This window comes from Aedes albopictus, chromosome 3 (assembly GCF_035046485.1).
Source record: "Aedes albopictus strain Foshan chromosome 3, AalbF5, whole genome shotgun sequence".
In the NCBI taxonomy this organism is placed as follows: Eukaryota; Metazoa; Arthropoda; class Insecta; order Diptera; family Culicidae; genus Aedes; species Aedes albopictus.
This window is the reverse complement of record NC_085138.1, coordinates 369,851,239-369,923,327: the sequence shown is the minus strand read 5'-3', so window position 1 is coordinate 369,923,327 and position 72,089 is coordinate 369,851,239. Positions and strand designations below refer to the sequence as shown.

Genomic DNA, 72,089 nt, shown 5'->3' with positions numbered 1-72,089 from the left:
TACGAGGTGTGGTGTAAAATGAAAAGAAAAAAAACTGCATCAAAAACTAATAATGCAATTTTTATCGCATCACTGCTGCAACTGCCTGTGTGCACTGATAACGAGCTATTAGTTATCAGCTGCGCAATGGAGGCGATTCCTGCGCCAGGTGTAGTGTATACGATTGACGCGCACTGTATATGAGAAAAATATCGAACAACAGTTCTTGTTTGTTACAAACAAGAGGTTTTACTGCAACAGAAGCAGTTTACAAGTTTATAATCCATATGAAAGGTAATTTTAATAGTAGTTTACGCAACAAGGTGCAGAATGACGATTTTTACAGCACGAGTCGTACATTTATAATTACGACGAGTGCTGGAAAAATCGAGTTCTGCACCGAGTTGCGTTCAACGTTTTTTGCAATTTCATAAATTACCCTTGACGATAGTTTTTAACAAAACTTTTTCATCAAACTGCACACTGAGGTTCATAGCCAATGCTAAAGAAAATCTGATCATAACAGGTTATACTGTGCAGTTGTCACAATTTTTCAAAACTGCGTCCAGAAAGCATCAAGAAATTGACCAAAACTGTGCTGTAATGGTTCATTACGCAACGCAAATCAGTGCTGTAATGAACCATTACAGCACTGTTAATTTGGTGTGAGAAAGTAGGCCTTTTCCTGTCAGATTTGCGTGGGGTAAAACAGCCTATTACGATGAGAAATTGCAAAAAATTTGTTTCAGCATTGGTAAAGCAAGTCGCACAAGTTCATAGGTGGTACATCAGACCGCTGTTATGAGATCTACCTCCGTCCTGTCCGTTACCAAAGCACACACACAGATTTGGGGCTAACCACTAAGACAAGATAGACGCAATCCTCCAACGACCGAAAGATGATCTGGCCACGTCCTTGCGACAGCTGAGGAATGGGAAAGGAAGATTTGTTGGATACCTCAAAAGGTGAGACCTCCACGTCTTCTCAGACCTGGGTGTCAAGGGAATTTGGGTGTTATTAGAGGAAAGGATACGTTTTGTCAACATTTAGGCACCACAATGATATACAGGAAGGGCCCATATAGCCGAGGCGGTAAACGCACGGGTATTCAGCATGACCATGCTGAGGGTGACGGGTTCGATTCCCGGTCGATCCAGGATCTTTTCGTAAAGAAAATTTCCTTGACTTCCTTGGGCATAAAGTATCTTCGTGCCTGCCACACGATATACGCATGCAAAATGGTCATTGGCAGAGGAAGCTCTCAGTTAATAACTGTGGAAGTGCTCATAGAACACTAAGCTGAGATGCAGACTTTGTCCCAATGAGGACGTTACGCCAAGAAGAGAGAGAGAGAATGATATACAGGAACACACTCCCCAAATTATACAAATTCCAGCTTTCTCGAGACGAAGTTGTTGACTTCCATTTGCATCTCCCGAACATCCAGCAGTAATATCATCAAAAATTACACAGAAATCACGTGAAAATGAAGACGAACTGCGGCATGGATGGGAATAAAACTCAACACTACGTGATCTGCTAAATCGTCAGCTAAAAGAAATATGTTGAACACCGAAGAAGAAGATCAATTTCAAAACACTTTCCGGGGTAAAATTTGCTGAAAGCATATTGCACCTGTATGGCAGTTCAAATTTCAAACATGTTAACAATTCAAAGCTCCCATAAGTGCATAGCCGTCTTTGGTGCAAAATTAGAGTCCTGACAAATTTTCAGCTATTTCGGTGGTGACTTAATGGTGGCCCAAAAGCAAGTTATAGTCAAAGTCAAATTGAATTCTTCAGATCTCAATGATGAATGTTGTCGAAGACCGGAACTTATTTCGACAATCGACAAAAGATATTGAACCATCTACTCATTTCTCTATTTGTGTAATCATCTGATCAAGCGATCAAGGTTTCTTGACAAGCCATTGCAAAATCTCGTCGAAGGCAATTTCACGACCGTTTTTTGGAAAACCAATTGCTTTCTTCAGGTATACACGAAAGCGAAACATTATAATTTTTATTTCATTTCTATTTTTTTCCTCACCTTTGTTATGCTCTTATTGCTCACCGTCCGTCTTATGTCTCCCCTTGCATCTTATCTGTACATACATTTATAAAAGCTACACTTTATAGCGCAAGCAAGATTGTGACCCCTATATGTCACATCAGGAACTATCGAAAGCTCACACTTTTATTGGAAAAGACCAAAGTGAGCGCTTTTAGTTTTGCTATTTTATATGCGCATTTGTTGCAAATTTCATCCGCGAACTTAAACTTCAAATTCAAACACCTAGTGCTGGCAAGTTATGGAAAAATAATGAGGTTGTCTATAAACATTTCTTACTAGGTGCAGTGGAATTGGTAAACTACCAAATTATAAGTAAAAAAAGAAAATCGGGTTAAGTACTGTTCCTTTGAATTCCACCAAGAATTTGCATCCTTTGACAGATACGTATTTCGACCTCAACTGTAAGGTCGTCTTCAGTGTCTTGTACTTGACTCGACTCAAGTACAAGACACTGAGGACGACCTTACAGTTGAGGTCGAAATACGTATCTGTCAAAGGATGCAAATTCTTAGTGGAATTCAAAGGAACAGTACTTAACCCGATTTTCTTTTCTACTTACAGGTATTCCACTAACACACCCAGGTTCATCATCATTGCCAAATGATATTTTTATGAAGTTTTCCAACCCTGGTGGCGATTCATAAAAAAATGGTTTGAACTCCTCTTGAGAATACTCAGTTGAAGATGTAAGGTTGTCTACTTATAAGACAAAATAAAATTCCCTGAGTTTCCAGGGGCAAATTTCAAATGTTAATAATTCAAAAGTCATCCCAAATGTTATGAAATGCCTATATTTCTCAAAAACTTTACTAAATATATCCAAAAAACCTTAAGTTAAAAATTTTAATCGCTGATTTTGTTCAGAAATTGTTTAAAACTCTTTCGAATATAATATAAAAATCGGTTACGATTTCTTCCTGAGACTGTTTTCAGATATCCCGAGTAGAGGCGAAGAACAAACCAAGGACAAAATAATAATAAATTTTGCCATCATATGTATCTAGTTTTATCATTCTTATGTTATTTATAGATAACACTAAATAACTCGCTAAGAACAAAAAAAATTATCATCGCAAAATTTGTTATTTCTGAGTTATTATTGAATAACAATAAATAACTGAATAATAACAAAATATGCAATAATAGCAAATTAAGTTATTCTGAGCATCCTAAGTAAAATAAGATCCTAATTGAATATTTTGTGATCATAACTTGTTTTGTTATTGATGAGTTATTTAGTATCTATATATATAAAAATGCAGTGGCATACGTGGGACCGCTCATAACTCGCGAACGGGACGTCCGATATAGGTCATCTTGGTTTTGTTCTGTTAGTTTTCACCCAAGGAAGGTTTATGAGGCAAAAAACATGGATAAATTACGATTTTTTTGAAAACTCATGTTGCATGCACTTTAAGCGGGGACTTGGACTTAGCTAGCGACTTGAAACGTCAAAAAACGCAGTAGGCAAGACAAAGTTTGCCGGGTACAGCTAGTTTATTATATTTTAAATGGAATATTGATTAAGAGCAAATTTTGTTATTGGTTCGTTGGGAATACGATCTAAAATCACTTTGTTCCAGGAAAAAGTAAATAATAACTTATTTTGTTATAATAAGATCAAACCAAGGACAAAACATTTCAGAACATACAATACATTTTTTTTTCAATCATAAGAACAAAATTTACAATTATGATGATCTTATTTGAAATAACTTATTGTGTTCTTATTTTGTTCTCAATAACTCGATAATAACTTATTCAGTTATTCTCCATTTTGAAATATTTTGTTCTTGATTTGTTCTTATAAGGAAATTAGTTATTGAGTTATTTTCCGGAACAGTCAGTTATTATTTTTATACTTTTAGCTCTTATTCCCAACAAACCAATAACAAATTTTGCCATTCTGCTATTCGTTTTTAATGGCAAAATTTGAACTTCGTTAGTTATTTTCTTCTACCCGGGATTTCTCGTGGATTTTCTTGCAGGACTTCGCACGTAGTTTCTCTCGGGAATCCTTTTGGAGGTTTCAAGAGTTCCTCTTTAAATTTCCTTAGTGTCCCTGTTTATCTCAGGATTTCTTTTAAAATTCTTGTGATTTCTTCAATAAGTCTTTGCGGAGATTTGGCGCAAAATTTGGCCGGAATTTCTTCAGATATTTATACGAAAATCTTACGTAAATTATTCCAAGAGACATTGAAAAAATCCTGCAAAAAATCCGAGAGTACTTTGAAAAGAAATCCCAAAAACGGGAACATCCAGAATCTCGGGATAATTTCTGGTAGAGGTTCGTTCCGGGAAGAGCCTTCAATTTTCCCATGTTTTAGGCCTCATAAACCTTTCTTGGGTGAAAACTAACAGAACAAAACTTAGACGACCCAAATCAGACCATCCGTTCGCAAGTTATGCGCGGTCCCACGTATGCCATTGCATTTTTATATACAGTTTCTTACCGATTTTGGCAACACCCGTTTTTGTCTACTCCCGATTTTGGCAACACCCGTTTTTGGCAACATTTCCTACCCGATTTTGGCAACACCCGTTTTTGGCAACAATTTCTTACCGATTTTGGCAACACCCGTTTTTGGCAACATTTTTTTACCGATTTTGGCAACAAAAAAATTTGACCAAAAATTTTTACCGAAAAATCGTTTGTATTTGTAAATGTATTTATATTTTAGCCTTACTCTTCTTCAAAAAATCGAAATTCATTGAATTTTCCAAAATCAACAATTTTACAAATCATGACGTAGTTTATGAACGTCACCTACATGGATCGTTTTATAACTTGTGAATAGTTCATATTTAAAATATAAGCCAAATTAACGTATAAAAGTCGAAAATAATCCACAAAAAAAATTACCGATTTTGGCAACATCCCAATTTGGCAACATAAAATTCACCTCGTGTTGCCAAAATCGGTAAGAAACTGTATATAGATAGCTTTAATAGAAATCCCAGGAATAACTCCTTCTATGGGAATCCCGAGAGAAACTCTAACAGAAATTCCGCAACAAAATCTGCGGTATATCCTGAGTGAAACTCTTGTGGAGATCTCGGGATAAATCCTGATAGAATACCACGGGAATTCAGAGAGTAAAACTGGGAAAACCTAGAGAAATTCTGTTTGATTCCCGTAAAAATTCCAGAAGAAATCCATCGGAATACCTGAAATCCTAGAAGATTCTCAAAGAAGAATCCGGGAAAGATATATTCGAATCTTGGGAAAATGTTGGTAGGATTCTGGAAGAATCTCCGAAAGGTATTCAAAAAGGAATACCAAGAAAAATGGCGTGAAAAAATACGGAAGGAATCTTGTAAAAAAACTCTGGGAAGAATTTGAAGAGATGTTTTCAAATAAATTCCAGAAAGAAACCCTGACAGAAGTTCTGAAAAAACTGTTGTAGCCGATTTTCTACATCTATACACTAGCGACTAGCACTACATAGCGATTTTTTTATTCATACACTGAAAGGCGGCTTGCAGTAATGACAAGCATAAAAATGTTTTCAAATTCACCATGGAAAAACATGATCATCACCAACGCTTATTGTGTGCGTTTTGTTTCTTCACACATCAACCGGTTCGATAGCCGAGTGGTAGAGTAAGAGCCTGGTGATGTCAAGGTTCTTGGTTCGAATCCGGTTGCCAACAGAAACTTTTTTAACTGAAAATCGAGTCCATGGTAGAAATGAAAACATAATTCTGTTGAATTGAAACGAAACTCAGTCTGCACAAATTTAGTGGCGTTGTGTATTTAAATTGACCCTCAGAATAGTAATGTTCACCGCAAGCCGCCGTTCAGTGTACTCACGATGTAGTAATCTCTGCGAACTCTATTTCGAAGTAGATCTACAAGTAATTGAATTCGCTAGTTTTTTTCGACCTTATGTTTTATTTTGTATCGGTGCAAAATTTCCCTGAGTATTCACGATATTCCCTGAGTATCCCAAGTTTTTCCCTGTTAAATAAAATTCCCTGTGGATTCCCGGTTTTCCATTTTTTTTCAGGTGGTAGACACTGGGTAGTCTCAATGCCAGCAGAAAGGTTGAGTCTGTGCAAAATAAAAAGGCACAATTATAATGAAACCATGTAAAACCATTTTGGCACCCACAAATTCTAGGGACATATTGTGATATCTGACTAATAACCAATATTATCGAAATTGCTTTGTTTTAAATGATTTTTATATTAACTAATCATGTAAGTATATCTCTGTTTTCATTTTTTAGCTTTGTTCTTTCTGTATTTTCCTGTTTTAACAGTTTACTTTCTGTTTTTTCCTCTCGTTTCATTGGTTTAAATAATAAATCAGAAATAAAACACTTATCCTACAGGAGGTCTACACCGGGAGAATCTAGGGGAGGGGGAGAACAAACGGGACATTTTTTTTTTAATGAATCCTCTCCTCTCATTCTCGCCGATTTCCGTTTCGTTCTAAAGCTTAAAATGTTTCCCTTCAGGTTCACTTCGTGTTCTTTACATCTCTTCTTTAGGATTCCTACAATTCATGATTCAACTGTAGGTTTAATTACGTCTTTCAATGATCATGTTTTGTTTTCTAAACGAGCAGTAGAGGAGTGGCGAGCGATGACACTCAGTATGTATCGAGTAAATTCTTACGTTCATTTTCTACAGCAGCAGTCGACAAAGCGCGCATCGCGACGAAATTCAAAGGTCCAGTCTTGCTCACGTCTGAGTCTTCGATTTCGTCAACGATGGGACTAAAATTCCGTGTTGGTTGTGGGTTTTTTTTTTTTTTTTACTTATTCGTTTATTTGGAAGGCTCGGGCGCCACATGGGCATAACTGAGCCGAAATCTTTTGTTTTTACATTGATTTTACATTTTACAATTTATTACTGCCTTAAGACTATGTCAGTTTGGGAAGCCGAAGTACTCGCGGCTGTTTCGAGGTTAAGGATTGAAAAAAAAATAAATAAAAATAAAATTGGGAAGGACGGGTTTATGGGTTTTAAATCTAAATTATTTGCTAACTTATACTAAAAACATTGATGGGACAAATTGCCCATATCTGTAACGGAACCAAAAAGAGAGGACTTTATTGGTAGACAACGACAAGAAGAGGACAAACGGAAGGGGGGCGACGACAGACAGGGTCGAACAACAAAACCAAAAGGCAGACAACGAAAACAAGAAACGTACTACATCAAACTCTTACATCAACACGTTTCAAAAACTGGTAAATCAGGTTCATGTATTCCAAATCAAGTCCTGCCAACACTTCTCTAACGGGTTTCTGTTGTTTTCCTCGGACCCGGAGAATTTCATGCAGCTCAGATCTGACCTCACGATACTCATCGCATCCCCACACGACATGTTCGATATCCTGGTAAGCCACGCCACAGACACAGAGATTGCTTTCTGAGAGCCCAATACGGAAGGTATGTGCATTCAACAAATAGTGGTTGGACATCAGCCGACACATTACACGAATGAAATCGCGGCCTAAATCCAACCCTTTGAACCATGGCTTCTTCGACACCTGTGGAATGATGGAGTGCAACCATCTACCCATCTCTCCATCTCTCCATTTGTGTTGCCAGCTGATCAAGGTCTCCTGACGGGCCAATGCAAAAAATTCGTCGAAGGCGATTTGACGCTCGTAAATATCGCCTCCGCTAGCGCCCACCTTAGCCAGAGAGTCCGCTTTCTCATTGCCCGGAATTGAGCAATGAGAAGGGACCCAAGCTATGGTGATGATGTATGAGCGTTTGGACAAAGCACTCAAGACTTGGCGTATTCCATTCAGGAAGTACGCTGAGTGCTTCATCGGTTTCATTGACCGAACAGCCTCCAGAGAGCTAAGACTGTCGGTAAAAATGAAGTAGTGCTCAGGTGGAAGAGTGCGAATGTACTCTAAGGTGTAGTATATAGCCGCTAGCTCAGCAATGTATACCGAACATGGCTTTTGAAGCATGTAGGTGGCGCTATGAAATTCGTTGTAGACACCGAAACCACTCGAATCATCGGTTTTCGAACCGTCTGTGAAGAACTGTCTGTCCCCGCTAACATGCCCGAACTTACTTGCAAAGATCTGTGGAATACCTACGGAACGAAAAGATTCCGGAATACCGGTGATCTCCTCCTTAATAGAGAGATCAAAATCCACTGAGGAGCTGTCGAAGTTTGAGAAGTTGTCACGATTGGTGTTAACCGGAGATGGGCTTACCTCCAGCGTCATGTACCAGTAGTACACACTCATAAAACGAGTTTGAGGGTTCTGTTCGAGCAGCTTTTCAAAATTTTCTATGACCAATGGATTCACAACCTCGCATCGGATGAGGAACCGGAACGATAACTCCGCAAAGCGGTCTGTCAGAGGCTGTACGCCAGCGAGTACCTCTAAACTCATAGTGTGAGTTGAGTTCATGCAACCTAACGCGATCCGAAGACAACGGTACTGAACCCGTTGAAGCTTCAGCAAGTGTGTTTTCGCCGCGGATTGAAAACAGAAGCTACCGTATTCTAAAACCGACAGAATGGTTGTTTGGTACAGCCTGATCAGATCTTCCGGATGTGCTCCCCACCATGTTCCGGTAATAGTTCGCATAAAGTTGATTCGCTTTTGGCATTTCTGTATCAGATACACAATGTGCTTCCCCCAGGTGCATTTGGAGTCGAACCAGACGCCGAGATATTGAGAAGACATGCTATGAGTGATTGTCTTACCCATCAGATGGAGCGGAAACTTTGCCGGTTTGTGTTTTTTAGAAAAGACAACCATCTCAGTTTTCTCCGGAGAGAATTCGATACCCAGCTTGAGAGCCCATGTAGACAAATTGTCCAAAGTATCCTGTAGTGGTCCTTGCAGATCGACTGCTATTGATCCCGTTATAGAAACAACACAGTCATCCGCAAGCTGTCTTAACGTGCAATTTTCCATGAGACAATCATCTATGTCTCTAACATAAAAATTGTAAAGAAGGGGGCTAAGACATGAACCCTGGGGGAGACCCATGTAGCTAATTCGTGAAACTGTCAAGTCGCCATGAGCAAAACTCATCTGCTTCTCAAACAGCAAATTATACAAAAAGTTGTTCAAAATTGGTGAAAGGCCACTTTCGTGTGGTTTGTCGGAGAGAACATCGACACAAACTGAATCAAAAGCTCCCTTAATATCCAAAAACACTGAGCCCATTTGCTGTTTTTGAGCAAAGGCTAGCTGAATTTCTGAAGAAAGTAACGCAAGACAGTCGTTCGTTCCTTTGCCTCTGCGGAAACCAAATTGTGTATCAGACAACATGCCATTCGATTCAACCCATTTGTCCAGTCGAAAGAGAATCATCTTCTCCAACAACTTCCGTAGACAAGACAACATCGCGATTGGACGGTACGAATTATGATCCGACGCGGGTTTCCCGGGTTTTTGAATAGCTATCACTCTCACTTGCCTCCAATCATCCGGAATGATGTTGTTATCCAGGAACTGATTGAACAAGTTCAACAAGCGCCTCTTAGCGACGTCGGGGAGGTTTTTAAGCAAGTTGAACTTAATTCGATCCATTCCTGGAGCGGAATTGTTACATGAAAGGAGAGCAAGTGAGAATTCAACCATCGAAAACGGCCTATCCATGTCGTCCCTATCCTCGGAAACATCACGAATTACTCGCTCCACGGGTACAGAATCTGGACAAACTTTTTTTGCGAACTTGAGAATCCACCGAGGAGAGCTTTCTCGATCCTCGTTTACCGACGACGCGTTACGCATTCTTCTCCCGACGTTCCAAAGAGTTCTCATTGATGTCTCGCGCGATAAACCCTCAACGAACCGACGCCAGTAACCGCTTTTCTTCGCCTTGATCAAGTTCTTAAACTTGCCTTCAAGGGCAGTGTACCGCTTGAAGTTTTCGACCGAACCGCGTTTCCGAAACTCTTTGAACGCAGCGGACTTCTCGCGATAGATTTCTGTACACTCGCTATCCCACCACGGATTGGGGGGTTTCCTGCGAACCGACGGACCTGGAACTGGCCGACGTTGTGCCTGAAGCGCGCTACTGATGATCAGTTCTGATAGAAACTGATACTCTTCCCGCGGTGGAAGAATTTCTACCGATTGCTCACCGTCGATAATTGCTTCCGCGTACTTTCCCCAGTCAATGTGTTTCGTGAGGTCGTAGGAAATGTCGATAGATGGAGGTTGACGTGAACCATTGGAAATAGAAACAACGATCGGAAGGTGATCACTACCATGGGGATCCTGGATAACCTTCCATGTACACTCCAGCGATAGTGAGCTCGAACAAATTGAGAGGTCTAATCGGCTGTCTCTAGGACGGCCATCTTTAGCTGGAGGTGCCACTCGCGTAACTTCTCCGGTGTTCAAAATTGTCATGTTGAAGTCGTCGCAGAGGTCATATATCAAAGTTGAACGGCTGTCATCGTACAGTTCCCCCCAGCCTGTACCATGGGAGTTGAAATCCCCCATGAGCAGCCGTGGCTCAGGCATAACCGAGCAGATGTGGGCGAGATCCCTGCGAGATATCGCAGTTCTCGGTGGAAGATATATGGAGGCAACACTGAGGGTTTTACCTCGGATAGTCACCTCACATGCGACGGCTTCGATGCCTGTCATCGGTTGAAAATCGACTCTGTAAAATGAGTGCTGCTTTTTGATCCCCAAAAGCACCCCTCCGTACGAGTCGGACCGATCAAGACGGATAATGTTGAAATCGGAAAAAGGTAAGGTTACATCGGGTGTCAGCCATGTTTCGGATAGCGCAAAAACATCGCATTGTAAATTGTTAACTAAAAACTTGAAAGCGTCTAATTTTGGTACGATACTACGACAATTCCAGTGTAGCACAGAAATCATATCTTCGACCTCGGTGATTAAATTAGCCATCGAAAGATACGAATGTCGCAAGGAGGGGCATTTTAGAAGCCAACTGCTTCAAAAGAGGAGACACACAAGGAAGAAGTGCTTTGACAATGCTCTTCACTGAGTCAGAAGCATTAAAGAAGTTAAGGATGATGTCTACGATTCCAGAAAGCGTGAACATCGGAGCACCAAGGGGTTGTTCCTGGTTCTCCGAATGCTGTCCCTCTGGCTGAGAAGTCGAAAAAATTGGGACATCTGGGATTTTTGATGTTCCCGGGAGCGAAGGAAAGTCTCGTTCATCTTGGATTTTGAATCCAGGAGGTGAACGTTTGGCGCCTTTCTTAACACTCTTAGAATTTGTCACGGTGGGTTGGGGGTCACTGCTAGGCAGATTCCGAGGTTTTTTGGTGGGTCTCTGGAGCCTCACCCGTTTCCTCGTTTCACCCTTAAAAACAAAGGGAACCCCGTCCCCGACCTCAGAGTCAGAGCCCTGATCATCGAGAGACAAAGACGAGTAGATGTTGCGTGATTCAACGACCGGAGCAGCTTGTCTCAGCATTTCGGCGTAGCTTCGCCTTGAACGCTGCTGCAACGATCGTTTTTGATGTTGTTTTCGCTGTATGTACTTCGGGCAAACATTGAGATCGTGTGGACGGTCGCTACCACAATAAACACACTTGGGCGGCGTTTTACACGCACCGTCTACATGTCTCTCCCCGCATGTTGCACAGCGAGGTTTATTGCTGCAGTACTGGGCGGTGTGGCCCAGCTGCTTGCAATTGATGCAATTCATTACCTTCGGTACATACAGCCTCACAGGTAGCCGAAGTTTGCCAATCACCAGCAGATCTGGTAATGCAGATCCGGAGAAGGTCACACAAAATTCTTCAGATGGTGTGTAAACCTTCTTCTCGCCCTCCTGGGATACCGAATGCAGTTGCCGGCAATCCAGTATCTGGACAGGAGGTAGAGAAGGGTTATGGAAACGACCACAGCCTTGCATGATCGTTTCGCAGGTCAAAGATGCGTCGGCGACCTTCCCCGAAATCTCTATCGACGCGCTCGGAAGGTAGACAAAGTACTCAAGAGTAAACAACTCGCAGGCCACAATCTCATTAGCGTGTTTTCGGTCGCCTACTGTCACCCGAAGCTTAGCTGTACCGACCATGTCAATGGAGACAACGGAAGAATACCGCTTAGTCAGATCCTTGCTGATTTGAACGGTGTTCAAACGTTTGCCTTTGGGTCGGAAGAAAACAACATATGGCCCGCCAAAGTCGGGAGGGTAGGCCTTGAGGCGGGGGGACGTGGAAACAGATTTGCTGTTGGTGTCCATTGGAGAAGCAGCAGGGTGAAGGGAGACAAAGGGGTTAGCATTTATATCGCCTTGTTGGCTCGAGCAATCCGATGCCAATAACAAAGCTTCGCTGATGTGGTACGACGTACCCCCGCCATCATTGTCATCGCCCATTGTGGCAGCTAACTACCACCACGGGGCACTCAAAAATCTTAAACTAACACTTATCACGGGGACGAAATAATCAAAAAACAAGGGACAAAATTAACTGTACAGGGAAAGTGAGGAAAAAAAAAGAAAAAAAAACTGCTTATATACCAAATTAAATCTAATCAAAGAGACAGTGGAGAGGAGGGAACAACGAGGGGTAACTTTGAATACTTAGCTTTGTGCTCTAAAACAGAGGCTCGACGACGACAGGTCCAAGCGATGGGATCGCCCGCACTGGGAGGAGGCGCGCGGTTGAACGCTCTCTGCTCTTCTCTCGGTGGGCTGCTGCTGTCGACGACGATGAGCTTGGGTACTCACTGGAAGAACCCGATCACGGCCGCGCGAGCGGCGCGGTATGCGGGGGGTGCTGCACTGTTGTGCTCGATAAAATATCAATGCGCCACGTGATATAATGAAAACGTGAACTTTACTCAAACCAAACGAACTTTTGCGGCAAAATTTGTGGCCTAGCCAACCGCACGCGTCCCACTAGGGATTATCACTTAATAACTTGATCACTCGGAAACACTAGCACGAAAAAAGCCACCGAACTGAAAAGTATCGGGAGACAAACCGGACGACCGAAAAGATGCGACTGTCTCGCACGAACGCTCGCCAAAGAGTGATGGTTGTGGGTTTGTTACTGTAATTTGTTACATTTTTTTTTTTTGTTTCGCATTTTTTTCCATCGTTATGGTATAATGTTAAGAACTAAACTTTTGATTTGAATTAAACTAAAATTCTCACTTGTTGTTTGCACCCGGGCCACAGTCAGCGGCCATAGTAGCAGCGTATCATAGCGGATCCTGTCTGTCTGGCACACACTGCAACGTAACGGTGTGAAACGGAAACTATAAACGACTTACCCCTTACGTTTACTCCGGCAGGTGTCATTTCTTCTTGATCCTCTGAGCTATCCACTCCAGGCCCTGGTAGAGTCTGGAATAAAATGGAGAAGTGATTTAGAGAAGGTGAAAATAGGAGTTAAAGAGATTGTTTCCAATATAAGATCAAAAAATTCTTCAAAGTAGGGCCACTAAGGGCACAATATATCGCCGGGGCCTGTGGCGTAGTGGCTACACGCTCACTTCATAAGTGGATGGTCATGGGTTCGATACCAGCCCCGGCACTTGCAGTGGCAATTTTTCGTCAGTTGCTCTTCCCTCCAAGAGCGGCTGACATCTGACCCTCTGCTGAGCATATGCTCTAACGGACCTGGACTAACGGCAACTCATAATGGACCCGCTATCGGACTTGGAGCAATAGCCACACATCAATATCCTCGCGTTCATCATTCTACCATGGACAGGGTAGAAAAGTGACAGCAGCACAAAAGCAACCAGTTCGATATAGTAGAATTAGAATAGAATACATTTCGGCGCTGAACAAAGTGTAAAGTGCAGCTGCCAATTGGAATCGCAGCAGCCATCAGCAAAGGGAATGATGGCAACATCATTGCTACAGAGGAACCAACTCCCCAATAATGTGGTAAATGATACTATCTACATTGATTGCAAAAGCTATAGCTAAAGCTTTCCAGTCTGTATCTAGCTAATCAAAAACTTTCAAACCTTCAAAGAGATGGCGGAAAATTAACGCTTACAGTATCCCAGAATGCCTTGAAGCAGACTACAATAACCGTTTTTCAGGGTGCGATTTGGAACACGCTCTAGAAGGACTGAAATGATCTACACCAGCAGATGATCAGATACACTACAAAATGATTTCTATGCTGCCTTTCCAACAAACAATTTTGCTGTACAAGAGTGGAAGAAACCACTCTTATGCAAACTTTGACTGTCATTTAGCTAGTTCTGCTACTTGGATTATGACTGCAAGAAGGCCTACAATTAGTAATGGGAAGAGTCTAAGTACCCCAATAATGGCTGGCGACAGTCAACGGTTGTCCCAATGCATAAAAGAAAAAGAAATCGGTTGAATCCGGACAACTACATACCAATTTTTCTAAACAGTTGCCTAGGCAAAGTGATGAACAGATTGATCAATAACCACCGCCTTGTGCATATTCTAGAATCTAGGAAATTGATAAGCATTGATGCGTGCACTTTTCGCAAAGGTTAAACGACAGTTGATCACCTTTAAGGTGTACTACAGTAATGGAAAAGATCATCAGAGAAGCTCATGTCTAAAGAGAATACACGGTGTTTTTAGATGTACATCATACGTATCAAAGCGTATTACTGGTTCTTGACAAACCTTGACTGTGGTTATGAATGAAAAATTGAAGAAAACTTCCTTCTGTTTCTCGAGACAATGCTTCAGAAAAGGTGTTTCTAAGTTTTAGCCAACGGATATCTGTCAACATAAAAACTGATGGAGACAGGAATCTTACTTAATGCGGATAATGTAATACTAGCAACTGGAAATACCTCGGCACTAGTCAACGATCAACTACAAAATGCACTTGCTAAGGTTCAGCAATCGCAAGGAGAAACTGGATTCGAAAAACCACCAGGAAAAAGTGCCTTAGTCATCTTTCGCCAGCAATGCCTCCTAGCATTTTTCAGCAATTTCTAGTATGGTATCTCCCGTTTTTTTAAGTGGAATTCATGGGAGAAGGCTAAGAGAAGTTCCTGGAGGAATTCCATGAGAAATTTACCGAGGAATTCCTGGATGAAAACTTTTGAAAAAATCATGGATGAATCCTTGGAGAAATCCATGGAAGAATCGCCGAAGGAATTTATTGAAGAATCCTTGAGAAACTGCCCGGAAGATAGTCAGCTAGAATGCTGAGAAAAATACATAGAAGAATTCCTGAAGGAAGCCCGAGAGAAGCTCCTGGAGGAGTCCCTGAATATAATCTCTTGGGGCAATTCCTGGAGGATCACCGGAGTAACTTCTGGAAGAACTCTTGGAAGATTTCCTTGAATACCCAGCATGAAATCCTAGCAAAAATAGAATAGAAATCTCTAGAACAATTCCGAAAGGTTTCGTGGTAGGAATTTCTAGAGAAATCCTATTCTGGAAGAAATCCTCTAGTTAGCCTAGTGGTTCAGGCTATAGATCGCCAATCCAGAGACGGCGGATTCGATTCCCGTTCCGGTCGGGAACATTTTCTCGACTCCCTGGGCGGCATAATGTATCATTGTACTTGCCTCACAATACATGTACAAATTCATGCAACGGCAGGCAAAGAAAGCCCTTCAATTATTAACCGTGGAAGTGTTCAAAGAACACTAAGATGAAGCGAGGTAGGCCAAGTATCAGTGAGGACGCGAGAAGAAGAAATCCTTCAATATTTTCTAGAGAAACTCCATCAGGAACTCCTACAGGAAGATACTTTTTTTGAAGACAAACTACGGTAAAATTAACCATATTTGACGTAAAGTCAAAAGGAATTTAACATTGTTTTGGCTGCAATGCAATCAGAGAATCTCCTGATTTATCAAAGAAGTGACCGAGGGATTCATTAGTAAAACATTTGCATCAAAATAATCTGTTTGATGTTATGTTAAATATTGTTTTTTTTACATCCCTCTTTGACATCGAGGGAGTGCTCAGATAAATTGAATTGGAAACAAAGTAGAAACATGTTAATTTCAACAAAAGCGGCCATAAAATACTGGATTGTTAAATCAAACAGAATTTCACATGAATTTTAAATTGATCTGTTTGAAACTAAAAGAATTTACATAATTTCAAACGAATTCCAATGTGTAAATTCAACATACGTTATTTCAGTTTCAATGTGAACGACTTTCTGTTCGTGTAAGGAAGACCTAGAAAAATCCCTTGAGGAATTGGTAGAAGTATTCTGGAGGAATCCATAGAGGAGTCCTGGAAGGAATAGGAGCAATTTCTCGTTAGAATCGCAGGAAGATTACTAGGAAGAATTCTAGCAAAAATGCCAGAAGAAATACCTAAAATGATTCATAAGGTACCATAGTTGGAGTTTCTGAAAGATTCATAGGAAGAATTGCTAGAAGCACAGCTAGAAGAATTGCTTGAGGAATCTCTGCTGGAGTTTCTGGAGGAAGTCCAAGAGGAGTTTCTGGAGGAATTCCATGGAGAATCTATAGATAAAATCTGTGGAGAAATTCTTCGTTTAGTGTTTGGGGAAATTCCTGGAATTTCTGAAAGAATCCCAGCTAGAATGCCAGGGAAAATTTCTAGAAGAATCCTTAGAAGAATTCCTGTAGATATCACAGTTAGCACTTCTGGAGGAGTCCAAGGATGAATTGGCGGAAGAACCGCACAGGATGCATTACTTGAGGAATCTCAGCTGGGCTACCTAAAGAAGTTCATGAGGAGGCCTATGAGGTATTTCTGGACGAGTCCATGGATAAAATTTCTGAATGAATCACCGGAGGAACATCTGGAAGAATCTCGGGAAGATTTCCTTGAATAATTCCAGCAAGAATTCCTGAAGGACTCCCTTGAGAAATTCCTGGATGTGTTACAGTAAGAATTTCTGGAGAAGTTCTAGTAGAAATTGCAAGAAGAACTACAGCAGAAATTACTTGAGAAATCCCAGCTATAGTCCCAGTTGGAAATTCTGGCGTAATGCCAAGAGGAGGTCCTGGAGGAATCCCATGAGGAATTTATAGAGGAATCTCTGGATAAAATCTCTGAAGGAACTCCTTGAGGAATCACAGGAGGAACTTTTGGAAGAATTCCAAGAAAATTTCTTTGAATAATACCAGCAAGAATTAATGACGGAATCCCAGGCAATATCCCTGGAGGAATGCCTACAAGAACTTTGGGAGGTACCATAGTAAGGAAATTCTAAGTGAGATGGCTTGAGGAATCATTACAGGAATTTCTAGAGAAACTACATCAGTACTGCCTGGAGGAATGCAAATTGAAATCTCTGGAAGAATTGGTGGAGGAGCCCCTGCAGGGATCGCAGGAGGAATTTCAGAAGGAATTACAAGAATATTGCTTTGAGCTTGAATAATCCTAGAAAGAATTCATAAAGAAATTTCAATAAAAAAAATAGGAATTTGCAGAAGGAATCCTGAAAGTCATAGTAGGAATTTCTAGAGTAATCCTATTGACAATCTCTACAAAAAATTCTAGAGAAACCCAATCGGGAACTCTTGGCGAAGTCCGAAGAGAAGTTCTCTAAAGAAATCCCGGAGGAATACCTAAATAAATCCCTGGAAAAATGGTAGGGAAATCTGAAGGAACTAATGAAGGAGTCATTGGAGGGGTTGAAAGATGATTTTCTGGAGGAAACCCGGGAAGATTGCCCGGAAAAGCTCCAGGAGAAACACCTAGAGCAATCCCTAGAAGAATTCCTGGAGGTCTCTCTCTCTCTTATTGGCGTAACGTCCTCATTGGGACAAAGCCTGCTTCTCAGCTAGTGTTCTATGAGCACTTCCACAGTTATTAACTGAGAGCTTCCTCTGCCAATGACCATTTTGCATGCGCATATCGTGTGGCAGGCACGAAGATACTCTATGCCCAAGGATCAAGAAAATTTCCTTTTACGAAAAGACCTTTTACGAAAAGACCGGGAATCGAACCCGTCACCCTCAGCATGGTCATGCTGAATACCCGTGCGTTTACCGCCTCGGCTATATGGGCCTGGAGGTATTACGGTGAGATTTTCTGAAGGAGTTTTAGGAGAAATTGCTGGAAGAACCACAGCAATAGTACCAGCTGGAATTTCTGGAGGAATTCCACTAGACCATGGATAAAATCTCTGAAGGAACTCTTGGTGAAATCATAGAAGGAACTTGCGAAGAATCCCATGAAGATTTTCTTGAATAATCTCAGTTGAAGATCCTGAAGGAATCCCAGGAAAAATCCTTAGAGTAAGCCCTTCAAGAACTTCGGGAGCGAGCGAGGTACCATAGTAAGAATTTCTAGTGAAATTCTAGAAGGTATTGCTTGAGAAATCTCTAAAGAAACTACAGCAGGACTGGTTGGAGAATGCAAAGATAAAACTCTGGAAGAATTAGTAGAGGTATTCTGGAGAAATCTATGGAGGAATCTCTCCTGAAGGGATCGCATAAGGCATGAAGGAATCCCAGACAACTTGACTTGAATAATCCCAGAAAAAATCCTCAAGAAATCCCAATAGAAATCATAGGAGGAATGGTTGGAAGAATCTACAAAAAAATGAGAAACCCAACTCTTAGCGGAATTCTAAGATAAGTTCCTTGAAGAAATCTTTGAAGGAATACCTAAATAAGTCCCTGAATGAATTGGTAGAGGTAATCTAAAGGAACCCATGAAGCAGACTCTGAAGGGGCTGCAGAATGAATTTCTAGTGTAGAAGAAATTACTGGAAGAACCGCAGGAGGAATTGCTTAAGGAATTCTTGGAGGATGGCCAAGAGGAGCCTCTTGGTAAAACTATTGAAAGAATTCATGGAGGGACAACCGGCAGAACATCTGGAAGATAGCCTTGAATAATTTCAGCTAGAATTCCTGAAGAAATCCAAACAAGAAACTCTAGGGGGAATTCATTAAGGAAAAGGTTGTTAAAGCAAAGATGGCCGCCACAATGACCGCCTTTCATTTTACTCAAATTTTGTCGAGCACAAATTTAGAGAATCATCGAACAAATTGCTTTGGAAATCCTACTCTACTCGTTATTTGCTTACTCACAGTGAATACCAAGTAGCATTTACAAACCAATTCGCATAACAAGTCTTCGGGTTTGTGCAGGAGGAAATCCGAGGTACCATGTGGTTTTTTGAAAAGGAACGTTCGTCACCTACACCTTCTTAAGGAATTCATAGGAAATCCTATCATGAATGCCTGAAGCAATTATAAGAGAAGTTCTCAGTGCTTGAAAAGTTCAGCGTTTTTATTCGAACGAATCAAAAATTATTCCTTCTTTAACCCTCCGAGGTTGTTACATTAAGCGCACCACGATGACGTAGTGCACGTTCAGCGAGCCTAGCTGGATCATATTTACCCCAACATCTTACTAAAGTTACCCAGCGCTTTTCAACCCAAAGCGATAGCTTTGCGACTTTATTGGCTGACATGCTTCTGAAGCAAGTGGGAGCGCAGGAGCAATGGAATCATGATGACTGAGAGTGAGGAACGATGGTTCAGCGGCTTATGACTCTCTGTATCTTTCTCAAAAATGTATCAAGGCGTTTCGGAAGGTTTCATGCGGGCTCCGACAGGCTTTCTCTTTGGGTTTGAGGGGAACGTTGGGAACTTTCAAAAAAGTTGTAAGGGGTTCAGAAGAAGAGTTTCAAGGCGTTTCAAGGGTTTCAGGGGGGCGGCACAGGTTGGAAGTGGTTTCCAGGGGTTTAATGATACTTTCGAAGAGATTCAAAAGATGTTTCAAAAAGAATTCTTGGGCTTCCAAGAACGTTACAGGAAATTTTATAAGAGGTATCAAGATGTTTTAGATTGTTTCGTGTGGTTCAAATGATTTCATGCGCAATAATCAAAATGTGCATAAATCGAACCGGACCAAACAAGGAGGGAGCTTTATGCTGACTTAGTGCTATATGCCTTGGATGAAAATGAGTTAGTTTGCCAAAACAGGCTTTGTTCCTGAGGTGTGAAATGGGTCCAAGATGCGTTTCCAGGAGTTTCAGGGGAGCCGAAAAAACAGAGTTCCTGGGGGTTTCAGTGATCCTTAGGAGGTTACAGATTTGTTTTGGTTTAGTCATTTTAAGAAGTTTTGGAGCGTTACAGTGGGATTTAGGGAGCTCCCCTGAAATACTTACAGAACAACTTGAAACCTTCCGAAATGCCCTTGAAATCACCTGGAACTTCTTTAGAATCCCCCTGAAACCAACTGAAATAGCCTGATCGATACAAAATTTACAACCATAAGGTACACCGGGGCAAGTTGAAAAGGTTGGGGCAAGATGAAACGCGAAGTTTTGAAATAAATTTCAATACAATTTGGAAATTTATCCTTCGTTAAAGGATTGTTTGAATTTGTAATGGCAATCAAATTGTTTACCATCATTTGAAAACATCATGTTAACCCCCTGTTTCATCTTATCCCACCCGTTTGAACTTGCCCCGGTGTACCTTATTTTTGAAGGATTTTTGTTATAATTCTAGCATAGCATAGCATAGCAAAGGATAGGAACACTCACTTGCAAAGAGTTACACTCACTTGCAGTTTTCTCTGCTCAGAAGTGTACAATCAAAAAACGATGTATGAACGGCTATTGTCATGTGATTTTGTCTAAAAGTTTACCGAATAGAGTAGGAGTCGCACGCGCATATCGAAATCGTGAGGGAGCTGCGGAGGCAACTCTCCACGAGGTGAATGTAAATTACACTCACCTCGTGGAGAGTCGCTTTCACAGCTCCCTCACGACTTTGGAATTCGTGTGCGACCTCTACTCTATTCGGCAAAGTTTTAGACAAAACCACAATGCAAAAGTCGTCCATACATCGTTTCTTGATTGCACGCTTCTGAGCCGAGAAAACAGCAAGTGAATGTAACTCTTTGCAAGTGAGTGTTCCCATCCCTGAGCATAGCTTATATTACACATCGTGGGTGACTATACATTCATAGACTTAATACAATGCTCAGCTTCATATGTTTTGAAAAGTCTAACACGAATTGTCGCTTCAAGAACGTCGGTATTAACGCCTTTTTCTGCGTGTTAGAATTGATCAAAACAAGCATCACATTGCATACCTGGCCACGTCCTTACAGGCGCTAGGAAAGGGTAGGAATGTTAGTTCAACGTCTACTTCAAAAGATACAGGGTATCCAAACTATTTTCATAGGCGTTACAGGAAAAGGAATTCGTGTTAGTAGTAATGGAAAATTGTATAACTAAGTAATTCGGTGTAATGTCGTTGCACTCATGTATACGCGTCTGTATCAGCCGTTTACATCATAAGATAATTACTTAAGCTCGATTTATAATAAGATTTCCAGAAACTTTTTGGAAAGTATATAAATTTTATTAGTATTCTACTAAAACAAACTTACCCTTCTCCGGTGAGCGCACAACAGGACTGTATGTGCCACTGGTGCTTCTTGATTGAGGTCAAGTCTAACTGTTTGGAAATTTCAGCTGCACTCATCGATTCTTTTAGATCCTAAAAAATAGGTATGTATCAATTAATATAAATACACCCATACCCATAACATACGACGGGCTTCCCCACAGCCCCAAAAAAACGGACAACTCACCTGCTTATTGGCATACACTAACAAACTAGCCTTGGTTAAGTCTTCATGCTGCAACATTTTGTACAGTTCTTCCCGCGTCACCGCTAACCGCTCGCGGTCTGTCGAATCTATTACCATTATGATAAACTGTTGCATGTTTGGATCATCGGAGCCGCAGCAGCCACACCACCGTAGATTCATTCATAACCGTCGTCGTCGTCGTCGTCCGTTGAACGAAATTGGATTGAAAGAAAGCAAGGAGGAAAAAAAAGAGCAGAGAAACACGTGAGGAAGAAAAACACGAGAAAATGTTGTTTACAAAACAGTTGAACAGTTGTTGCTTTCTAGTTGCATGTAATAAAAAATAAACACCATACGAACAGCAATAGCAGCATCGCATTGCGTATAAGGAGACGGGGAGCACATGTTTGCCTTAAAATAAAACCGAAATTGGAAGTGGTGAGACTGACGACCTAGCTGACGACAACACGACCGTCATGCGCCATTGGTGTAACTTAGGAAAGTTGTTTGAAGGCAACTAAGGGGAAGTAATACCTCTTTTCTAGATTTGTTGAAAAATTTTCAATTACATTTGGAATGAAATATTCAGCAGAAATTGTTGCTAAACGATTTTCTTTAAAAAAATCCAGTGGTTGTTGCTGGAGATACAGTGGTATAAATTTGTTGAAATTCATGAAAGAAGTTCTCGTGAAACTCCTTGTGTTAACAGTAACAGTTAACATTCTTTGGGTAAAATTTTCTGGGAAATTCATGAGGATCGGATATCAGCAGAAATTTTCGGGAGAGTTACTTGTAGTCTCAAGCTAGGCAATAGAGTCCTGAACCGAAGAGCAGGGGCTCTATCTTTTTATCACCATTGTTGGTAGTATTTTAATATTGAATTTCTGTAAGTACAAAATAAATCTATAAAGTTTTCAAAACCCCCTCCTAGTTAGTGTATTTCTAGATACGGCAATGATGAGCTAGTGAACGCCAGCTAGGGAAGGAAACGGGGTGGCAATATCCAAAGAATTCGAAACCAAAATAAACACACATAGGCCGAGGGGCACATGTTTGTCTTATTATGGATTACTCATGTGCATCGCAGCACTAGACAGAAAAAAAACATCAACATTGTTGTCGGTGGGTAATTTAAAGTGCACGGTCATCAGCAGACTGGCTATATGTAGCAGACCGGTGCTGGCAAACACACGTGATACCATTTCAGGCGGCGCAACCAGTCGTCGTCGTCGAAGAGGGCGGGAAACCTTAACAACCCAACAGTCCCATCCATGTGAGCCGTGAAATGCCTGCTGAAAATACCCCATACTCTTACCTCTGTGTTTGTGTAATACGTGCTCCACGCGGCCCGTAAACTCTGCTGGCCGCCCAGGTCCCACACCAGAAAGTGAATGTTTTTCCACACGATCTGCGCACCGCGGACGCCCCATATGTTGTTGAGGAGAAGGGGAGTATTGTTGTTTGCGGGTTGGTTGTTTGATGTTATGATCCGGACGTTGTCGACGACGAAAAGTTGGCACACGTTATGATGGTTGGAGCAGCAGCACGGTACGGCAATGTTCAAACATGAAAAGAAAGAAATAAATGGGAAAAACCGGATAAGTTTTCGAGCAACAGTTTTTAATCCGGACAAAGCTGGAAATTTAATCCTACCCTTCAGGAGTCTCAGGCGGAAGTGTAAGATACATTGTACGTACATACAATGTTTCTTGTGCTAATAGTAAGAGATTTATTTTTTATTTGTGATTCTTTAGTCTGTTTTATGTTTATGTTGAAAACTCCCATTTGTGCCATTTTTTATACGGTCCTTTGTATCTATTTGAAAGGTTTTTGTTCATTCCAACAAAATCATCAGATTCTTAAGACACGTCAAAATGTAACTTCTCATGTATCAGTCTAGATAGAGTTTAAATAAGGGTTAAAATAAACTTTTTGACACTTAGACGCAAGATTACATCTCGTAACCTAGCGTTTGATGGCCAAAAAGTGCAACCACATTTTGTCACTTTAATAAGAAGAAAAAGTCGATGAAGAGAAATCAATCATGTTACTTTCGCCTCAATCGAGAGATTAAAGCCTGAAACTAAACAAAGTACAACAGGTTTATTACGGGGTATGACTGACTCCTGAACATTTTTGGCAGATAACCAGTAAATGTTGCTGATTGTTTCATGCATTCCGTAATACAAATTGCTGAATTTCTGCGCAGTATTATGAATTTCGATCGATCGCACAGCAAATCTTTCGAATCCAGTTGCTAGTCGAAATGGGTCAGAACGTGCCTCTGGAGCCGACATACTGTACTGATACTGATCGAACTCCTGTAGTAACGATAGTAATTCGGTTTTGGGTTCCTTATCGCTTAGCCAGTTTCGAAAATTTGAACAACGAAAGCAGCACTTGCCTAAAACGGCTGCATGCTGTCGTCAAAGAACTTTGGTCTAAGATCTGCATGTGATTTGGTTTGTAGGAGTCGTACGTCGATGATTGATTACTGCGATGCGTCCAGGTTGCAAATCGAGTCTTCATGGCTCTCGATTAGGTTGTCCCAAAAATTGCACATGGTCAAAAAGCTTGGGGGCTCACCCTGCAAATGATAGCTAAGGGTGTTAGAAACATACTTTTGTATGACGGCAACTTTCAGAAATGACGTTAAGAGGTCGCCCCGGTGAGATTTGTGAAAAATGACCATTTTTCGTAATAAATTTCATACAAATATTTTTTACCGCACAAAAATTGGCAATACCCACTATTTTTATATTTTTTACAGCTTGATATGGATCCAAACTTTTTGGAAAAAATAATTGACGACATGTTTTGCAGGTAACTTTTTGATACTGAATTTTGGAATTCACTAAAATTTGTCATTTTTTGATATACTCTGCATTTTACCCACCATAAAAAGTATCTGAACCTAATGCAAATTTTAAATAATTTCCATAAAAAGATAGGAAATTTTATGAGGAAAAACTTTGCCGAAGACAGCATGGCGTTTTTTCTATCCGTTTTAGAGTTATTCACGATTTACTATTTGGTGAAATTTGAATTTTTAGGTATTTTTCTAAAAATGTCACATAAGAACTTCTTAAAACACATACAAAGTAAAAAAAATCACGTATACTCAACAAGTATTTGTCTTGATTGTGTTATGGAATTATGGTGAAATCATTTATTGATTTTTATTTTTTGTTATTCAATACCTTCATATAGAAATTAACTAGCAAAGATTTCTAAAAAAGCTAGCTCTCTTGACAAGCTTCGTACTGCCTATTGATTTTTTAAAGATATTCTCCACAAAATGTTGAGCCATATTTTCGCGTTTATCTTACTTTCCTGTAGATATTCTCAATTATTTTTCTACACGAAGACGTATGCGTCCTGGACCAGTGAAACAGCCCTGGAAACAGTGGCAAAGTGAATAAAGGCGAATACATTTATCCATACCAAATTCAAATCGCGATTACGAACATCTTACGTAAGAATACCAATTTTTAGATTTTTTTTTTTTTTTTTGCTAGGTTTCTAGCTGCACTCTGAATAGAGTTGAAACTTCTACACTAGACCCGAAGATAGGAAAGAGTACGTAATCTTTCAGAAGCAGTTTACCAGCCGTACGCGGAAAATGATATCCATTAAGACACTGTTGCAAACTGACTCAGGAAGTTACGGTAGAAGGTTGGAAAGTTTTCAATTGGTCAGTCGGTCAGGATTTGCCTATGTTGTGTTATGGTTACACGGTTTGTATTTGTCTTCTTGTTGTGGTATGGTTCAATATGTTTTCTGCTCGTTAAGTCGTAGGTTTGTTTTCATTTTCATCGAATCAGTTAAACCCCATATGTTAAAATATAGTCGATCCTGTATCAAATTGTTTTCTAGACTACGCTAATCGTTTTCTACTTCTCTGTGTTCATCTCTTGTGTCCTTAAATTGTCATCGGTCCAACACCCATAGAAACATGTAACTGAACTTCTGATATTTTTCTGTTGGTGTCATAATACCATCTAAGAGATAAACAAAAATACCCCTAGTTGGTCAGTTGATTGCAATAAAATTTTAAAATAATTAAGATTGTTTGTCAACTATTATGTATTCATCCCCCTTCAAATACTATGAAAAATATTCAAATTCGTTCAATTTTCCTATCGGTCCTACCTAGATAAACCATGTCATTTTCTCAAGCGTGGCCCAGTAATGTCAACCTAGTCATACACAAGGAACGTTGTTCAGTTAATAAAAGCAGTAAGTTTTGTCCAAAATGTCACGTCGAACGCATTGACGTCAACAATGCGTTTAAGTGTTCGCACGTTAGCTTCGAATCTATCAGCACAATTAAGTGCTGCAAATCTCCTTCCCACTATTAATTCTTCGGTTGATTTTAATTGCTTTATTTAAAGAAAATTTGACCAACTAACATTGTAAAAATTCGAAAAAGCGTCTATGACATCAATAAATTTCTAATCAAAATCAACCGAGAAACGTGGGAAATAGAGCCCAAACAACATTTTGCAGTCAGCTGGCTGTAAAAGGTTCCAAAACCTGTCACAAATCGTATAATGCTTTTATTAGGAATTGTAACGATCATCAAAAGCTTCTCAAATCCAACCGACTTGGAACTATTGCTTGGGAATAGACTCTAATGAGCCCTGGCGGTTCCTCCGTGTTTATCGAGCATGTCTGATGCATATGATCAGCCATACTCCATCTGCAGCAGCCGGTTCGTGATGAACCGTTGGAGGCGCATTAAAGTGTTAAAAAGGTGATATGTTTCACTAAAGAACACTACATTACAATAATCAAAATGAAACTCCTTCACTTTAATACCGTCAACCCCTGCGAACTTGGCCAGGGAATACCAATTTTTAGATTCTAAGTTTCAATTCAAGACATTCTATAAAGCAGAGCATGTCTTGTTTTACACTTACTGACTTGAACTATCTTATCAACACCGAAAATAAGATATACCAAGGCAAATTGAAACGGGTGGGACGAGATGAACCAGTGAGTTAACGTAATGTACCTAATCCAAGGTTAGAACAATTTGATTACCATTACACATACACGGCATACAATAAGACAAGGTAGGCTATTGTTGGTAAACAACAGTTTTGGACGTAAAAAAGTGACGTCATTTTTATCATCCTATATGTTGATCAAAATGATAGGGACTACTAGAACGTTTTATTCATGTCTTTGAACGATTAAACGACATCATTGAAAAACAAAATCGGCATGTTTTGCGGAATGTATCACCTTCTAAATGATATAGAAAATGTACCGTGCGTTTGATTGTGTATTATGCTCGTATAAACCATTGTCAATACATCACCGTTAAAAATGCCATGGCCTACTGAGGCATCTCAAAATGGTACCTAATGATAAAGTTTCTCGCTAGTAGGTACATTTCTGTATCAAAGAAAATGGATTTGTTAACAGAAACAAAAATTCAATAAATGATGCCACCATAATTCCTAAACACAATCAAGACAAAAACTTGTTGAGTATACGTGATTTTTTACTTTGTATGTGTTTTAAGAAGTTCTTATGTGATAAGACGGGCTTGGTGGTCTAGTGGCTACCGCTTCTGATTTATATGCAGAAGGTCCTGGGTTCAATCCCTGGCCCGTCCCTTTCCTCCAACTTTGTATCTTTCTATATACTTTCTCTCTGCTCTCTACATATACAACTCATGTATATAAATATGTTCATAGCCGTCGCTAGAACAGAAACGAGTTGAAAAAGCCGTTTCCCTTCCTTCCAAACTTTCACAGCACAGTGTCACAATCCTATTAGAAAACGCCTACAAGTTATGCAATCAAGCGAACTGTGCCGCACATCTTTAAAATAATAAAATCACACAATTCTATCACCTTCCCCTGGTATCCACACACCAATGTGTGAACCTTCTGCCAACCAATTCCCACCAACACTCCAACATCCGCATGAATTTGTGCTGGCGCAGAGGTATATTCGGCCAGATGTGGATACAAAGGATTGCAATCATCACTTCCTTACCCCTTCCCCACATTGACCTGCAACCTGACGTGGCAGGCGCCATTGTCGCCTAAAAATATAAGATCACCAACGCTCACACACTGAAGATGCCTGCTAGTCCCCGGCAGTTATCTCATTGGTCCTTGTGTGAGTGTAGCTGGTCTGGCGATACTGGAGTAGCATCCACGGGCGGTCAATCAAGCTCAAGCTCAAGCTCAAGTTTTAAGAAGTTCTTATGTGACATTTTTAGAAAAATACCTTAAAATTCAAATTTCACCAAATAGTAAATCGTGAATAACTCTAAAACGGATAGAAAAAACGCCATGCTGTCTTCGGCAAAGTTTTTCCTTATAAAATTTCCTATCTTTTCATGGAAATTATTTAAAATTTGCATTAGGTTCAGATACTTTTTATGATGGGTAAAATGCAGAGTATATAAAAAAATGACAAATTTTAGTGAATTCAAAAATTCAGTATCAAAAAGTTACCTGCAAAACATGTCGTTAAATATTCCAAGAAGTTTGGATCCATATCAAGCTGTAAAAAATATAAAAATAGTGGGTTTTGCCAATTTTTGTACGGTAAAAAATATTTGTATGAAATTTATTACGAAAAATGATCATTTTTCAAAAATCTCACCGGGGCGACCTCTAAACGTCATTTCTGAAAGTTGCCGTCGTACAAAAGTTTGTTTCTAACACCCTTAGCTATCATTTGCAGGGTGAGCCCCCAAGTTTTTTGCAATTTTGGGACAACCTACTCTCGATGTTCAATATCGCAGGTATCACTCACTTTATATCACATTTCGTCCAACTTCTTCTTCTTCTTTATGGCTCTACGTTCGCATCGAAACTCTGTCTGGCTCTCTACAACTTGGTGTTCTTTGAGCGCTTCCTCATTTTTTTAAGGGCTTTTTTTTTGCCTGCATAAATTTGTATATTGTGAGGCAATTAGTGTTACACTATGCCCAGGGAGTCGAGAAAATTTTCCTGACCGGAACGGGAATGCCCAACTGGCCGTATCCGAATAGACGATCGAAAGCCTTAACCACTAGGCTAATTAGAGATCCCAACTTCTCCAGCCTCAGGAACTCATTTTTGGGAACACTTTTATTTCTTCGTGTGGGGTTTTTTGATATTTTTCTCATAGTTAAATTCCGGTAATTTCTCCAAGGAATCTTGGAAGATTTCTTCGAGATTTTTTTGTTAGGATTTTTATGGATCTTTTAAGAAACCTTCCCAACAATCATCGTGGGATTGCATTAGGAACTTTTCCAGCGAATAATAGTAAATTACTCTCACAATTCCTTTCATGATTTCTCAAAATATCTTTTCATAAATTTCTTGCTACATCAAGCATTTCTCCAAGAATTCTATCTGGGATTCCTCCAGGGATTATTTACGGGATTTCTCTTCGTATTTCTCCCAGGATTCTTCCAGGGATTCATTCAGGAACTTCACCAGATATTCCTGACGGGATACCTTCCGGGGATTTATCTTGATATTTTCACATAGATTCCTACCGGGAACCCTCCACAGGGATTTTTTTTAAAGAATTATCCCATGGACTGCTTCAGAAATTCCTCTAGAGAATGTCCATGATTCCAAGCTATGTCCTAGAAATCTTCTAGTACTCCTGCAGGGATTCCTCTATGGTTTCCTTCACAGATTTTATTCAAATATTTTTTCCGTGAATCTTACATTCAGGAATGCCATATATAAAGATGATCTGTATTATTTAGATTTTAGAGCAGCAGTACAAACAACAAATTGAATACAGATTGTGGGTGTACAAGACGTCCCGAGTGAGTAAACCCTTTCTTAGCGTGCATTGACAATGTAGGTAAATTTTCTGTGGTTAAATTAGACGAGTCCCGAGGAATAAAGACAAGTACAAACTAGACAAAGTCAAACATAGAGATTTACCATTACTGCAACCTATAAATACTAGGGTAATTAGAGTTTTGAATCCCTCTTGAAATAGTACCACTCGATCCAATAAGTGTTACGCGATCATAGTTTCGATATAATAAAACTAAATTGTTGTACCGAGAATAAACCGGTGTTAAGTGTTCCGATTTGAGTGAAGACACAAATCCCCCTTCAACTATCCGGGAAGCAGTGACCTAACGAAGAATACAGTCCACTTATCATCGTACCGAACAGTGGGCTATTTTATTTTTATGTGGGATACAGCTTTTTCACTTAAATTTAGTATAGGTTACAGATTTTTGAAAAGAGTGATACTGATTTTTCAAAATATCATCTGACATCCCTGCTTACATTAGTTGTTCTAGGATTACTCTTTGGATTATTATGGTGGAGCCTTGTGGTCGTGCGGTTAGCGTCACCAAGCGTATAAGCGTACCATGCCATGGGATGAGGGTTCGAAGACGGTGTCCGTGTCTTTTTTATCGAGATTTATCCAAGGATATCTCACGAAATTTCGCGAAATATTTTAGGATTTCTCAAAAAAATCACTCCTGGGATGATGGTGAACCTGGGCTTGTTAGTGGAATACCTGTAAGTGAAAAGAAAATCGGGTTAAGTACTGTTCCTTAGTGAAAAGGAACAGTACTTACCTCGATTATCTTTTTACTCACACATAGGACTTCTCCAGAGATTTTTCATGATTCGTGCAGAGATCTCCTCTGAATTCTAGAGGCTATTTATTTCGAACTTTTCGGATTCTCCACAGATGCTTATCAAAGGAAACATTATCTAGGGGTAGCTTCAAGTATTTTTTCAAGATTTTCTACAGCGGTTCCTCCTTGAGAGAAAGGACAGTGACGGCAAAGACTTCATATTTTTTTTGAAAATTTCAAGGATATCGTCCCATATACTCACCATTATTTCGATTTTCATTATTCTGATGCAAAGTTTGTGTTCAGGTAATAGAAACATATTGCATTCAGCTTTCTATTCACGCAAAAATATTGAAAATTGGTTGACTGAAACGTAAGATATTTGAATTTTAGTAAATTCCATACTTTTAAAAACTGTAGAACTCGATTTTCAGGTCAAGCTTAAATATTGTTCTTTTTTTCAAGCACGGTGTTGAATTAGTACGTTATTATGCATTAAAAATTAAAAACGCTGATATAAGTTCAGGTTTTGGTTTTATTTTGCAAACTAGTTTTATAACAAAAAATAAGTTATGAACTAACTTGATCAAACCAGTATACTGTTTGGTACAATTTTAGTTATTTTAACATCATCCTGCATCTAGTTTAAAACAAAATCAGTTGTCAAAAAATATAAAAACATCATAACACAATAACTCATTTATCTTTTTATTCGGGAAGTTATCAAAATGGCGTCAAAAAAGCAGTACGTGTGGAAAAAAGTTTAGCAGAAGTAAGGAATAAGCATCTGCTGCATTTTGTCATCAGAAAAAAAAAACAGTTGAAAATCGTGAATTCCACGGTGTCTGATATCATATAACGGTTCGAAGAAAGAACATCTAACTGTTGATTGGAAATGAAGAACCAAAAGAAGCTGTTGAGCAGGTGTGCAAAACTTTCGTGCAGAATACCAAAACGTAACTCTGCAAAGTGACGTAAATGCCATTCGTAATTTAGTATGGAACAAAACTTAGAGAATAACCAATAGTTTGATGGATATCACCGGAAAATGTGACGCAATTGTCTACGTCACTTTACAATAATACGACAATAAAGAGAAGCACGGTCTCCCAACTAGACGAAAAAAAACAAAACTATTATAGGTTGTGTTATTTTGTTACAATGACTTTTATAACAACGGTTGTAAGAAGAAAAAATAACAAAAATTCTAAAAACAAAAATATAACAAGTTGAGTACAATCTTAACAAGATTATATCAAATTTTAGTAGACTAAACTTGCGAAATCATAACATAATTATAACAAGTTCTGTTGTATATTTCAGAACATATTTGTTACAATTTTTGTTATAAATCTCTTGGCTCGAATGACCATAATAACAAAAATTATCAATCCTTTTCGCGACAACACGAAAAAAACAGAAATTCTGAAATAATTTTATAAAAAAAATATAACATATACCGTCAATGTACCAGTAGCCGCTCGTGTTCCAATAGCCGCTCACCGTCTTGAAAATGATGTTTATTGGCATAAATATGTATGATTGTCTTCATCCGTATATAATTCGGCACGTATATTTTGAACATCCGTGGAAAAAAGATTGTATTTTTGCAGGGAACTTTGTTTTCTACACTCGTGAGCGGCTATTGGAACATGAGCGGCTACTGGTACACTGAGGGTATATAGATTGCAATACACGTGTTACGAAATTATGTTAAAGACAATTAAATTATAATGAATGATTTAACATATAACATTTACATCTATTTGAATAAATCAAACAAATTTTGTTATAATTTTGTTAGGGTAATTGTTCCCTTCGTTGTGGTAGTACCTAATGTTGCGGTAATGGCAATTGAGCACTTTTTCGACTGAAATGTTACCAAAAGGCATTTTTAATAGATTTAAGCATAATTATGAGATTGCACCATTTGTGTGCTTAAGATTTGCCCAAAAACCTATTTAAAAAAAATATTTTTCCTAATTTTTTTGCTGCTGTGTTCCTATTGTTGCGGTAGTGTTCCTAATGTTGCGGTATCCCATATGATTTCAATGGGATACCGCAACAATAGGAACCAAAATTAAATTTTACCTCCATAATAGGAACAGTGTGCCTAATGTTGTGGTAAGCGATTTATGATCGAAAACAGAGAGAAACGATAGTTTTTATATTTTTCCAAGCAAATTTGGATAGAAAACTACCAACTAACGTTTTGCAACCTTTCATTAGATGGTACGATCATTGTTTTTAAAATGAATTTACCTTAATACCACAACGATGGGCACACTTACCCTACTAAAAATATAACAAATGCTAAAATAATTTTATTATGGATATTTACATGGAAAAATCCTTATAAGAGAATTATATCAACTATTATTATTATTTCTAACAACAGTTGCCATAATTTTGTAATGATCTTGTTGTGCTTCTGGTTGGGCTCTCCTGAAGGGTAACGACGGTCTGACAATTTGGCATTGTTGAACAAAATTCCTACACAATCTGCTGATGAAGTTCCTAGAGAAATCCCTAGTAAAATTCCTAAAAAAAACTCTGTTGAAATCCCTAGAAGAACCCGATAAGAACATTCTAACGAAAATATAACATAATCATAACAAACCCTGATATTTAAAACTTCCTATGATATAAATTCGTTTGAAATCTTTGGTGTTTTACACAATATGATATTACTAACTCTCACTGAGACCGAACCATTATTCAAAAATGCTTAAGGTGGCGATTTTCTGAAATTCCTTTCCAAAAAAGTATGAAAAATGTATTTTGTTACTCAAATTGTTGAACCCCCCGTTAGTTAGAGCCACAACAATTTTTGCAGACCCCTCGATTTTGATCAAATTGTGGTTCATTTAAACAGTTAAAACTCGAAAGTTTCTCCAAAAACAATCTCAAAACGAAATATTGTTGAAAAGAGTACACACTCAATCCTGAATTACCTGTTCAGCACTTTTTTGACGAAAATAGAACAGCAGAACTATTTCGGTAGCTTCAGTAATCGATTTTACTGAGGCTCAGTACATCAACTGTCAAAACCGGGTGCAAAAGGTAAACAATGCAATATAGGGTGCGGGCACCGGTTTCGGCCAGTCTAAGGAAATCATTTTTTTTTATCTGTATTAACGAGATTTTTAGCCCTAGGCTAGTTCATCTCGGGGCCCACGCTTTACTTCCCTTCCGAAGGAAGAACCCACATTTAGTGAGTTTGTCGGGAGTGGGATTCGATTCCAGGTCCTCGGCGTGATAGTCAAGTGATCTAACCATCACACCAGGTCCGCTCCACCGGGAAATCATTTTTATAAAAATAATCAATAATCCAATCACGGTGTGCCAAAAACCGTTATTAACAAATAAAAATGTCCACCCAAATGGCACCCGGCATTCGAATGATTTACTATTCTAGTATCTCCTCTGAATATTTGAAAATGTTCCATCGAGGGAAACTAAAGTTTTTGTTTTTTGAAAATTTTGAGCCATTTCTGTAGGACTTTATTATATGAGTAAATATGCGCGGACGGTGTGCCTGGAGCCACTATTAACAAATAAAAATACACACCATATTGCCACCCGGCATTCGAAAGATGTACTATTTTAGCATCACCTCAGAAAATTTTAAAATATTTCATCGAGGCAAACGAAAATTTTTATTGTTTGAAGATTTTCCTCTATTTTCATAGAATTTTCTCATATATGGTAATATTGTTATAGGATGTTTCATTGGCTCTCCAAATCGTAAACAAATATTAATAAGTTTCACAAGCACCATTCCAAAGGTACAACATTTAAACAACTTCTCTGAAAATTTGACAACATTTCATTGAAACGATCGCACATTACAGTGGTTTGTAAATATATGATAAAGTATATTGAAAATGTAGTAATCTATGAAGTTATATTATTTCAATTTCTCATGTTAACCATTCCTCGCAATGAATATTTTGTAACTCATCTAAAACTTTGATTATATATCACATTTTTTGCAATACTGTTACAAAACTCAGTAGGTATTTTCAACGTGTTAATAGACAAAGCGATAGTATGCATATCTCCAATGAAATTGAATTCAAAGCTTAAAATTGTTGTTACTGATTCTCATTCAAAATACTGATGATCATTCAAATGAAATATTTCTAAATTTACGGAAAACACGTTAGTAATATGACGTATAAAAGCTGGCCTTTTAAACGTTTAATATTTAGGTTTACTACAAAAGCTTTAATAGCTTAACATTAAACCAACAATTTACAAAGCTTCCTAGGGATACCAAAACCTTGGGCTGATAATTCACTTTAACTCTCGTTTCACCATGGAACGTTTTCAAATTCACCGACAAGATACCAACATATAACGTGCTTGAAAACAAAAAAAAAAAAGAACGGGTGCCAAACTCTTAGAAAGTTTATATAATCAACGCTCACGGCGTGCCACAATTTTATTTGCATTCGAGTAGCTACTGTGGAATATTAATTAGATTCTCAAACCACGGTAATTGACATTCCTCTCGATGAAATATTGTCAAATTTTCAAAGAAGTTGCTTGAATATTGTACTTTCTGAAACTCATTACACCGTTCAACACTAGTTCGCGTTAAAGGATAAAAATAATAGTAGGGGTTTGGGACCCTAGAAACCCTAATGCGAGCATCAATTGAACACCCCATGTTCTCAATTCAAACTTCGGTCTTGAACTGTGAAGTCCCGTTTCAATATTTTTCGAAAATTTTTTCACTATGACACTTCTAGAGATCCAAAACCCTGTTTTATTCTCATCTCATAATACGAACTTTTTTAAAATTTTGTTGAACAGTCTTATGTATTATTTGATTATGATATGAAGAGCACCGTATGACAATCTTCCATTATATGAGCTTATTCTATGAAAATAGAGAAAAATCTTCAAACTGTAAAACATTTACATTTTACATTTACATTTATTTTGGAACAATCATCGAACTTCAAGGTCTACATGATTACTTAACCTAACCTAACTCTAATACAGTTAATGCAAGCGAGAACGAAATAGCCTATTCTTGAACACATTCACAGACAAATTAAAATCAAACAGATGATACACTTGATTAAAGACACTACACATGGAACGAATTGGCTCATTTCGTCCGTAAAGAGTACGGCGGAAAGGTAGGTGCAAAAAATCTCGACCCCGTAGCGGTCTTTCAACAGCATACATTCCAGTCATTGCTAAAATCTTTGGAGCATCAACTTCACATAACAAGACCTTTGCGACGAAGATAGCCTTTTGGTCATGTCGCCTTTTGAACAACGTTTCCATCCCTAAAAGCTGACAGCGATCAGCATAAGGAGGAAGTTCGTAACTATTAGTCCAAGGAAGAAATCTCAAAGCATATCTGACAAATTTGGATTGGACAGCTTCTATCCTTGTAATCCAGTTGTTAGCATGTGGGCTCCACACAACTGAGTTTGTATCCAGTATGGAGCGGACAAGTGCATAATAAAGTGCTCTCAAACAATACGGGTCGCGAAATTGGTTAGCAACACGCATGATAAACCCTAGCTTCTTATTAGCCTTTGCAATAATGTGGAGATAATGATTCTGGAAAGTCAACTTTTTGTCAAGAATTACGCCTAAGTCCCTAATTTCTGTTACTCTCGTCAATTGCTGATTATGTATGCTATACGGAAATTCAATGTCAGTTTTCTTACGACTAAAACTTATCACTGAACATTTAGAAATACTAACAATTAGAAGGTTACGAACACACCATGAAGCAAACGAGTCAAGTAAACATTGTAGCTGGTGACAGTCTTCAACAGAACGTATTTGAAGGTACAGTTTCAAATCATCCGCGTATACCAGTTTACAGCCTCGAGGGAGTAAACAACACACGTCGTTGAAGAATATTGCAAATAAGAAGGGGCCTAAATTGCTGCCTTGGGGAACTCCTGAATTGTTGCAAAAAGTATGTGATTCTGTGTCACCTATTTTAACAGATAACTTGCGGTTGCATAGATACGATTCTAGCCAAATAACAAGATCTTGCGATACTCCAAGACGATCCAGTTTGGCTAAAAGAATCCGGTGATCAATCCTATCGAATGCAGCTTTGAGGTCGGTGTACACCGCGTCGATTTGCACTTCTTCATCCATTCCAGTAATGCAAAACGATGTGAATTCAAGTAAATTGGTACTCGTAGAACGACCGGAATAGAAACCATGTTGTTCGGTTGAGATGTACGAATTCATTTTGCGGAACAGCATCTTTCCCATCAGAATCTCGAAGAGTTTAGAACCAGCGCATAGAGAAGTTATTCCACGGTAGTTCACGATGTCACGCTTATCACCTTTTTTAAACACCGGAAACATGTACGACCGTTTCCAACATTCCGGAAATTTTCGATTCCGAAGCGACAGGTTAATCAAGCTACATAGTGGTCGGCACAGTACTTCTGCACATTTTTTCAGCAACAAGGAAGGGATGCCGTCTGGTCCTGGATTCGATGAAGACTTCATTCCACAGAGAGCTTCCAAGACCTCATTAGTGGAGAATTGTAATGTACCCATAGATACAATGTGTTCAGGAACATTGAGTAGAGCGGCCTCAACTTGTTGATCCGAAGTAGTATTGGAGTTGAACACACTGGAGAAATGATCGGCGAAAAGACTGCATTTTTCTTCCGTTGAGTTAGCGCTACTTTCACCAAGGAACATGCCAGATGGAAGACCGTTTTCGCTACGTTTCTCGTTGATGAACTTCCAAAACGATTTGGGGTTTTGCTTCAGCTCAGACTGCTTTCTATCCACATATTTTGAGTACAAAAAGCGGTTGTAACGACGGTAGAGGTTACTGGATGACTCAAAATTACGTTTGGTGAATTGGTTTCGTTCTCTGGAATACCTTTTCAAGGCAGATGCACGCGCACGTTTCAGTTTGCGCAAGCGGGCGTTGCACCAGGGGGGCTTGCGACGAGGACGAGTCACAGGAACATGTTGGTCGAATACAGAGGTCACCGACTGGTTAAAAAACGCAACAGCTACGTCTATATCATCCATAGTTTCGATTCGAGCCCAATCGAAATTAGCGAGCGTCCTATTCAAAGCAGCATAATCTGCTTTGTTGAAGTTGTACAGATTTGCTTCAGCAGTATCTACAAATTCGCATGGCATAGGGATATTGAAAACTGCTTCGAGCGCTGGATGATAAAGGTCAATTGGAACATAGGGATCCACGCACTCTTGTACACTACAGTCTGTGCAAACATCCTCATTTAGGAATAAAAGATCCAGAGTCCGACCTTGAAAATTCGTAACCGTATTTAGCTGCCTCATGGTATTGAGAAACATTCCGTCAACTAGCTTGGAACTCGCGGTGGTAAAGGAGCTGTTTTCCATGTCCAAGTGTACTGCGCCTGAAGTGGTTTTCTTCCACCCAAGGAGGCGTTGATTATAGTCGCCTAGTAGAATGTGAACATCACCGAACCGCATGGCAGATGTTACTGTACTGACGGCAGACAGATGACGTTCGATCACCGACACGTCACTGGACATGTCTGGAGGTAAGTACGTAACACCAATCCAGATTCTTCTATTGGAACATTCTAAAATAACCCACAGATGCTCAATATGGTCATCGATTACCACAGGAGCAATGGCAGAATTCAGACGGCTCGCAACTGCAATGAGAACTCCTCCGCCTCGAGATTTACCAGTGCTAATAGTGCAGCGATCTTTACGGTAGACGTTGTAGTTATCACCAAAAAACTGAGCAGAATGAAAATGGTCGTTGAGCCATGTTTCGGTTAGCACAATGATGTCATGCTCTGCGTCGCAAACAGCAGTAAAGATATCGTCGGCTCTGCTTCGAAGGCTTCTGACGTTCTGGTAGTAAACACGTAGCGAGTCTCCCAGATCGTGCGCAACGCCAACGCGAGGAAGTGGTCCGTTGGGCACAGGCAATCGACGGGGTGCCTGGAATGCGTTTGAGTTTAGGCGGGGTGCAGCATCATGCCTAGCTACGGCAGGGCATATACTGTGCATCAAATTACCTGACAAAGCAGGAGTATGGACTGCTTCGGTATTTCCTGTATAGTTGCCGGTTACGGCATCATCAACTCTCACAGATGGGGAGAAGTTCTGTAAATTGCAGTGACTTAAAAAGGGTGCAGCGTCCTGCCTAGCTTCGGCAAGGCATATACTATTCTCACTATTACCTGACCGAACAGGAGTATCAACTGTTGTAGTATATCCTGAATAAGAAGCGTTGTCGTCGCATCGGTAGACTCCATTTTCATGATCGTCAACATCATTACAGCGGACGCTGTCAGGTACGGACCATGGATGAATCCCCTGGAATACGCTTTCATTTAGGGGGGGTGAAGCATCAAACCTAACTTCGGCGGAGCATATACTGTGCACTAATTTACCTGACAAAGCAGGAGTATCGACTGCTTTCAAATTTCCTGTAGAGTTCCCAACGGAATGATGAACAGCATCGTCTGACAGAGCAGGGAATTCGACTGCCTCAATATTTCCAGATCCGAATAAATCTTCATTCTTTTCGTTAACGTTCACTGATTGCTACTTCGAATAATCGACACGACTTTTCCGTTGCTCTAGCTGTCTTTGGTACACTGGACAAGTAACACTCCATGCTGCATGATTTGTATCAAGCCTCAACTTTCGATCGATATTCTTTTTGTTGCAGTTCGCACACTCCCTTGACTTCGACTGGCATTCGTTCACCAAATGATCCCCGCTACATATAGGGCACTTCGGAGTTACCGACTTGCAATCTTTGCTCTTGTGGTTGAAGGCACAACAATTGTAACATCGCGTCACATTTAGACCGTCAAACACTCGACATCGATCCCATCCACAGTTCAATTTTTCCTCCAACATCACTTTATTGAACGTTTCGGCATCAAGCTCAATAATTGCACTTATACTGTTGAACTGTAACTTTTGATTACAGTATGTCTTACACAGTCTGAAATGCTTAAGGTTCACGAAAGCTTCATTTTGATCCACCAATGTTTCTTTAAGTTCTTGCTCGTCCATTTCATCACTCATTCCAATTAACTTGATCGTTGGCTTAAGGCTCTCACGGACATTTACTTCATACAAACCACCCATGTTTTTCTCAACATTTTCTTTCAACAATAAGACGCTTTTCTCATCTTTCAACGCAATCACTGCTTCACCAGCTTTGCCACTCGCGACCCGTTTCACATTCAGATGCCTGGCATCCACTTTCTTCCTAAGCTCTGCTCGGACGTCTTCCACTTGAACACCTGGCTTAGGCTTAATAACAACAACAGGGTCCGGCTTTCTTTTCGGAATTTCACTCATCGGTTTTTCAAGCACTCTTTGTTCTGGACGTATTTTCACTACCTCAGCATACGAAGATTTTGGCGTTTCATCAACTTCATTTTGATTTTCACATTCATCAATTTTTCTCCGTTTCGCAGACGAACGAGTGACCATACGACGAGGCTTTTCATTTTTTTCAGCAATCACAATGTTCCGCTTATTTGCTCGAGCAATTTCTTCACAAACCACCTTCTGAACAACTTTTTCGAGATTCTTCACAACTTCCGCTACGCCCGCAAAATCATCCAATTTTTTCGCAATTTCATCCAGTCGTTTTTCACAGTGTCTATCGTCAAACTCGGCGAGACTCAAGCACGCATCGCATACAAACACAGCATTTTTTATCTTTTGCAGTAGTGCTATCTCCACATTTGTCGCGCCAGGTAGACAATGAACGTGGATAGACAGCTTGCATCGACCAAAGCATTCGACACAGTCGTTCCGATCATCAATAGGCAAAGCACATTGAGCACACGGTTGGCCACAGCAGCCGTGCTCATTGTCTTCACTATCCATCTCCTCGGGCATTTAGCCCAGGCAAAAAAATAACGAGCACAACAAGAGAACTTAGCTTCGATGACACGCCGATTAAAACACAAAATTTAGACAAATCCACTTCACAAATTAATTGGACTGTACTACTATTTTGATCACACAATGTTCGCACGTCACATCAACAGTATTGGAATTAAACAACGCGAGGTTTACACACAAAAAACATTAAATTTTTGATCAGCAATTAGTATGCGACTAATCACACCGTCAGCACAGTAAAAACTTTGGTGTCCCTCGATAAAATATTTTCAAATTTCCGGAGGAGATACTTGAATAGTATATCTTTCGAATGCTGGGTGTTAGTTTGTAGTACATTTTTAATTGTTAATAGCGGTATCAGGCACATCGTGCCTGTATATTTACTCATATAAGAAAATCCTATAGAAATGGCTCAAAATCTTCAAATAACTAAAACTGTAATTTCCCCCGATGAAACATTTTCAAATTTTCAGAGGATATACTAGTATAGTGTATCTTTCAAATGCCGGGTGCCATTTGGGTGGACATTTTTATTTGTTAATAACGGTTTTTGGCATACCGTGCCAATGAAAACTACCAATATGTCAAATGAAAGGTTTTGTTCTACACTTTATTAGAAAAATGCAAAAATCAAGCTTGATTTTTGTATTAAAGGTGGCACTGGCCAAAATAGAAGCATGGTTTCTGTTTTGGCCAGTCACGTGTATTTCTTATGGGAGTGGCCAAATTAGAAGCACCCTGGCCAGATATATAGGCTAGATATATGGGAGCTGATTTTTCAAGGATTTTTTTTTCTTCCAGTTTTTAATCAAAATGTATGGTTTTCACAGCTGTAATCATCATATTATATTAGAATCAACAGGCTGAATACCGCACTATGGCCAAAATTCCGGGCTGGCCAAAACTGAAGCTTCTACCCTAGCTGTATTCAGCTGTTCTATTTTCGTCAAAAAAATACCGAACACGATATTCCAAATTAAGTGTGTAGAGCTACTATTTACAGTTATAAAAAGTTGGGTCGGCCATATTGATTTCGGTTGCCATCTTGGATTTTTATATCAAAACCATGTTGGCTACCACCGATTTTTTTAAATTTTTGCTTCAATTGAAAGCTAAGGCATTTATATACAACTACACAACATATCAAACAATTATATATGTCGTTTTTTCTTATTTCAAAAGTTATCTGCCGTTTTGTAAATATCCATCAATTTGAGTAACCAAATGTATTTTCCGTACTTTTTCAGCAAGGACATTCAGAAAATCGTCAACTTATTTTTAAAGACAATGTGTAAATAATGGGCCGGTCTCAGCGAGATTTACTTATATACAATTATATCACAGTATGCTGTATGATAATCTTGATGAGAGTACTAGGGAAACACGTCTGCTCTCTCTGAACAAATAATTAGGAATGACTTTATTATACTAGGTTTATAATCTATACAATAGTCATGGCTTGCTTCTTCCGTTGCTTCTCTTCACTCCTCCTCAACGCGAAGTCCAAGCTTGCTCCGGAAATATTCGAGCTTGATCCGTCCTAGCGGCTTGGTCAGAACATCAGCCACCATCTCGTTTGTCGGAATGTAGACAACTTGAATCGCTCCGTTCCGATAAAGTTCCTTTATGAAATGGTATCGAGTGTCCACGTGTTTTGATCGTTGGTGAACGGAATCTTGCTTCAACTGCTTGATACAGCTTTGGCTGTCTTCTCCAATTGTAACTGCGTATTTGATCTCCTCGCCGATCGACTTGAACAGCTTCAATATCCAGAGAAGTTCCTGGCAACTTTCCGCTAGGGATATGTATTCCGCTTCTGTACTTGAAAGTGCCACACATGACTGCTTCCGTGCTGCCCAGGCAATGGGTGCTCCACCGAGTTGGAAGATAAAACCAGTGTTCGATTTCCTGTCACTTGCGTTTCCAGCCCAGTCTGCGTCTGCGAAACCAGTCAGCTCATCGTCATGGCTCTCCAATCGCAACTTCAGTTTGGATGTCGTGCTCAAATACCGTAATGTCCTTTTTGCTTCGTTCCAGTCTTCGGCTGTAGGGCAACTCACCTTTCTTTCGAGAATCGATGCCGAAATAGCGATGTCAGGCCGACTATTGCCTGCGATATACAGCAGACCACCAACTAAGCTTTGGTACTTTTCCTTGCTCGAAAGTGGTTTACTCTCCTCCTTCTGCTGGATGAAGCCAGGTTCCATTGGCACTTTTGATGGTTTTGCGTCTTCCAAACCGAAGCGAGTCACTAACTTCTTGATGTAGGTTTCCTGGCTCAAGGAATAGCCTTCCGCCGTGCGTTCAATTTGGATTCCGAGAAAATGTTTCACGTCTCCAAGTACCGTCAGGGAAAAACATCCTTCCAGATACGCCACCAGACTGTTGTACTCCTCCAGGTTCGGGGTAATCACCAGCATATCGTCCACATATAAAAGAATATAGCTATATTTACCATCCTTTAGTCGCACATACAAGCAAGGGTCAGCATTTGATGGTTTGAATCCGATCCGGCGAAAAACAGAATCGATCTTCTTGTTCCACATTCTTGCTGATTGCTTGAGTCCATACAAACTTTTCTTCAGGCAACACACTTTTCCAGCATCCGTCTCAAAGCCGGGGGGTTCCTGCATGAAAATCGTCTCATCCAATTCACCATATAAGTACGCCGTCTTGACGTCGATGTGCTTCACCAGTAAGTTCCGCTTCCCAGCAACAGTCAACAGTAGCCTCAAGGTGACCTGCTTCGCGACGGGTGCGAACACTTCATCGTAGTCACATCCGTATTTTTGGGTGAATCCTTGTGCCACCAGTCGAGCTTTGTAGCGCACCACTTCTCCTCGATCGTTTTCCTTCGTCTTGAAAATCCACTTACATCCTACCGCTCGCTTTCCGGCTGGTAGATCGGTCATTATCCACGTCATGTTGCTTTTCAGCGACTCCATTTCTTCTTCCATCGCAGCCTTCCATTTGTCCCAATGCAAACTGCTCTTGGCTTCAGCAACGGTACGCGGGTCTCGCAACTGTGCTGCAAGGGCCACATCATGATAACGGGGAGGTGGAACGCCCTTATTGTTCCTAAGCGAACGTCTGACTTCACTTACATTCTCGATCGTGCTCTCCAGCTCCTCCTGAATCTCGTCCTGAATTTCCATAGGATTTTCTTCCACGATGGTTTCATCTTCCGTCAGGATTGTACTGTTTCCGCTTGCAGGGTCGAAAAATTCATCATCCGCATCCGAAATAACGCTCTGATTTTCATCTTCAAATTCTCCTGCAGTTTCTCGATCCTTCGGTCCCGAATTCTGCGCTTCGCTGAACTGGTATTCAACCACCGCTTCATCGTCATCATCAGTAATCGTGTCATCCGGAACGAATCGTACATCTCGGCTTACCACAAGCTTATGGGTCTTCGGATCGATCAAACGGTATCCTTTGTGATTGTCCGAGTATCCAACAAAGATCAACTTCATCGCCTTCGGTTCTAACTTCGTCCTCTTTTCCTTCGGAATATGAGCAAACGCCGGAGTTCCAAATACTTGCAGATGAGCCAAATCCGGTTTTTCTTCATTCCACAGCTCGCTCGGTGTTTGACTTACCGCAGCCGTCGGGAGTAGATTTTGCAGGCGATTCGCTGTATTTATTGCCTCCGCCCAGGACTTGTATGGTAGCTTCGCATCCAGGATCATACACCGTGCCATCTCGACCAACGATCGATTCTTGCGTTCTGCAACACCGTTTTGTTCTGGTGTATACACCGTCGTGAATTGCTGCTGGATTCCTTCAGATTCGCAAAATGACTTCATCTCGACGCTCTTGAATTCTCCTCCTTGATCCGACCGTAGGATTTTCGGCTTCCTTCCAAAACGATTTTCCACGGCTCTCACGAATTTCTTGAAGCATCCAGGAACTTCTGACTTTTGCTTCAGAAAAAATACCGTCGTGTATCTGCTATAGTCATCTATCAGCGTCAGGAAATACCGACGTCCACCAGGAGTCCTCGTATTCATCGGTCCGCAAACGTCGCTATGAATTAGGTCCAGAACTGCCTTCGATCTGCGCTTTGCCTTCTTGGGAAACGGCAACCTCGTCATCTTCCCTTCGATACAGCATTCACACGAACCGCTTTGCACACCGCATTCACTGATCTTGATACCGGTTGCAAGTTCCAACTTCTCCAGCTTCACAATCGCCTCGTTGTCGCGATGTCCTAACTTTCGATGCCAACCATGAACACAGTCGGATTGCTGACATACCTTCATCGCTTGAACCGCGACATTGATGTTGTCGACGTAATACAGTCCACCGCGCGCCGTTGCCGTTGCCGCCACAAATCCACCTTTCTCGATGGTACACTTGTTTGTTTCGAAGATGACCTTACCTCCTTTGCTTGTAAGCTTCAGTACTGACAACAGATTGACGTCCAGGTCCGGCATGAACAAGGTCTCGCTCAGCTTCAGTGAATTCTTCTCACCATGGTCATCCAACGTTTCCAACAGGCATGTTCCAGCACCTCTTGACATGATATGCTTTCCATCCGCAAGCGTGACTTCGACGACGACGCCCGGGTCCATGGTTAAAAACTTGGATTCTTCGTTGCACATGTGGCAAGACGCTCCGGAATCAATGATCCACTCCGATCTTGGTTGTCTTCCATCGGCTTGTGGTCTTGATAGAAACGCAAATTCTCCTTTGGACTTCTCCGCAACCTTTGCTTTCTGGCGATTTCTGTGCTTGGGAGTTACCTTCTCTGCTTCTTCTGCGTCCCGCTGCTCCATCCACTGGCGACAATCCTTGCGTTTGTGCCCAGGTTTCTGGCAGAAGTGACACAAAATTGGCTTCTTCTTGAACTCCGTTCTCAGCGCTAACTCCGCTCCGTTAGAGTTTCTCCGCCGAGCTACTTCATCAACCAGCTTACCTCGCACGAACTCCATCGTCAGATCGGTATCCGGACGTCCCTCCAGTGCTGTGACGAGCGTTGAAAAAGAATCGGGTAGACTGCTGAGCACGATGTTGACCTTCAGATCCTTGTCGAGCTCTTGACCAGCGATCGCGAGTTTCTCGAAATGATCCTCCATCCGGCTAACGTACGCTCCAATGTCTTCACCGTCAACGTATTCCATCCGCATCACCTTCCTGAGGATAGTGGTTTTGCTGGTACGTCCCTGCTTCTCGTGAGCACTCCGGATCGACTCCCATGCTTCCTTGGCGGTTTTGGTTTTCTTGATGAGGCTGTACTGGGTAGACTCGACAAGAAGCCCAATCGTGGCCCTTGCCCGTTTGTCTCCGTCGTCCCACTCCGCAAGATCCGCTTCGTTGCCTTGAGTAGTCGCTGTACCAAGTCGCTCCACAGGTCGGACTCCAGGATCCACGTACCTCCAAAGCTTCTCTCGAACCAGCAAAAGCTCCACTTCAAACTTCCAGTCCGAGTAATTGACGTCGTTGAGTTTCTTGACTCCAACTTTCTCCATTTTCTTTGTTTAACGTTTTGTCAAAAATTTTCCAAAGTTCAGTGCAGACTTGATGCACTCAGGCCCATAACCTGATGAGAGTACTAGGGAAACACGTCTGCTCTCTCTGAACAAATAATTAGGAATGACTTTATTATACTAGGTTTATAATCTACACAATAGTCATGGCTTGCTTCTTCCGTTGCTTCTCTTCAAATCTATAGTAATATATTTTAGTTTTGATTCTTTAATCCGAAAATGTGTTAAATTATAATAGAAACTAGTTATATAGAAGCATAAGTAGTTTGTAGTTTGTAATGTTGTATGATAACTACATGGATGACGAAATTCCTTACTAGAATTCCTAAAGGAACTTCTGGATGAATACTTCAACAAATTCTAGAGAAGTACCTGAGAAACTCTCTTCAGCAATTGCTAGACTAGAAGAATTAGGTATTGGAACATTTTTTCTGTGATAATTTATGAAAAATCTTTCAAGAAGTATCAGACGCTGGATAAATTTCTGGGATCTCAAGTGAAGGAATCGATTCTGAAGTTTTTACAAATTAGAATATTAAAGCGTTTTGAACAGCTTTTCCGAAGAGTATATTTTCGTGTTATTTTGAGAATAGCACAAGCATAACAAAATTTATTAAAAAAAACTGTTCTCAATAAGGCGTTGGGTCATCTGTTCTTACGCTGCGCGGATAAGGGTTAATTTAAACATTTGTATAAGTTCAAATAAGCTGTACTGTAATGAACTACTTCATTTTGTCAATATTTTTTTTCGTGGAACTTCTCCAATTTCTCTAACACCATTCATCGAAACGTAGATAGGGTATGTGTGCCATCAGTAATCTCACGCTCCTATGTTCATTCTATTCGAAAACCAGCAATTACGGCACCGATTGGTTCCACTCCTTTTGTTTTCATGGGTGCTCACTTCTAACGAAAAATACAAAAAAAAAACAAAAATAAGAAACAAAACAAACAGCGCTTCAATCCTTTGTTTTTCGTAGGATGAAAATGGGAGCCACATGCTTAATAAGGGAACCAAAACCCTATTTAATATTTGCAAAAGGCAGATGCTAAAAAAACTCAGATTTCCAAACTCTTTCTGGGATGACTCAATCAACCAATCAACCATTCTGACTTTGATAATCTAATTTGTCGTTGTTTGCTTCAAAATTATATTCATCCCTCAACCCTCTGAAGTTGAAATAGGTACTTCGTTTGCTACCATTTGACCGGAATTCAATTATAATGTCCTTTAGGAAGAAATAACCTTTTTCCCCAGAATGGGGATTAGTGCCGACGAAAATAAAAACTCAAAGCAACAGCCGCACTACTGAATCCAAATGTCGGATTAGAAACACACTTCTTCCACTTTTGGTCCCATCCGAATAACTTAATCCCGAAAGGCTGAATAAATTTACCCATCCAACGTGGAAACAAAGTCTCTGTCATCGCCATCCTTATACCGTCCGTGTCGTCGACTTCTTCCTCCTGTCCCAAAATGGGTCGAGATTTTGAATGCTAATAAAATGCCAAATTCCCATTCACCCTACTACCTCTACTATATCTCTCACTCTTTTTCCGGGGGTTGATACAAGCTTTAAAAACCATCATCGCTTCCATTGACTCCCTTATGAATGGTGCCGAGCCGATCTCCCATTATTGTGTATCTGCGTGTCTCGGAAAAACTTAACAAAAGCGAGGCTTAAAATTCAGAATTATATCAACCGCACAAAAGTGGAAATCCATTCGGGCCGCGGACCCGGACCCAGATGGACGCTTATTCGGTTGATTGGCGCAAGGATTTCAGCCAAAACATAAAAGGGGACCGTCCGGCCTCGTTCTACCTACCTCTTCCACGTTGGATCCAATCGTCGGACTAGTGTGTACAACTTCATTCATCAGAAACTGGTAGAGGATGGTGGTTTTGCCGGCGTTATCTAGGCCGACCATCACTAGTTTGTGTTCTGGAAACGAGGGGGAGATGCGAGAAGAAAAGAAATCTGTTAGAATAATGATAAAACCGCATGGAAATCGACTATTGCCGTAGTAACGATGCATTATTATTATTTCTTTATTATATAGTTTTTCAGCCCACGGCTGGTACAAATTTTGCGAGTAACGATCTACAAGTGCATCGATATCACAGCGTTGTAAATAACAGTTGAAAAATTGGTTTAACATTGCCGAAGTGAAATAATTTAAAATAGTTAGGTATATAGGTATTTGAAACGTTTTCTAAAATCATCTAAATCCACCATAACGTGGAATCATTTTCGGTAATCATCATTGATATTTATGTTAGAGGGGAAGAATGAAAGCCAAAACGACAACAGAAGGCAAGAGGGATTTCTGGTGGCACGCGACCACCGTTTGTCGATGATAAGATCGTTTAAGTGGTTCTCCTCGTCCTTTTTTGTTGCCGAATGGTGAACGAAGGTTTTCGGCCAACATAAATGCTAGTGACATATCTTCAAGAGGAATCACAAGTAGCAGTTTAGCAACGCATTTACATTATGACCCAATTTGGGATGGATGGTTTGGTTTGTACTATGCCAGATATGCTTTACAAAGGACTTTCGGTACGGTTTGAAGTATATCTCTAGTGATTTAACGCAATTCCCATCGAAGCACAATTAAAGGTCGTAATCACGCTTTAAATTAAGGCATTTGTAAAAACTTTGAATCAAACCATTCGTGACTTATCTTTTCGTGATTGCAAAACTATGTGTTGGAGAGTAGAAATTTCAAATTACAACATTACCAATGCAAACAAAAGAAAAACAGATGGTTCCAAAAAAAAGATTCGAAAAACCGTTCAAATAAAAAGTTTTCCCAAATAAATCTTAGCTTAGCTTAACTTAGACTGACTTTATATGTCAATGATTACTCCTCCGTGATTGATCTGATCTGGTATGAATTGCACTGAGATCTAACTGAATAAGGGCTGGGACACTCAACTTACATATTCTCAAAGTGTAATTTAAGCGGCTCAGAAATTTTGGATCAATATAGGCGCCGGCCAAGTCCTTACAATCAGTTGAGAAAGGAAAGGAATATTAGAGTGTGATGGTTGTCGCTACTAGAGACCGAGAGCACTCTGCGTCCCCACAACCACCACGGATGGGGAATTTCGATAGTAGGGTTGGAGTCACCTTTGATCGATAATGCGATTCATGGATAGGGGATATATTTAGATGAAAGCACAGCTCGCTTGATTGAATAACTTGTAGGCGTTATTTGACACTGTGCAGTGAAAACTGGAAGGTAGGGAAACGGCTTTTTCAACCGGGTTTTGTTCTAGCGATGGCTGTGAACTTATGAATACACATGAGTTGTATATGTAGATAAGAGAAAGTGAGAAAGTAGATAGAAAGGTACAAAGAAGGAGGAAAAGGACGGGCCAGGGATTGAACCCAGGGCCTTCTGCATACGAATCAGAAGCGGTAGCCACTGGACCACCAAGCCAGTTAAAAAAAACTTCCCCAAAAAATCCACGAAAAATTAAATGAGCACTGATGTCAGGGGTTTTTTAATTATCTATAAACAATGTTATTGCAGAGTGAAACGCGTGTGGTTTAGATAAAGGTTACACAAGAATGAAAATTTTATTTCTTACTGTAGCGGCACGGATTATCACCGACTACTTAGATTGCTTATTCTAATACTCCTCCCTAATCCGAGACGCCTAGAAGTTCACAAAATATCCGCTGTTTTTGAACTGCTAATGGCTTCGTGAATCCGTCGGCTGGTTGTTCCGTCGTCGGAATGTACCGTAGCTGCGCTACTCCTTGTTGTAGGCTATCATGCACAAAGTGGTAGCGGATGTTTACGTGCTTCGTACGAGGGTTGTAGGAACCGTTATTTGCGATGCTGATTGCCGACTGGTTATCGCAGTTTATCGGCACCGAACGATCCTCAAACAGCTGCGAACGTAGGTTGTTCCACCACATCGCCTCCTGAATGGTTCTAGACAGAGCCATGTACTCCGCCTCACAGGATGACAGGGCGACGGTTGGCTGTTTCTTCACGTTCCATGATATGGCTCCACCTTGTAACGTGAACACGTAACCCGTCGTCGACTTTCGGTTGTCGGGATCTCCTCCCCAATCGGCATCGCTAAAACCAACAAGTTGCCGGGGCCAGTGGCGTAGTTGGTCACACGTTCGCTTCATATGCGGATGGTCATGGGTTTGATTCCCAGCCCCGGCACTTGCAATTTTTCGTCAGTTGCTCTTCATCGAGAGCGGTTGACACTGACCGTCTTCTGAGCCCCATGGCTCAAACGGACCCGGATACCTGGACATCGGCGAATTGCTATTCATAATGGACCCCCAATCGGACTGGAAAGGAACAACGGCCACCTATCATCCTTGTGCTCATCATTCTACCATGTAGAGTAGAAAAGTGAAAGCAGCCAGAGGCGTCTCGTGACCAGAAGACTGACCTGTTCTACAGATTACAATTTTACTAAATGAAAACACATTAGAGTTATTTGATACTATACTTGCTAGTTTTTTATTGGTTTTAGTATTGTGATTTTTAACATAAGCTGATTTTTATCTTCTTGTTTGTTAACCATTTTCTGAAAAATATCTTCCGCATTTTCATCACAAATAATAATGCGATTCGCATTCTGATGCGCCTTAGAGCGACTTCCGAAGTTTGGTATCTCACATTCTCACATAAACTTTGAGAAAAATCCATTTTCGGTGGAAGCCATTTTCTAACGTTCTTCACACACCGACGATACTGTTTTTTTTTCAATCATGTCCAACATGCTCTCTTTTTCCGCAAATGTTCGAAATTTCCACTTCCATAAAATGTTATAGCTCGTATCATGGCTTCGAAGTTTAAATTTGAAAACCGTAGCTAACGAGCTAGAGCACATTCGGCACCCCCAGCTCCGAAATCGTGCTCGCGCTGGATGTAATGCATAACAAGCGCGCACGACATTGGGTGTGCCAAAATGTGCTCTAGCTGCGCAAGTTGTTCTCAGCCTATGTAGAACGATAAACCGAGAAGCCACAATCCGAGCTTTCATTCATTTCTGGTTTTGCTACACACATGTAAACATTCCACTGAAGAAGCTCTTTGCGTTTAGTTGTGTGCCTTTGGTATCTCTAAAGAGTATACCAGCAGCATGCTAACAATCATTTACACACATTTGAGAACCTGATCGGCAAGCATAGCTGGCTAAGTATTTAAATACTGTGCAATCAATGTTCGTTATTCCTTTTTTTTTTGTAGATATTGTTAAATAATTCTTTAATTCCCAACAACGATATAACATACATTTTTTAGCACTCTAAAACTGTAAATTTTCAACATGACTTCAAAGACTTTAATCGATTGCGCTTAGCGTGCGTGTACGCTTGAGTGAGAAGCAGGCGGCAAAGAAACGTTGACAACGCTGCTGCTGGTTCTAGACGAGTAGGGAACGTATGAGCGACAGAGTAAAGTGAAATGAATTCGAATGAACACTGCCATTCGGAGGCAAACAAGTGAGGAAACTGCTGGTTTGGGAACAGTATCCATCGTTCGCATGAATCGGGGAACCGGTGGCATGTAGTTTCGAAGAGTCGAGCAAGAGAGAGCTGCGCAAGGCTGGCTCTCGCGTGCTCTTGTTATATGGTTTCTGCCGGTTGACGTCTTGGAGTTGTCTTTCGTTCTTCATAAACCGGGAACGATGTTTGCGCCTTGTGTGCAAGTTGTTATGGGGTGTGTGCGATGGGTGTTTAAAATTTAGTTTATTTTTTTTGTTATTACGGGCTACGTGACTAAAACTGGACAGCAAACACACTTTGTGATGGTGTAAGCTTCAAGCTAAAATTTCATTTTATTAATGGACATAATCATTACAAATAAATGGGTCAACTCACGATTTTAGTGTACGTATTCTACACTAAGAGGGAATCGTATCGGTAGCGTGTCCGCAAATGTGTTTACAACTAAAAATATAACAATCAATTTCATGGTTCATAAGCATTCGATCTACTACTTACAATAGTTTTCAATTCTAAACACTCGGTTAAGGTATAAATTCACAAATTAGCAATAACGTAGGTTAAACGATAGTATAATATTTTCAATAATTCGAAATGCACAGCTGCGTCTCATAAGGAGAAAAACAATATTATGATGACTTGCATGTATCGTCTAGCATTCCCTATTTTCGGCCTTTTGACACTTCCTCTAGTGTGCTGTCACGCTTGACAAGTTGGTCCAGTGCGGCCAACGGACAAATAACTGCTTCTTTGCAGGCGGCGTCGCTTTACCGAAGAGTGTTGTCGTCACATTCCCCCGCCCGTGAACCTAGGTGATGTTCCGGATCCTCCTAAAGTCTCGTAGGTTCACCTTCTTTCTCGACGTCTAACACCGCTAACCTCGTGGCAGGTCGCCGCACTATTCCGTTCGACGTTCGTACCATAGCTTGACGAACCCTTCCATCGCCACCAACAAATACTTGCTCCACTCGTCCCCTAGTCCATTGAGCTCTTCCAGGTCCGTTCACGATAAGGACCAGGTCTCCTTCCACCAAGTCCTTAGTTTCCTCGAACCACTTGCTCCGGCGTGTTATAACTGGCAGATATTCCTTTATCCACCTTTTCCAAAACTCCCACACGATATGCTGAGCCATTTTCCAACTGTTACGCAGAGAAGCGTATCCAGTGATTTCTGTTGGTTCGATTTTGTTTCCTGTAGAGCTGCCCAAAAGGAAATGATTGGGAGTAAGTGACTCTTGGTCTGCTGACTCCAACGGGATGTACGTAAGCGGTCTAGAGTTCACTAAAGCTTCAGCCTCGTAGATTATAGTTTCTAGCGTTTCATCGTTCGGTTTATGAGGATGATCCAGGGCCGAACCGATTGCTGTTTTTACTGATCTGACTAAGCGCTCCCACACACCACCCATGTGCGGAGTAGCAGGGGGAATGAATTTCCATTTTGTTGTAGTACTCGTAAAGGTGGACGCTATTTCTTCGTTTCGAGCAGCTATCTCTTCCAGCACTGCCGTAATTCTGCAAAGTGACGTAAGCGACATTGATAGTTTTTGCACATTTTTTGGTTATTATCCATTCAACTCTTGCTTATTCTCTATGTTTCTTTCCATAGATGATAGATTACGACTAGATCTTGCATTCTTATACAGCGGGTATACCATAGTGTTATTTTTACACCAGATATTATATATAATATACCAAAAAATATCGACATTTTGAATGGCGCTTACGTCACTTTGCAGAATTACGGCAGAGCAGTTGTTTGCTGGCACCTTGGAAGCAAGTACCATTATCCGAAAAGAACACAGCAGGCGAACCACGGCGAGATACGAATCTTCGGATGGCCATGATGCACGATTCCGTGGATAAACTATGCACTACCTCCATATGCACGGCTCGGATTGATAGGCATGTGAAAAGCGCGATCCAACGCTTTGCCTGACTTCGGCCCACCTTGACAAACACCGGTCCAAAATAGTCCAAACCAACATACGTGAAGGGTCTCACAAACGGTTCTAATGGCTCCTGGGGAAGAGGAGCCATTACCGGTGGTTTTGGGACAGCCTTGTAGATACGACACCATGTGCAGCCTCTCGCAACTTGTTGCACAAGAGATCTCATGTTTGCTATTTCAAAATGCTGTCTTAGCTCATTAATAACTGTTTCTCGATTTGCATGGCGATACAGATAGTGAAACCATCGTACGATCAAAGAAGTTACTGGATGTTTCTTAGGCAGTATCACTGGATATCTTGCTTGGAACGGTAAATATTTCGCCGCTCCTATGCGGCCTCGCATACGCAGTATTCCTTGACTATCCATGTACGGCCAAATCTTGTAGAGTGAGCTCGATTTTGAAACAGCAGAGTGTTTTGCATCTGGTTCGCCCTGTGTTTTTACCAATACAGATCGCTCCTCTGCGAAGGCTTCCTGTTGTACCACTTTCCACAGTAGAATTTCCGCTTTTGATAGCTCTTCTTGGGTAAGTGTATCTCGGTTGAAGTCCCGCGCAACATTTCTTCGACGCAATCTATCTATGAAGCGTATGACGTACGCCATCGTTCGTTGAAGCCTTGTCCAATTGCTGAATCTGGAATAATCCATAGGCGGTTCATGGTTCCAATGAATTTGAACACGTCGAAGTTCTTCAAGGGTTGTGGTTGTGGAGCGTTGTGTTGGCCATGTCATTTCGTCCAGGCGTAGAAATTCAGGACCTTTCAACCAGCAGCTATCCGAGTCTAGATTAGGTCCGTTCTTCCACTTCGTTGCATCGTCGGAAACGTTTAGTTTGGATTGTACCCATTTCCATTCCTGTGGCTTGCTCAAGGTTAGGATTTCGCCTATCCGTACTGATACAAACTTGTGAAACCTTCGATGATCGAACCGGATCCATGCCAGCACAGTGGTGGAGTCGCTCCAGAAGAATCGTTTGGATACCGGAAGCGAATGGTATTCAAGAATTGCCGCGACGAATCTTGCTCCCAGAACTGCAGCCTTTAACTCTAGCCGTGGAGTGGACAATGTTTTTAAAGGGGCGACCTTACTTTTGGCTCCGACCAGTACTGTTTGAACGTGACCCTCATGCACTAGCCGAAAATATACAGCACAAGAGTAAGCTATATCGCTAGCATCAACAAAGGTGTGAACTTGTAGATCTTCGATGTTGGGTGGAAATGGCGCGAAGTAGCACCGGGGAATGTTCAGTTCGTTGAGCTTCGGGAAGAGTGTTACCCACTGGCGCCATTTTTGATTGAGGTCTGCATTGATAGGCTCATCCCATCCAGTTCCAGCAGCCCAAGTTCCCTGAATAATTGCTTTTCCATGGACGAGAAAGTGGGAAACGAGTCCTAGTGGGTCGAAAAGGCTCATTACGACTTTCAAAACTTCCCTTTTTGTAGGAATGTGTGCTTCATCGATTATTGAGAGTATATCGTCCCGCAAATTGAAAGAATAAGAGAAGCAATCGTTTGTGGGATTCCATGACATCCCAAGTACGGACTCCCTAGTGACACTGCTTTCCAACATCAGGTTCTTCGGTTCGTCGGCAGTAGGTTCACCTATTTTGCGGAGAAATTCAATGGAGTTGGAGCGGAAACGGCATATTTCGAATCCTCCTCGCGAATGGACCAATGTCACTTCCTGTGCTACAGTTGCAGCTTCTTCAGCGGTCATAAAACTATCCAAATAGTCGTCGACATAATGGTTTTTGACGATCGCGGTGACTGCACGTGGATATAATTCGGTAAATTCCTCTGCATTCAAGTTTTTAACATATTGAGCAGATGCGGGTGAGCAGGTTGCACCGAAGGTGGCGACGTCCATGATGTAGACCTGCACAGGGTTTGTCGGATTGTCTCGCCAAAGGAAACACTGTGCCGGGCGATCTTGTTCACGGATAGAGATCTGGTGAAACATCTCTTTGATGTCACCACATATTGCCACGGGGAACTGGCGAAAACGGCAAAGAACTGAAGGGAGAGGCGTCAGTAGGTCGGGTCCTTTTAGTAGTTTTGAGTTGAAGGATACGCCTTCCACCATAGCTGCTGCATCCCACACCAGTCGTATCTTATTCGGTTTCCTGGGATGAACGACAACTCCTAATGGCAAAAACCACATTCGTTTCCGTTCTACGTTTCTCAACTCCAACTCGGTTGCTTTGTGAGCGTACCCTTTTCGCAGATATTCAGAGATTTGTTCGCACACCCGCTCTTGTAATAGTGTGTTCTTTGCGAGTTTTCTCTCTAGCGCCTTCAAACGACGAACTGCCATTGGGTAACTATCCGGGAATATCGGGTCATCATCTCGCCAGAGGAGCCCAGTCTCGAATCCACGGTGGGTACGCCTTGTCGTTAGTTGCAATATTGTCCTTGCCCGTCTTTCTTCATCTGACTCCAGTACTTCCTTCCGTTCGGCGACTCCAGCGTCCTGCAGAGCAAAGTAGTCACGAAGTTGGTCGTTCAGCTGCCGATCGTTATCGACAGGTGCGGCAACATGGAAGTGAACCACAGCGTGTGGTGTTGATGGACCCGTCACGTATCCGTACACACTCCAACCAAGTCGACACTTTGCAGCTATGGGATCTTTAGTACCACCCTCTCGCAGCTTTAGGGGAACAGCAAGGTGAAGGTTGTCCAATCCAATCAACAGCTTTGGTTGGATTAGCTCGTAATCTTTCAGCGGAAGTCCACGCAAATGAGGATATCGATCGCAGAGTTCGTTGTATTTCATCGACTGAGTAGGTAGAACCAAACAGCCAACCGTTCGCACTTCGCATAACTTATAGAGGCTAGAACTATCCTCACCAGAAATTTCCAATTGTAGACGTTGAGACGTCCGTTCTTCCCGCGTAACCTTACCCGTCCACTGCAAGGTTAATGGTTCGACTGGTCCAGATACACCCAACCGATCAGCGACTGTTTTTTCCAAAAGAGTGGTCGATGATCCTTCGTCGATAAACGCAAACACGACTTCTTTCCGCTTTCCCGCATACAATACTACTGGGAGAACTCGAAACATGGGAGAAGATTCACTATTTTGTGTGATATTACTGACGGAAACATTCAGGGAAGGGTGGAGGGGAGAAGGATGAAGTAGTGTATGGTGTTTTTCGCGGCAGCCAGCAATCTCACACCCTTGCCAAGTCCTACACGGCCACTTCCCGTGGCCATTCAAACACGTGCTGCACAACCCTTTTCCATGAACGACTTTCCACCGTTCGTCGTGGCCTAATGACTTGAATTGACGACATTCTGCCACACGATGTCCCTCTCGTTCACATGCTGCGCATGTCTTACCTGCCCTTCTCAGCCTCGGTGATGCGCTCGATGTCTCCATGGATGAAGCTGGTGTTGACGAATGAGCGTTTAAGTGTCCTTTTTCTTTGGTGCGTCGTTGGTCACCTCTGGAGTGGCTTGTGTTCGGCAGTTCGTAGGTTACCTGACTTGCCGCATCCAATAGTCCTGTCATGAAGTCCCCGAACGTTGCTAAAGTCGCATACAGTTGTTTGCTCCGGTATACTGCCCAATCCAGTTTCAGCGAACCGGGGAGCTTCTCCACTAGTTCCTGCATCAATACCGGGTTGGATAAGTGGGTGTACTGCTTTGCTGCCTTCAGGTGGTCCACGAGATTTTGAACCACTAGCCCGAATTCTACTACCGATTCCAGACGGTCGTGCCTAGGCGCTGCCGCACTGCGTACCTTCTCTATAAGCGTTCGTATGAGTAGCTCTGGTCTGCCGTAGAGTGTACGAAGTGTGTTAATGACTTGCGGGACACTCGAGGGGAGGAGTAATCTGCTCCGCACCGATTCATACGCCTGCCCTTTCAGGCATCGCTGTAGTCGCATGAGGTTTTCGGCATCGCTGTACCCACATGCTGCTGTCGATTGCTCAAAACTGCAAATGAAGATTGGCCAATCTTCGGGATTGCCAGTGAAGTTCGGCAGTTCTTTCCCCATCACCTGCCTGGCTGCTAATTGACTGGGAGAAAGTACCACGTGGAATGCTGCCTCCTCCGGCTGATACGCATGCCGCGATTCTGGATTTTGTTGATAGGGCGCGTTTGAGTCTCGAAACCGTCCGTGTTCTGCTCGAGATACGGATGCCCGACCATCTTGTAGTGGTGGCTGGGTTGGACCGTTGAAGCGAGATCGAAAAACATGGTTATCTTGCTGATTTGCAAGGTTTTCGATGCTGTCACGTTCGGACGGCAATGTTTCCTGGTAATCCTGGTTGGCTCTAGGTCGTTGATATGATAGACGTTGGTTTGAAGTTAATGGTGGTTGATCTTGTGCGAACTGCTGTGCTTCCTCTGCGGCGTCAATCTGCAACGAGCTGAATCGATCCTCGAAGGGTTCGGGAGAACATTGTTGTAACCACCGGGCTATCTGTTGCTCCGAGTCCGGAATGGACTCACTCTTGCTACTACATACACTTAACTGCCGCGCGATAGTGTTCCTTTTCTCCAAAGATTCCATCCTGATCACCTGCTGCCTCTTTTGGTACTCCCTTTCTTCTTGCAGCTTTCGCTGCCGCAGTCGAGCTTCTTCTTCCAACAACGCTTTTCTTTCTTCTAGTCGGCGTTCTTCTTCCTCCATTTCTTTCCTTCTCATCGCTTCCTGGGCTTCCAGCTCCTGCTCCTTCAACACTTGCTCCTCTTCGACCAATTTCATTTGGGCTTCCAGACGGGCAGCTCGAGCACTCGAAGTCGTGCTATGTGCGCTCCGAGAAAACTTCGACGCTAAGGTGGTCACTTTATTGACTGGCTTCAGACCAGATTTGGCCGTTGCCGACCGTAGTGATCTACCTTCCGATGGTGGTGGCCTCAGACTGCGAGATGTTGATGCGGTGGGGACTGCAACTGTTAGTTCGCACTTCTTGCACAAATAACGGCGGTTCTTCACGGATTCGCTCACCCCCGCACATTCGAAGTGCTCCCAGAGCTTACAGTGGTCGCAAGCAACCCACTTCTCGTCGTCAGTATCTGGCCTCGTACAGGACTTACAGCTGTATCCAGCGGGCTTCCGATGTTCCTCCATTGTAAGCCCCGTGTGTTAAAATCCTTGAAGATTTGTTATTACGGGCTACGTGACTAAAACTGGACAGCAAACACACTTTGTGATGGTGTAAGCTTCAAGCTAAAATTTCATTTTATTAATGGACATAATCATTACAAATAAATGGGTCAACTCACGATTTTAGTGTACGTATTCTACACTAAGAGGGAATCGTATCGGTAGCGTGTCCGCAAATGTGTTTACAACTAAAAATATAACAATCAATTTCATGGTTCATAAGCATTCGATCTACTACTTACAATAGTTTTCAATTCTAAACACTCGGTTAAGGTATAAATTCACAAATTAGCAATAACGTAGGTTAAACGATAGTATAATATTTTCAATAATTCGAAATGCACAGCTGCGTCTCATAAGGAGAAAAACAATATTATGATGACTTGCATGTATCGTCTAGCATTCCCTATTTTCGGCCTTTTGACACTTCCTCTAGTGTGCTGTCACGCTTGACAAGTTGGTCCAGTGCGGCCAACGGACAAATAACTGCTTCTTTGCAGGCGGCGTCGCTTTACCGAAGAGTGTTGTCGTCACACTTTTGGTATATCTACTTAAAGATTATTTTTACGAGTTTTATTCTCAGCCTATACCCGTTCCAAGAACAGGTCGAACACGTGGACGAGGCGCCTCTGAAAGCAGCAGAAAGGCAACCAGTTCGATAAAGTATAATAGAATACATCTAGACTCTGTACAATACTGTAGGTACAGCTGTCAATTGATATCGCTCACGTAGTGCCCTAGTGGACAATAGAGCTGTAAATTAGGTTAAGTGATTAAGAATAAAAAAAAAAAACCAACAAGCTCGGACGACTCCTGTCTGGAGTATTCCAACTTCTTCGTCGAGGTCCCTTTGAGATAACGGATGATCCTCTTGGCCGCCTCCCAATGCTGTCGTGCCGGATTCGCACTGAATTGGCTCACTGCATTCACCGCATAGGCAATGTCCGGACGGGTCACTTGAGCTGCGAAAGCTAGGCATCCAACCGCTTCCTTGAATGGTATCTTCTTCATCTCGTTGGCTTCCTCCTCGTTCTTCGGTGCCATCGTTTTACTCAGCCTAATGCTCGGGTCGGCTGGTGTCGCAACCGGGTTCGAATCTGCCATGCCGAAACGCTGAATGACTTCTTCTATGTATGCTTGCTGATCGAGCCAGAGTTTTCCTTCCGCTCGTCTTCGCGTGATCCGGACACCCAAACAGTATTTAGCCTCGCCGAGATCTTTCATCTTGAAATGCTAGCTCAAATACGCTTTCAGTTTTCGTTTCATGTTCCGATCGTTGGTGAAGATAAGGAAGTCGTCAACGTAAATCGTGACGAACATCATCGTATCACCATTCATCATCCAGTACAAACAGGGATCGACTGTGGACCGGATGAGTCCAAATTTTCGAAGAACGCCGTCCAATTTGGCATTCCACACACGGCTCGACTGCTTCAAGCCGTAAAGCGCTTTCTTCAATTGGCAGACCTTGCCGTTTCGCTGATCTACTCCCTGCGGCTGCAGCATGTAGATTTCTTCATCGCCGAGATCCCCCATGCAAAAACACAGAGACGACATCCATCTGGTCGATATCCAAGTCGTGCTTCACCGCAAGCGCCATGAGGTACCGAATTGTGGCATACCGTACCACGGGAGAATATACCTCATCGTAATCCAGTCCAGGCCGTTGCGAGCATCCCTTAACGACGAGACGGGCTTTGTACCGTTCAATGGCGCCGTCAGGACCACGCTTCGACTTGAACACCCATTTGTTACGGATCGCTTTCCGCCCCGCGGGCAGATCGGCAAGGACCCACGTTTCGTTCTCGCTCTGGGACCGCAGCTCATCGTTCATCGCTCGAATCCAATGGTCTCGGTCCGGTCGGCGCAAAACCTCTTCGTAGGTCGCCGGGTCGTCAAGCTCGCACACGGTTGTGTCGGGAGGTAACTGAGGGGAAACGTTTTCACCAGAAAATGTGCCATAGCTAATATAATCATTATACTTGCCTGGGCGAGAGCGCTCCCGGCCACTGCGCCTTAACCCTTGCTGCAGATCAGCTGGTCTATTGATTTGTGGCGGGAGCGCAGCTTCAGCTGAGTCGATAGCGTCCTCGAAATTTTCGTCTTCGTTACTGCGTATATCTTCATCATCGGAAGGAAGAGCGGCGGCTTCATCTTGCCACCCTGTTTCGCCAGTTTCACTTTCACCAGCTGGACTAGCCGGCACCACCATTTCCTCGAAATGCAGCTCGATGAACTCCAGCGGCTTGACATCATGGTCACACGCAACGCTTGCACTGGTCGCACCTTCCGCAAGAACGACAACATATCTGCTCACACGAAACTCACCACTAGTCGGTTCGAAGACTCGGTATCCTTTGGTGTCCTCGCAGTATCCAACGAAAATACCCTTCTTCGATTTGGGGTCAAACTTCTTCCGCTTCACCTTTGGAACGTGTGTCATCACGTTAGATCCGAAAACCTTCAGATGTCGCAGGTTTGGCTTCTTTCCTGTCCACGCCTCTTCCGGCGTCTTGTATTCCAACGACCGTGTTGGACATCGATTGACCAGATAGGCCGCTGTCGAGACAGCTTCCGCCCAAAACTCCTTACCAAGCTTCGCATCATTGAGCATGCACCTTGCTTTCTCCACCAGTGTGCGGTTCATGCGCTCTGCAACACCATTCTGCTCGGGTGTATAGGGGCACGAAGTTTGATGCCGGATGCCTTCTCGTTCCAGAACTTGACGGAAGCCCTTGTTGACGTATTCCGTCCCGTTGTCCGTGCACAGAATCTTCAGTTTCTGTCCGGATTGCCTTTCCGCACTAGCCTTGAATCTCTGAAACGCTTCGAGTACTTGGCTTTTGCGCTCGAGAAAGAACACTACGACCTTCTTGCTGGCATCATCCACGAATGTGACAAAGTATCGACTTCCTCCGAACGATGGTACTTCCACGGGACCACTGCTTGATAGAATACCTCAACGAGTTATTGGTTAGGACTGCTTGAAGTATTATTCAATTATGGAAAAATCACCGATTATTATTTAGGTATTACCATACCTGATGTCACAGAATGCACACCAGTTATTATTTTAGATATTTTAGCTCTTATGCAGAGCTTCTTAATACCTCGTTCAGGTTGTAGGTATTCGGTTTTCCATACCTGAGATTGGTATTCTTCAGCTATTTTCTCCTGCTCGGGTAGTACTTTTCCTATAATTGGGTTTTTAAATTTTGAAAAATATATTCATTTTTTTGTTTTTATACGAAAGAGCACCTTTTTCTGAGCCACCACGATTTATTTCAGATTTTTAGAACTTTATTTTGAAACCTAAAATCAGTTTCAAAGAGATTTTTCGAAATCACCTTTTGACAACTGAGCAACTGTTTGACAGCTCCGCCCAGTACAAAATGCAACGAGGGGTGAGTCAACAAATCGCTCCCATACAAACTTCAAATTGATATTTAAATAGGTTCCCGGGCACCAAAATTCATAAAAATTTGGATTTCGGCTCAGTTTGGCATGCAGATTCAGAATATGGAATTATCTCAACACCCCTAAAGAAGCCAATTGTCACCAAAAAGGCCATATTATAACTCTCATATTTCGGCACCAACATTTCAAAAGGGCGTAACTGCATTTGGAAGTAATACCTTCTTTCAAAGCTGTAGGTCGTACTGCCTCCCTTACACTCAAACCACCGTGGTTGTCGGAAAGAGGAGAGTTTTTCCCATCTGGTACTTGTTGTGAAAAACATGGAAATCATAACACATGATCCACAGCTTTAAAAGAAGGTGATGATTCCAAAAGCAGTTACGCCCTTTTGAAATGTTGGTGTCGATTTACGAAAAGTATTAGTACCACCTACTGATACTAAATGATTGAATTTTTCGATAGTTGAGGTTTGATTTTCACTCACGAGTTACTTCATGAGGAGGACATTTCCATTTTCGCTTATGTAAGTGCATTTGAAACCTATTATTGCAAAGTCCGCATTGTAACAGTCCTGTAATTGTGGTGAAACGAAAATGACTGAGGAGAAACGATTGCATCTTTGCAGTTGTATGTGGTAAGGCAGACACAAAGATTCTCTACGCACAAGCAAATCGAGGAAGTTTCCATCACAAAAAAAATCTTGAATCGTACTGGAAATCTAACTCAGACGACCTCTAGAAGGTATTTCTGAATAGTTGCACGCCGCATACCAACTGAGCAATATGGGATTCTACTGATCTGAAAATCAACTGAGTTCAAAGCACGCATCCACCTTCATCAACAGTTATCACGTACTTCATCAAGGCAGGCCTAATTAAATTTTACTTTCAATTCATCTACCGACCGACTTCCACGCACGTCCTCTCCCGCTGATTTCCAACAATCGCTCAGCACCTGCAGTCTGTAGGCTCCAGCAACTTATTTTGATAGATGCGTGATCTTCATGTTCCACCTTCCACCTTCACGCCAGGTAGGTACGCGTAGGCATGCGGTAAGTTTCGCATTGACGACAATCGCTATTTCATTAGTCAGTGACCGTGACATTATCAAATTTCCTCTTGTGTCGCTTTTCGGACTGTGTGAGGTAATTAGCTAGTAGTTGATTACGCAAGGTGTAATAAAGGTTACTGAAACTGAAATTGAATTCGTTTCTTTCGATAGCGTTGCGGGCATTGAACTGACCGATACAGTTGTTAAGGCAGTAGAATAAAATAGTGAATTTATTTTTAAGTTTGTGATTGAAAAGGATATTACGAGGGCGGAATCAAATGGTACAATAACTGATTACACTCGTTCGAAAAAGATATTATACCAATTTTGACATAGTTGAGAATGGAAATGCACATTTAGTTAAACCTAAACAGTACTCAAAAGACATTAAACTTGAAAAGTTTTTTTTTACTTTCATTCAATAAGAGATAAATCAGCCTAGGGCTGAAAATCTCTATAATAAAGTAATAATAATAATAATAATTTCATTCAATTTATACTTAAAACTTAAATTACGAGCAATAAGCTGCTTACAATTACTACTCTATTCCGGCAAACATCCCAGCAGATGAAACACGTGCTCATCATTCTCACACGTACAGCTGTGGAATGTAAATAAATCAAAACAAACGACCACGCGGAACTTAATACAAGCCATAATCAAAGTGTCAGGTCTTATACCTACGTTACGGCGACTAGGTATAGCTTCCTACTAGGTCTGTGGAAACCAGATGAAGCGTGTTATTCCGAATGGCTTATCATTTCTGTCGCATTATCTGTGTGGCGCACTCGGTTCATTCCAAAATGATCTCTGCAATTTTGAGTAACTGGCGACAAATACATCGCCGTTGTCTACTGTTACATTAGCGAGCATCACTTTTAAACAAAAACAAATTTTATGCTGCATCTGTTTGGAAGAAGGCAAACATCAAGCATTACTGTGTCTCGTTCTAAGACGAGATCTCTTTTTAAATCATCGCACTGTTAGCAGGAATGAAGTAGATCTCTAGATGTAGTCGGTGCCATTTGTCGTGAGTAATCTAATCTAATTTTCGAGAGTCATAGGAGCAAATTTCACCGTCAGTCGGCCTCTTACTGAAGAGTTAGTAGCAATAGATCCTTCCCATCAGATCTATTTCCTCTTATAATGTATACTTTGAATGATCGAATTCAAAATATACATAAATAATTGCTTTGAAGCTATAAAGCATGACACGAATTTATCTTATACAGTTTGATAAAGGCGCTAGACATAGGAAAAGAGGAACTTCATGTACAGCATGATACACAAGGAAAGTAATATGGAATGAGCTTACCAAATAACAGGAAAGTGATTTTGTACCGACTTTTCGAACCCTCTAAGCAGAATACCCTCTTCGAATGAGTGTAATCAGTTTCGTACCTTTTAATTCCGCCCTATGTTGCTTAACCTTTGACAGATACGCGTATTTCGACTACCACTTGTAATTTTCCTCAGTGTCAGTTATCCAGTGGAATTAAAAGTTACGAAACTGATTACACTCATTCGAAGGAGGAAAGTGATTATTAGCGCGAAATGAAAACAATATACTTTAGACGACACGTACAGTAGGTATCAAAAATCGAAAACAAAAACTATGATCCTGCTCAGGATCAAGATTAAAGATGATTTCCTAATCAATAACGTATTATTCCGACTATTCCTTGTATTTTTCAGGTACTGGGTTACAGTAAAATTAATAGAAATGACGGGAATGGTCTATTGGCACCTCGAACAATAACAATTCACGCCTTTTCAAAGTGTATTCGAGAGGCTATCTGTCGGTGTCTCAGCACAGCAGCGACGATGACTGTGCGCGTAGATTCCTTCAAAACAAATATTCAGCATCATTGAATTAGTACTTTCCATTTTTTGTTTCGTCTGATCCATTGCGCGTGTCGCTTTCGGTTAGCACCAGAGTTGCAAAAGCCCCCGTCCGAAATAGGCACGTAAATATTCCGAATCACTCATGTTTGGACACATTTTGATTATAACGATTATACCGCGATATTGCGAGTTGCTGTTGTATTGCGTCGTCAATGTAGGCAAATTGACACAGACGAACAATTTGGTCAGCAGCGTCGTCGTCGGACAAACTATATTGATCTGTCGTCGTTGCACGTATGTATGAACCTCGAGACTTGGGTCCACCGCCGTGGGAACAGATCGTGATTTGATTTCTGAATTTAAACCAGTTTCCAGTGCGAGACCGGGCATGCAGGATTGAGCAGCTAACTGACGGCTGTTGTGGTAGCTAGTGGACGGACAGACAGGCACAAAAGTGCCGATGTGATTCATTGCGAAATGGCGTGGGGGTGTGCTGTCTGTGGGTACGACTAACTGACACTGAACTGTATTGCAATAAGTCGCAAGTAAGTGGTCAGCAGCAGGGTCATATTAATGAGCCTTGTGCTGTGAAGATACAACTAATGAGCTACTAGACACAAGACATATTTCAATTACAGATACCACCTGCTTTTAGCGTCTACCTAAATGCGAGTAGACCTAAAGTCTGAGATAACTAAGAATTGGTATACGATAAAGGTTTCCAAAGGTTTTGAGTGTGGTCTGGATGCACTTAATATATTAGGCTTTATACAGAGGTCTTCCAGAGTCTAACAGATGGCGAGATTCCCTCCGAAACTCCTTCCAAAATTCTGTCTGGGATTTTTTCTATGCAAGATTCCTCTAGGAGTTCCTTCTGGGATTTCTTCAGGAATTCTTCATGAGATTCTTCCAGGAATCCCACAAGAACTTTTTTTCAGTATTCCTCCAAAAACTTCTTTGGGATTTTTCCTGCAGCTCCCTCCGTTGCAGCTCCCTTTGTTTCAGGAATCACTTCTGGGATTGCTTCAAGATTCCTACGGTAATTCTACCGGGAACTTCTTCCGGGATTCCTCCAGGATTCTTTTGAGAACTCCTTCTGGGATTATTTTCGGAACACTTTCTGGGATTCCGAGAAGTTTTTCTGGAATTCTTTGAGAAATTGCTTCTAGGGTTTTTTCGGGATCTCTTTCCAGGATTCATCAAGAAACTCTTTTCTGATTCCCTCCAGAAGTTCCGTTTAGAATTCCTGCAGATCCTTCTGGAATTGCGCTGGAAGTTCTTGCTGGAATTATTCCTGATGTTTCTAATGAGAATCCTTCAGGAATTTTTGAGAGTATTTTGAAAAATTCCTCATGTTAATCCTCATGAAGTTCATGCAGGATTTCCTTGAGAAAATACACCAGGAAGTTCCTTCTGGATTTTCTCAGAAGCTATTAGGACAATCTAGGATGGAATTCCTGAAGGACTCCCGGAACTACATGAGAAATCCGAAATAAATCTCTTGAAGGACCAGAAGGAATCTCAGAAGGAATTCGGGAAGGTGTTCCTGAGGAGAACCTGTTAGGAATCTCAGAAGAAACTTCTAGCGGAATCCTAGAAGAAAAAAAAATGTGGAGAAACCACGGAAAGAATTCCTGTAAGAATCTCAGGAAAAATTGCTGGGGTAATCTTGGAAGTAGTAATTCTAGAGGGATCTCGGAATTAATTTCTAGAGAAAATTCGGAACTCCTGAAATAATCTCAAAGGTCTCAATCAAACCAGGAAAAAATCTCTGGAAGAATTCCGTTGGTACTTCTTAAAGGAATCCTGGTAAGAACTCTCAAAAGAATCCCAGATGGAACCTCTTTGGAAATCTCAAAAGAAACTCCTGGAAGAGTACTGGAACGAATCTGTGGAGTAGGCCGTCCCTTATTTTTCAAAAATTGGAAATGTTATAAGTTCGTTAGTGGAAAATGATCGTTTAAGCTAAGAAATGATCGTGTCAAAATTTGAAGTCCATATCTCAAGGCTAAGTGGTCTCTAAGGGGCCTAAAGTTGTCAAAAATTGTATGGGACCAAAAAAACATGAAATTTTTTTCGACAAAAAAAATACGTTATTTTACTAAACCCGGTGATTTTAGGACCCTGAAGGGCCAAAACTGTGCTTAGATTAACGATATCTCTACTCGTTTTTGAGTTATTGAACAAAATAGGGTAAGTTTCCTTCGGAATCTTAAAAAATGGTCAAAAATGTTGATTTTTCAGTTGTTTTTTGTCAATATCTTGGGAACGAGTAGAGATATCGCAAATCTAAGCATATTTTTGGCCCTTTAGGGTCCTAAAATCACCGGTTTTAGTGGAATAGCGTATTTGTTTTGTCGAAAAAAATTTCATGTTTTTTTAGTCCCATACAATTTTTGACAACTTTAGGCCCCTTGAGGGACCACTTAGCCTTGAGATACGGACTTCAAATTTTGACACGATCATTTGTTAGCTAAAACGATTATTTTCCACTAACGAACTTATAACATTTCTAAATTTTGCACAATAAGGGACGGCCTACTGTGGAGGATGGAGCGTAGTGTGCCATGGAAGAGAACGGATGTGGAAAATTTTGTTGCGTGTGTTTCCTGTCAAATTTTTTCACTGAAGAAATGGAAAAATCGAAAATCGATAATTGAATGTGCCGAACAATTATTTGAATGAAGTGTAATTGATTTGGATGCCATCATCACCAAGGCAGATAAGGCTGCCTCTTGAGTGTTGAGGAGGAGAAGTGAAAATCACCGATTGGCTATTTAGAAAACGTATCGGAGTGAGCTGTTTTTCCGCTGTTTGTCTGGAAAATTGGAAATGGGCAGTGACAAATCCTTGAATGCCGAAAGGCAGCGCCAAGCCTGGACGAAATCGAGCGCCTCCGCAACCAGATCTCCTAGCAGCTCCAGGAAAAGTATGATCTGATTGTCATCAAGATTCCGCTGCACAAGCTGCTGTCGTCCGAGGAAGTCCGTTAGAACATCACTCCCGGAAGCCCGACCACCATCTTCCAGATGTCTTCGAGTAGCACCAGTGTGGCCCGATCGGAAGCATTGCGTTTTTTTTTTTTTTTTTTTTTTTTTTTTTTTTTTTTTTTTTTATTTCTGTGTATTTTAACTAAAGCTAATTCTACAAGCATTGCGTAATACACCGCAGCATGCCGCCACCAAACGTAAGCGTGCTGTGCTGGAGGAATCGAACGAGCGGAATGTGCTGGACTTCTCGATTGCTTCGTATGCCAAGGGAGACATCACATCAATCAAGCTAATTTGGTGAGTTCGTTCTGATTTGATCCGTTAAAATCATTGCAATCGCAAATTAATCGGCAGTATAATAACAGTAGATGGCGTAGATGTTGCATTTTTTTTGTATATATAATGAGGTGCCGCCTGCGCACGATCAATCGGAACTTATGCGCATCACGCTAGTCAACGAAACAAAAATGGGCAGCGCAAGGTGTGGTGTGATGTTGACATTGTACCCTGCATGTCGATACGACACCTACTGAAGAATTTCATTCATAAAATTGATTCGTAAAATAGATTATTGTACAGTAAAAGATGAATTTTCTAATCGATCAACGCACTTACCATACCATTTAGGTGGAGCAGTTTCTATATGGTAATTCCTACCAAATATTTATAACAAAATACTGTCTAAATTTCAGATAGAATTGTGGAAACATTTACTGATTCCATAATAGACTCGCAATTATGGTTCTTAGTAGTTTGTTGGTTAATAATACAGGGCATTCAATCCAGTCGGGGAAGGGATCGTTATATTTTCTTCTCGTTTCAGAGAGCGAGCAATGGCGCTTAAACCTAGGCTTTCGAGCCAGGACATAAGGGGTTCATACCATAAATACCTTTGTCCCATCCCAGGAAGAAGAGGAGCCCCAACGGAGTGACATTAACTTTCTTAGTAACGTCACTCCCAACGTTTTTGCTTCACATTTATTACACATACGATACGGAGCGGCTGACGAGATGTCGCCGTTCCATAGTTCTGTTCAATTGTATTCAATAACGCTGCACAGCTTGCTGCACAGTAGGCCTGGCCACTTCAATACTTGTAATACATCTGTGATGTCTTGCAAGTTTTGATAATGACAAGAAAAATGGTAGAAGTAGCATCATCATTTTCTAGGATTCTTTCAATGAATGGCTGTGTATGTGTAGACTAGACTAGACTAGACTATAAGGGACGGCCTACTGTGGAGAAACCGTGAAAGATTCCTGGCTTGGTCCCAGTGGGAACGTGACGCCAAGAAGAAGAAACACTGTAAAACAACAAAATGTTGGTAGGGTTGGCAGAGGGTTCACACATTGATGCGTGGATGCCAGGCGTAAGGTGATAGAATTGTGTGTTTTATTATTCTGAAAATTTGCTGTACAGTTTGCTTGATTGCATAACTCGTAGGCAGGCGTTATATGATAGATAGACACTGTGCTGTAAAAGGTTGAAGTAAGGAAAACGGCTTTTTCAACCCGTTTCTGTTCTAGCGATACATGAGTTGTATAAGTAGAGGGGAAGGAGAAGGTATATAGAAAGATACAAATGTGGAGCGGACTTGGTTAGATGGTTAGAACACGTGACTATCACGCCGAAGACCTGGGATCGAATCCCACTCCTGACAAACTCACAAAATGTGAGTTCTTCCTTCGGAAGGCAAGTAAAGCGTGGGTTCCGAGATAAACTAGCTCAGGGCTAAAAATCTCGGTAATACAGATAAAAAAAAGATACAAAAACAAAATAGGAGGAAAGGAATTTACCAAGAATTGCAAGAAGTGGATATTCGACGGAAGGAATTACCACAGACAAACAGACGTAACACCTTGAACGATTTTCATGGATTTCCATCGCCCAGTTCACACTATCATCACCTGGTGGAAAAGTTGCACGAATCACTGTGTTGTGCAATATCGTCAACAGAAGGCGCTAGTGTGGAACGTCAAACGCATATAAAAACGATGCGCGCGCATCTGGTTGTGAAAGCCACAACTATGAAAATTTAAAATGATCGTTAGAAGCGTGGTCGATGGAAATTTCGCAAGTGTTACGTCTGTTTGTCTGTGGAATTACGATCACTGACCGTAGCGAGGTCGGTGTGTGTTTTTGGAAGGAAAAGGTCTGGAGATACTGCAAAAGTAAGGCGAAGAAGCAGCATCAGCTTGAGAAAAAAAGGAAGTTTCATCGGAAGTGCAAGAATCTGATCGTACACAGCGATGCTGATAGCCACCGTGATTTCGAGATGGAAAGAACTGCGAAGCAATGCTGGGATAGCCTGCAAGGAACTTTCCCACGTCGAGGTCTCGATGCCTTGCAATCCCGGTTCAACTGTGCACCAGAACTTCAGATGCATAAATCTCAAGAAGCAAGCTTCGAACAAAAATGTAATTTTTATTTTCATCCTGCTCACTTGTAATAAGCTTAAAATAAGAAAATCAGATGCGCTGGTTTTGCTTTTCATGAAATTTGTGCGCTTAAAACCATGAGTAGAGGCAACAGTCGGACATTATGGCGGCCATTTTGGGTTTCTAACGAATCTGTCTCTAACCGTTCGTACTACCAAAGAAGACTTGGTTTGCTGAAGTTGAGGATCGGTACAAGCATGCAGAATAATTTGTTGGAGTCCAACAAGCTATTGCAAGGACTGAGATGGCTAGTGCCAAGGATAAAGACAGTGTTTGGAAACCGAAGTGATAAGTGAACCACTCGGGAGTTTTTCTGCCCTTCTGTTGGCTCTGTTTTAATTACGAATACACATAAGATACTCCGATGCAGCCGACCTCCGTTCTTTGGGCTACGTTTAGCTGGGCATCCCCCAATAGAAACATATGATACAACGTGCTTAACAACCCTTTCGGGCTATCATCAGTCTATAATACATTTTTATTAGGGTCGTACTGGGCGCCCGTTAGGTGGGCTATATTCTAGTTAAAGCGATGTCAAAAGTCACTTTTTGACATTAAGCACGATTTGTCGAGATTGGTAGTCCTGAATCTCTATTGTTAGAGGTTACTTGACAGCTGAAAACTCAACCCAGCTACTGATAGTCTTTCACTAACTGGGCCAAGAGCTTAGTGCAACGAACGAAAGTTGACTTACATAAAAACTGCGGCGAGAAGTGTAACACGTTCTGATGCTTTCTCATCGTTGTCTTGGAGCTACTGTGAATCTCTGTGAATACACGTTATTTTTATCATTATTTAGCATGCTAGCTCTTAAAACGTAACAATTAATTTAATTTAATTGTATTTTGCAGGTTGCGTTGCCATAAAATCAAGAGTTTTGACAAAAAATATTGCTGCCGAATGCTTCGTTTTTCATGAACGTCGTCGAGCAACCTCTCTCGCGATAAAATACGTGTACGGCGCTGGAAACAATGGCATTTGAGAAACTCTCCATGGAGTTTGACAAGAACAGTTTGCTAGAAGAAAAAGCGAATCGTTTTGTAAAAAAATGATTGTCTCGACGAAGAACCTGGCTCAGAATCTGCGTTCGGTGGGAAGAGGCTTTCGTTCAAATGCTACAACTGTGGAAGCCACAAGTATGCCAAGTTTATCGAAACACGAAGAGACCAGATCTGATCATGTGGTAAAAGAGAGAAGCTATTTTGAGAAACTTCATCGTTTGACGAGGGATAACAATTGAGGGGGTTAGAAGCAAAGGGGTGTAAGTGACAAAAACCCACTTTCGAGTAAATGAGGTTGAAAGTTTTTGACCAATTTTTCATCCCATACAAAATGTATGGAGTTTCAAAATCAACCCAATTTTCTCTGATTTATTGTAATTTTTCCAATCATCGTAGAAACAATCTTAAAAAAGTTCCTGAAAGCTTGAAATGTGAAGAATTTTATGATATGCTAAACTCAAAATTGACAAAATGGCCCCTCAATTGCCATTGCAAAAAGTGACCATTGGCTAACCGCCAAATATGCTGGACCCTTGGCTGTGGAACTATTCGGACATGTGGAGAAGTAGATGGAAGGAACAATTTCTCAATTTGTCGAAGAAGTACTCTATGTTTCTGGATTATACCTCAATTTGTTTTGTATCAGTCGTCTGTCGAAGAGGAAAGTATGACCATTACATTTGCCGGTGGAAAAGTTTAAATCCAGAAGAATAAACAAACTGTTGCAACTGGTCGGAAATGGGAAGATTCTCTCAACTGAATGTCACATTGAACTAGTGAAGCGTTGCTGACCAAAAAAGTTGAACTTGAGCTTTGGTCACCTGGGTGAACAAATTTGCAAAAGCGTTATCGACAGGAATCCAAACAAAAACCATACGTAGTGTTTCTGAGTGGAAAACAAGCCCGTCAACCATTTTGATGTTGTGAAGGACCTGGACTGGAGCTGGTACACAGATTACTTCAGTTATATTACCGTGGTGTATTTACTAAAAAGCAAGGATTAAGTTTTGGAATGTTTCCAAGAATATAATGGGAAGGTTACAGCTTATTTTGGTGACAATGGTGGTGAATACACGAGCAAGGCATTTCAAACATTTTGCCGTGGAGAAGCAATGTCGATGAAGTTCGCGGCTCCATATACTCCCCAACAAAATAAAGTTGCGGATGGCATGAATAGGATTCTACTGGACAAAGCTTGCTCGATGGTATTTGATGCTAAATTACCAAAAAGTTTATGGGCGGAAGTCGTCTTGAATGCAGCGAATTTGTCAAACTGTAGTTCAATAAGCGCACTGGACGTTCAGGAAACCCCCTACGAAATGTGGTACATCAGGAAGC

At 41.3% G+C, this 72,089-nt stretch overlaps 1 protein-coding gene across 1 annotated transcript; it reads right to left on the bottom strand.

Moving 5' to 3' along the window:
• Positions 1 to 13,205: 13,205 nt before the first annotated feature.
• LOC115267804 (ADP-ribosylation factor-like protein 5B) lies at positions 13,206 to 47,512 on the bottom strand. Its single transcript, XM_062855564.1, has 5 exons — positions 47,288 to 47,512; positions 22,818 to 22,910; positions 21,503 to 21,628; positions 21,299 to 21,408; positions 13,206 to 13,339 (listed from the first exon to the last, which is right to left on the bottom strand). Exons 1-5 carry the CDS (start codon positions 47,495 to 47,497, stop codon positions 13,291 to 13,293), a joined length of 588 nt encoding a protein of 195 aa, XP_062711548.1. The 5' UTR covers positions 47,498 to 47,512; the 3' UTR covers positions 13,206 to 13,290.
• Between the last annotated feature and the right edge of the window lie 24,577 nt (positions 47,513 to 72,089).

Coding starts and splice junctions, on each gene's coding strand:
- LOC115267804 (XM_062855564.1), bottom strand. CDS start 47,497: ATGCATCGTTACTACGGCAATAGTCGATTTCCATGCGGTTTTATCATT. Junction 22,911..47,287: donor TTGGATCCAACGTGGAAGAG/GTAGGTAGAACG, acceptor CGCGGTGCGCAG/ATCGTGTGGAAAAACATTCA. Junction 21,409..21,502: donor TAGTGTATGCCAATAAGCAG/GTGAGTTGTCCG, acceptor CCTATTTTTTAG/GATCTAAAAGAATCGATGAG.